General features: G+C 41.7%; 1 protein-coding gene across 1 annotated transcript; it reads left to right on the forward strand.

Annotated features, from left to right (window-relative positions):
* The first annotated feature begins 15,974 nt into the window (after window positions 1-15,974).
* On the forward strand, window positions 15,975-30,776 carry LOC132538600 (tubulin alpha-1C chain-like). The gene is made up of 4 exons (XM_060191209.1): window positions 15,975-16,022; window positions 27,296-27,518; window positions 27,642-27,790; window positions 29,766-30,776. The coding sequence occupies exons 1-4, from the start codon at window positions 16,020-16,022 to the stop codon at window positions 30,738-30,740; spliced, it is 1,350 nt and encodes a 449-aa protein (XP_060047192.1). The 5' UTR covers window positions 15,975-16,019; the 3' UTR covers window positions 30,741-30,776.
* The last annotated feature ends 41,313 nt before the right edge of the window (window positions 30,777-72,089 follow it).

A 72,089-nucleotide genomic window follows, 5' to 3' on the forward strand; every position in this document is an offset into this window, starting at 1 on the left:
GCCCTGCCAATCTAAGGTGTGCTGTGCAGGCCTATGACTGGCAAAAACACCCTACTCTGAGCACAAGGTCTGCCTGGGGTAGTGGCTCCTCCTGTGTACTCAGAGACAGACAATTTTCAGGTTCAGAACCTATATTTCCCAGAAGCTGTTCATTCACTACTGTTAAAAAAGAAAAAGTGTTTTTTCCCTGTCTTGCTCTTTTGTCTGATGCCTGTTTCTCAGTGAAAAAAGGGATTGAAAAAAATTTTGGTGAGTGATAATATTAATAATAATAATCACAACGATGATCAATCAAGAAGGGCAGCAATTGGGGAAAATGGTCTACAAGAGAAGTTGATTCCTGGTGCAGGCTCTTAGCCCTGACTATAATAAGCTTGATATAGCTTAGGGAGAACTTCTCCCATCCTTGGATGGAGGTCTGAGAACATACTCGCTCTCGTCTCTAAACTGAGGTGAGAGAATGGGAAAAACCATCTCTCAGACTAAGTTCTTCCATTCTTGACTCTCAAGCACACAGAAACCTCAAACTGCAGGCCATATGGTCGCATACTTTAAGATTCATTCACTCAAAGTTTACACATTCCACCTCACCTTTTGATCACAAATGAAAAGCACATCTTGTCACCCACTCCCAGCTCCGGACAAGTGAGAAGCCCCCAAGATCTCATTTCCTGTAGCCCTTTTGATGTCTTTGAAGCCTGTTCTTCCTTCTCTATCTCACCCCTATTCTTCTCACAAATGCCTTTGCATAATTAAATGCCTGCAACAGGAGACTAGTCGTATTGATCTTTATGTATCAAATCTTGTCATACCAACCCCTGCCACAGGGGCATGCTGACCTTTAAGAAACCTGTGAAATTGCAGTGAGTACCTCCCTAATACTTCCTCTCCACTTTTCCAAGCTTTGGGTCCATGATTGCTCAACAATTTGTTTGGCTTTGTATGTTAACTCTCTTTTTCAGTCACCAGGTTCCAGGTGTCATCAGGATGCCGACCAGACTTCCCTGGATTGAAGACCCCACCAATATGTCCTGGAGCTCAGCTTCCCCAGAGACCCACCCTACTAAGGAAAGAGAGAGGCAGACTGGGAGTATGGACCGACCAGTCAACGCCCATGTTCAGCGGGGAAGCAATTACAGAAGCCAGACCTTCTACCTTCTGCAACCCACAATGACCCTGGGTCCATGTTCCCAGAGGGATAGAGAATGGGAAAGCTATCGTGGGAGGGGGTGGGATATGGAGATTGGGCGGTGGGAATTGTGTGGAGTTGTACCCCTCCTACCCTATGGTTTTGTTAATTAATCCTTTCTTAAATAAAAAAATAAATAAAATAAAAAAATAAAATAAAGAATATGTAGCAGACACCTGTTAGTATAACTGGGAAAATTACACATGTATAGAAAAATGGGCTGTAATTCATGAACCGCCCATAACATTTAAAATTATCTACTGTTAATTATGCCCATATTCCATTATGTAGAACTCAATCACATGTCTCTATGTCACTCCAAATAATTTCTTAAAATATATACTAGCTTTTTTTAAAAAAAAAAATCTTTATTGGGGAATTGTTTTACAATTGTTTACAGTCAACTGTAAAATAAAAAAATAGAAACCTGTGAATTCTGACATATGTGAAAACTGTTATTTGTCTAGCCTTCTATATCAACCCAACCCTCCCCTCAATAAACGAGTGTGTTCATAGCAGAATCCTCCCCGAGTTTCTTTCTTTTCATGTAGTCTCTTGAACTGGTGATGGAAATTCGGTAGTTTACCTTTCTAGCTGAGAGACCACCCACGCGAGCTCCAACGTGGGTGTTTCCACTGAATAAATGTTAATGCACTTTTATTTATTTAGTGAAACAGATCTGTAGGTATCTATCTTTATTTCCCTCCTCTGTATTTCCCCTCCCACCTTTCTTTCTGTCCTATGTAAAGACTGTGACAGCAATACTAATAATAACCACAAGAAAGATCAGGCAACAAAGGCAGCAAAAGTGGAAAAAGTGGTCTGCAAGAGTAGTTTATTTGTGGTGCAGGCACCTAGCCCTGACAATTATCCTGGAGGCTATAAGTAAATATATATAAACAAATAAATAAACACATTAAAATACAGGTAATATACATGTATACGTGCCTGTGTTTTTCCACTGAGTAAATGTAAATGCACTTTTATTTATTTAGTGAAGCAGATCTACAGGGGTCTATCTTTCTCTCCCCATCTCTCCCCTCCTCACTCCATTTCTCTCTGACCTAAGCAATGACAGTTACAATAACAATAATAATCACAATGATCAAACAACAAGGGCAGAAAAAGGGGGCAAATGGTCTGCAGGAGCAGTGGATTTGTGGTGCAAGCATGTACCCCTGGCAATAACCCTGGAGGCAATAAATAAATAAATAAATAATACAGGTAATATAAATGTATACATGCTTGTGTGTTTCCACTGAGTAAATGTAAATGCATGTTTATTTTTTTTTTCTTTCACACCTAGCCAAGAGAATTTCTTTTCATTGTTAAAGAAGTGTTGATGCTGAGGAATTATACTGATGCAGTCTCTGCCCCCAGGTTTTACCACGCCCCGCGAAATCCTAGCAGTGCCCCCTTCAACCAATCCTGCCCCCACATGTCACCCCTGGTTGTTGCCCAATAAAAGCTCTCTCACTCCCCCCTGCTCTCTCTGGGCTCTCTCTCTCTCTCTCTCTCTCTCTCTCACTCCTGCCTTGTGGTGAGATAGTGGGGACGACCATTGTCGGCTGACTCCACGTGGCCTGAGCCACCCCCCCCCCGGATCCAATAATAAAGATTTGTGTACCCCACTTGCTCTGGACCTCCTCTCTCTCTCTTCTCCACGGCGCAGCCTGACACCTGGCCCCAACCGACAAAGTGTCACATTCAGGGGACTAAGCGGTGCCGCACCTGTTTAAGCACTCATGTTACAGTGCACAAGGACCTGGGTTCAAGACCCTGGTCCCCACCTGCAGGGGGAAATCTTTACAAGTGGTGCAGAAGTGCTGCAGGTGTCTCTCTGTCTCTCAACCTCTCTATCTCTCCCTTTCCTCTCAATTTCTGACTGTTGTTACAGCTTTAGAACACATTTGTAGGAGTAAGAGATTTTTTGGATTATTGATAGCATCTGTAATTGCCATTACAATTGCTGCTATGACTTCAACTGCTGTTGTAGCATTGTCCCAATCTGTTCAAACAGCACATCAGATGAACGAATACTTTCACAACATGACCTCTGAGATTTTAGTCCAAATGACAATTGATCAGGAAATCCTGAAGAGTCTTGACGCCCTTGAGGCTGCAGTCTCCTGGCTTGGAGAACACCAGCAGGCATTGTGGATTCACAATAAATTAATGTGTGACACAGAATATCAGTCTATGTGAATTACCCAAGTACCTTTCAATTACTCACAGTCTTGGGAAGATGTTCAGAAGCTCATTTATGGGGCCTTCAAGGACCATCTTGGATGAGATATAAATGATCTAAATAAACAGCTAAAATCACAACTGGGCAGACTCAAGTCTGAAGCTAGGAATATGACACTCAGCAGTTTAGATGATCTGGCATATTGGTTAAACTCCAAAAACTGGTGTACTGGACTCAATCTCCAAGTGCTGTTCGGAGCAGGTCTACTACTCTTTCTCCTTTTTAAAAATAATTTTACAATTCTTCTGCAAACTCCTCACAAGAACACAACGAGCTGAAGCATGCATTGCAGCAGTCCAACACCCTGGATATGCCAGGATTGCCACCCAGGAGCCTCTGTAAGTCTTTGTTGGGGATGTCTCTGTAAGTCTATGCTCTGAGCTTCCTTGAGTGTTGGACTTAAAGAGATATTAGAACACAGGTCTTCAGGCTAAGAGGGCCTTATCTGACACCCAGTTATTGTGTCCACACTCTGTGGGGTGAAGGCAGAGCTTTCAGTGGTAACTCTAGAGTCACTGAAGATTTGCTTATTTCTCATATGCTCATACACACTGTACATCTTGTCTATGTCTATAATCAGAAGTGGGGAATTGTTGTGACCCCAACAGGAGTTTGGGACTATTATCATACAAGTGATGACATCAGCCTGAGGAGGATACATAGAGGGGAATGCATAAAAGGAGGGGTTCAGAGCAGCACACTCCCTTGGCTGGGTCACCTTCACCACAGCATGTTTCTGTTGGTTTGGATTTCAGATTAGTCTTCACACATGGTGATCTTGGGTGGTTTGATTGAAGAATTTAGACTTTGCCTGTTCTTTTAACTAGAACCACTTCTTCATGATTATTGTGACTTTCTAAATAAATCCCTTATTGGTTTAAACTTAAATGGCTCCATGTGTTCTTGCAATAGCCAGTCCCCACCTTTAGGGGGAAAGCTTCATGAGTATTGAAGTAGGGCTGCAGGTGTCTCTCTTTCTCTCTAGCTCCCTTATCCCCTCTCAGTTTCTGTCTGTACCCAATAAATAAATACAGAAAAAAGGAGTAAGAGAATGAAAATAAAATGCCTGGGCCAAGATGAAAACTCAGCTGGTAGCATTTTTGGCTTGCATAAACAAGTTGCAAGTTTAATCCCTGATGCCACCTGAACTGAACTGGTGTTTTCACTGGTCTCTCCCTTTGTCTCCTGTGATAATATCTTTCTCCTCCTCTCTTATGTGTAATAGATGAAATACAGTATTTTTTTTAAAAAGGGAACAAAATATGTGATTGTGTGTCCCAGTGAAAGAGGGTAGGTAGAGAGATACTCAGCATAGTAAAATGTGAAAGGTTACCCTGAGATGCACAGCCCCTCAGCATATCTCCTCCTGACTGGGCTTCAGACAAGAAGTTGTATTCATTACTACTCTACAATCAAAAATATAATATTGTGTCCTTTGAGACAAAATGAATGGAACTGGAGATGATTAACTACACATAGCAAAATAAGTAAAAGACAAAAGACAATTACTGATGGTTTCACTGATGTGGGATTTAGAGGTTGGATGCACATGAACTTGGAAAAGAAGACGGAGAAGGGGGAGAAGGTGAAGAAGAAGGAGAAGAAGAATCAAGGAAACCATTTCTAAGATTTGTGAAAACTGTGGTGGATCTCTTTGGGAGGTGAGAGGGTGGGCGTATAGAACTTTGGTGGTAGGCATGGTGAAGAACTACACACTGTAATTATAAAATCTTGTAACATACTATTAATAACAAATTTTAAAAAGTTGTATTCATAGGAAGAAAACCCTCAGGGGTCTACTTATTGGGTTGTCTAGGTGCCTTATAGGTAAATAGAATTATTAAACACACATTGCTATAAATGGAGATTTCAACTTGGTGACAGAATCTACCTTCTAGAAAATGAAATACATAGTTGTAAAATGTATTAATTCTATTTCTATCCTAAAGTGGTAGGAGGAGGCCACCAAGGGAATGGTTACTAATCATAGGAAGGATGAGTAAATGCTTGGTGTGAGATGACACGGCTCTAGTATATGGAGTAGACATGCAGAGGAAATAGAACCTACTCAGCTGTTTCAAATAGCCACTGTATGGAAACAGTCCCAAAGCATATCTTCTGGATATATAAAACAAATCATAACAGGCCAAATGATATTTCAGTGAAAATAAAATAGGAAACTTCAGAGGTGAAAGCCAATCTTCTCTTTTGATCTCCCAGAATGGAAAGCCCTATGAAAAGGGAAGTGATACTGAACCCTTCTGTAAATACAATAAGAGAACTATTGTTCACTGGGTGGGACATGTGCCTTGCCAATCATGTGACCCAGGTTTGAGTCTCTGTACCACATGGAATGTTCCATGGTATCAGAGAAAGCTCCAAGTCTAAGTCCCTTTTTCTGGCTGCCTATCTATCTGAAAAAGTAGCCCCCCCAAAAAAATGGATGGTGAATCCACACACATATGAGTGCAAGTGGTGCACCTCCTAACAAAGTCACACAGAACACATGTGCACATGTACCCATAAATTAAGGGAAATATACACCTTAAAGCAAAAGGGCATACTAGTATGCAATGACCTAAAACAGCAAGGAAATAAAAAGACCTAAAGAAAAAGACACTGTAAAATGATACTTATATACTTTCCCCATATTTGGGAGTTACTCTCTGCCCAGTTCCAGCTTTCTAGTCCTATTTCTGACTCTGACACCATCGTTCCAGATAATACCTTTGGTTCACCTGCATGTTAGCTATCAGGCTCAGGCAAAAATTAGTAGAAGTTCACTTCCTGACAAAGTCCCAAAACCTAGATATAGGCCAGGTCCCTTAACATAGATCATATGTTCACATGTATCCATAAATTAGGGCAAAATGTATATCTGAAAGCAGCAATACACAATAGTCTGTAGTGAGTCAGTATCTAGTTCATAATGAAATAGAATCCACCTGGACATAGATACCCTTCTCACTTACTTCCTATTACAATTATCTCACTCACTCCAAAGTTAACCTTAGCAAAGTAAGGACTGCAAAATCTGAATAAGGGCAAGAGACTGGCATACTTTAACAATGACTCTTAAAGTCACTATTAGGCCATTTCACCAGCTGGGACCCTAATCGGGGAATCCTGAGATTCCCAAACAGACCTGATGGGCCTAAAACTTGAATAAATCCCTCTCTCCATTGATACCAGTCATTTCTATCAGGAAAAACAAAATAGACCCCTTTTTGGGCCCCCATAGGACCTTGCCCTCAACTTGGATCAACAATGATACAGAAAGCTCCATCCTCAGAACGGAGGATGGACAACATACTCTATGCTACACCTGAGGAAGATTGGTCAGTACTGGGGCAGCATGGAATGTTCCTACTCATGAAAACATAATGTGAGCTCAGATTTACAGGGATGCAGAGGTCCCATTGGCACCTAAGCTGAATACGGACCCCAGACCAAATCAATGAGGTTCACAGTCAACAATATTTATACACCTTTCCTAATTTAGGGAGGTACTCTCTTCCCTGATCCACATTTCTGTTCCTTTTCCAGCCATGACATCATCTCCCCAGACAATAACTTGGATCCACCTGCAGATTTCAGGCTAAGGGAAAAAAAGGAAAACTAGTATAGCCACAGGCCCTTTGGAATATAACTAAAATATGCCTACTAGCTATCTACAAAATGGAGGACCCCCCACTCTTCGTCTACACAATTGCAGCCTTTAGGTCCATGATTGTTCAAAAATTTGTTTGGCTTTGTATACTAGCTCTCTTTTCAGCCACCAGGTTGCAGATGATAGCATGATGCCAACTAGACTTCCCTGGAGAGATGACCCCACCAATGTGTCCTGGAGCTCCGCTTCCCCAGAGCCCCATGCTACTAGGGAAAGAGAGAGGCAGGCTGGGAGTATGGATCAAACAGTCAAAGCTAATGTTCAGTGAGGAAGCAATTACAGAAGCCAAGCCTTCCACCTTCTGCATTCCACAATGACCTTGGGTCAATACTCCCAGAGGTTTAAGAATAGGAAAGCTGGGAGTCCAGTGGCAGTGCAGTGGATTAAGCACACATGGTGTGCAAAGCCAAGGACCCGCATAAGGTTCCCAGTTAAGCCCCCAGTTCCCCACCTGCAGGGGAGTCACTTCACAAGCAGTGAAGCAGGTCCGCAGGTGTATATCTTTCTCCCCCTCTCTGTCTTCCTCTCCTCTCTCCATTTCTCTCTGTCCTATCCAACAACAATGATAACAACAACAACAACAACAACAATCACTACAGCAATAAAATAGCAAGGGCAAGAAAAGGAAATAAATAAATAAATATTAAAAAAGAATAGGAAAGCTATCAAAGGAGGGGATGGAATACGGAGGTCTTGAGGTGGGAATTGTGTGGAGTTGTACCCCTCATATCCTATGGTTTTGTCAATGTTTCCTTTTTATAAATAAAAAATATAAATAAAAGAATAATATGATTCTCAGCCTTTTATGGTATAAAGGATATTTATTTTGTTTATTTTGTCATTACAGAAGCTTTCACTTCCCAGGCCAGCTTTCTCAAATGGAGAGAGAGAGACATCACAGTTCTCAAGTTTTCCCTGGTGGCATATTCAGGTCCTGTACTGGGGACTCTACCCTGGGTGTTCTGTATGACCAAGAGGAGCTCTCCCTTGTTAACTAATCAACCAATGTGGAAGATTTTAGCAGGGCCAGTGAAACAACTCACTTGGACAGTAGACTGCTGTGCCACATCTGGAACCCAGGTTTGAGCCCAGCCCCCACTACAGTGCTTCAGCCATTGTGCCACCTTCTGGGTCATCATGCTAGAATTTTTTAAATATTGCCTAGTTTTCCCTGAGATTTCACAATTCTGTTAGGTTCAGGGGACTCTGCCTAAATTACAATTGGAGATTAACTAATTTTATCACACTGCAAGAGGTGAATAGAGTTATGTATGAAAAAATATCCCATATTCCCAGACATTCCAAGGAAGAAGAAGCAGTGAGGCTCTCCACCTCAGTGAAGTCATTTTGCTGTCACCGAGGAGATTTCCTCTAAGGATTGAAGTCAACACCCATGTTCAGAGGGGAAGCAATTATAGAAGCCAGACCTTCCACCTTCTGCATCCCACAATGGCCTTGGGTCCACACTTCCTGAGGGATAAAGAATAGGAAAGCTCTCAGGAGAGGGGATGGGATATGGAGAGCTGGTGGTGAGAATTGTATTGAGTTATACCCCATCATATCCTGTGGCCTTGTTGATATTTTGTATTTTATAAATAAATTAATAACAATAAAATGCAAAAAAGGAATTAAAGGCTGCCAATATCTACATGATAATCTGGGCAGCCAATGTTGATAGAGTTATTAAGGACTGTTTTCTCACAAAAGAAAATAACACATCAACTAGAGGACAGTATCCTATTATTTTGTGTGTATAAGGAATAAAAAGAGGGAAAGACATTTAAAGCAAAACACAGATTTTTCCCAAAGTTTATCATCAAGCAGGTGGTTGAACTTAACCTTAAGGAGACAGATATAGCTGTTCTTCCGAGGTCTTGAAAGTAGAACAAATTCTCCTTTTCCTTTTTTTATTAGTAGTAGCCTTGCCTTAAGACAATAAATTCAATAAGTTGTTTTTTTATTTTTTTTATTTTTTTAAATTTTTTTTTATTTAAGAAAGGATTAATTAACAAAACCATAGGGTAGGAGGGGTACAACTCCACACAATTCCCCAATTAAGTTGTTTTGCTAGAATACCATTTCCTATGATCTAAGGCCAGTAATAAGCTAACACAGGACTCAAGTAAAAGTGGAACTTTAGGCATTTACTCTTCTTTTTTTTAGTTTAAAGAAAATTACTTCAAATCTCAGGATCTTATTTCACATACTTGCATAATAAACATCTTTCTTAAAATTAAATTTTGAAAAATATCTCCAAAGCACTACTGGAGTAGATCATTCTGTTTTTATGTTGTTATAAAAGCACAAAATATGCTTATACTGCTATTGTTTGTAACATGCAATTTTCAACTGGACACAAATGAATTCTTCAAAGTCACTGGCATCCTAACTTAAAAAATAGAAATTAGGGTCAGTGAAATAACTCACTTGGATAGAATGTGGCTTTGCCATGGCAATTTCAAGCCCAAAGCTCCCTGGACATAAGTAGATGCATAACACTCTTTCCCTAAAACATTGTTAATTGCAATAAAAGGTCCAAGTATTGTTTTATTTACCAAATGTATCACTGATTCTTTGGAAGCTTTGTCTGACTGAAGCATGGTTTCAAATTTGCTTGAATGAAAATAAAAATTGGACCTAGCCAGGCTACCCTCCCCCTACTCATATAGTGCATGGGTGAGGCCCCCATCTCCTTTGGAGGGGGAGGGGCATTAAAAAAACAGATTGTAAAGTTTAAAAAATTATTTTTGAGAGGTGCACCAGAGCACCACCTGTCTCTGTCTTATAGTAGTGCCAGGAATTGAACTAAAATAAGTGCTGGGGAGAGAGCATAGCGGACAGCATAAAGGCTTTCATGTCTGAGGCTCCAAGGTCCCATGTTCAATCTTCAGCACCAACATATGCCAGAGCTGAGGAGTAAAAATAAAGTTAATAAAAGTGGCACAGTGGATAAAGCACTGGACTCTCAAGCATGAGGTCCCAAGTTCAATCTCCAGCAGCACATGTACCAGAGTGATGTCTAGTTCTTTCTCTCTTCCTATCTTTCTCATAAGTAAATAAAACTTGTTTTAAAAATTCAATCAAATATAAAAGTATATATATTATTATGTTAGCATGAAGATGCAGAGAATGTAAAATAACTAAAAGAAAGCCTGCTTCTGAAGAAACTTTTGGGGAAGGTCTGAATAGCATCAGTGAGCATCTTGAACGCCTCAAGAAAGGGCAGCACCACCATCCCCACTGTGTGGTCTTCAGTTTTAGCTTAATTTCTCTGAGTCCTGGTTTCCCCTTCTGTAAAGTGGAGATAACAAACGAGGCTTGTCTTGTGGGGAAAGTGTTATTTCTATAGTGTATAAAGCCAACTCTTCTGCTTAGTGAGTAACCAGAAATGGTAGCTGATGCGCAAGAATCTGGGCTCAAGCTCCTGCTCCACATCTGCTTCATGAACAGTGAAGCAAGTCTGTCGGTGTCTATCCTTCGCTCTCCCTGTTTCCTTCTTCCATCTCAATTTCTCTCTGTCTTATCTAATAAAACAAAAAGGAATGAAGAATGGAGGAAAATGGTTGCCAAGCCCCAGTAATAAACCTTGTGGCAATTACAAAATCAATCAATAAAAAGAAGCTACCATGACAAACTGGAAGAATCTGCTTTGGCCTCAACAGGAAAGAAACCATTTTGCTGAGGAAACAGCTCACTTGGATAGTCTGCTGCTTTTCTGTGCACAACCCCAAGTTCAAGCCCAGCCCCCACCACAATGAAGCTTTGGTGTGGGTGTTTTCATTGTCTTTGTATCTAAGCCCCCCCAATCAAATTTAAAAGATTGTTAGGAACAAAAACATTATTTAAAAATGAAAGGAAATGAGCCAGGTGGTGGCACAAGAGGTAGCCAGAGAGAATATACACATTACAGCATGCAAGGACATGGGTTCAATCCCCAGGCCCCCAGTGGTGGGGAAGCAGGGAGAAGCTTTACCAGCAGTAATGGTGTACTGCAGATGTTTCTCTCACTTATCTCTCTCCCTATCTTCCCCTTTCCTCCCAATTTTTGTCTTTATAAAAAATTAATTATGTGGGTTATGTGCATGTGGCAAAAAGAGCAAGGACCAGAGTAAGGATCCCAGTTTGAGCCCCCAGCTCCCCACCTGCAGGGGAACTGCTTCACAGTGGTGAAGCAGGTCTGCAGGTGTTTATTGTTTACTTCTCCTCTCTGTCTTCCCCTCTTTTTGCCATTTCTCTGTCCTGTCCAACAACAATGGAATCAGTAACAATGACAATAAAAGCAACAACAATAAAAGCAGCAAGGACAACAAAAAGGAAAATAAATATTTAAAATTAATTATTTATAACAATAAGATAGAGAGAAATATAGTAAAGTGAACAAATAAAAACAATCAAGGGGGCAGGGCGGTGGCATACCGTGTTAAGCTCACTTAGTACTAAGCACAAGGATTCGCACAAGGATCCCAGTTGAAGCCCTGGTCACCCCACCTGCAGAGTAGGGGGTTGCTTCCCAAGTGGTGAAGCAGGTCTGCAGGTGTCTTTCTCTCTCCTCCTCTATATTCCTCTCCATTCTAATTTCTCTCTGTCCTATCAAAAATAAAAATAAAATGAATGGTCACAGCAGGAGCAGTGTATCACAGTGCAAGCACCAAGTCCCAGTAATAACCATAGAGGAAAAGAAAAGAGGAGAGGAGAGGAGGTTGTGAAGAGAAGAGGGAAGGGGGGAGGAGGGAAAGGGAGAGGAGAGGATGGGAGAGGAGGTAAGGGGAGGGGATGAGAGGGGAGCAGAAAGGGAAGGGGGGAGTGCAGGGGAGGAGAGGAAAGGGCTTAGGAGGGGAGAGGAGGGCAAAGGAAGGGAGGGAGGGAAAAGGAAATGAGGGGAAAGGAAAGGAGGGGAGGGAGGGGAGAGAAAAAGAGGAGAAAAAAGAAGGGAAAAAGGAGAAAAGCAGTCAAACAGATGAGTTGTGCTTAGGGCCATATGATGGTATTTAAGAGCCTTGAGGTGAGCAGACACCTGTGGCCCAGCACTTAGGCTGTAAAGGCCAGTAGTTCTGGGCAGGAAATCTAGGCCGGACCTTCTAGGGGTACTGTGGCAGGGGTGGCTAGCAGCCACCCAGGTCCCACTCATTGAGGTCAGTGCAGATGCCCTCTAATCTCTTTCCTTTCATCCTGTGTATCCTCAGGCCCAGGTGTCTCCTCTTCCTAGTTCTCCTGGCCCCTTTGAATAGTTTAGCAGGGATGGGCCAAAGCTCCAGCTCTCTGCACTTATGGTCAGATGAGGAAGGCTATATAAGACCAGTGAAGGGCAGGGCTACTCTGTTGCATCTATTCCCAGATTCCATGGCAGCTTGTCTGTGGGAGAACATCACCTGCCTTCTCCAGAGATACGGAGACCTATAAAGTCCTAGTCATGGTAAATATGAAGGGGCTTGGGGACTGGGTGGCTCCAGGGCCCCTGGGGTGGCAGGACTTCAGCTGCACTTTGAGCTGCATCAAGACTGTCACCTTGTCTGGTCTGGCAAGACAAGTTCACCTGGGTGCCTCCTCCTGGGCCTTAGGATATCCCAGCAAGAAGGACCCCTCCCATGGCTTACTGCCACTAAGGACTTACTTACAGAAACTAAGGATCCTCCCCCTCCTGCCATAGTGACTTACTTTCCCACTGTCCTGAGGGACTCTTGGAACACCTCCTATGCTTCCACAGGAGATGCTAATACTTCTGGCATGCTAAGGCCAGCACCCCTGTGAGTTCTGTGGCAGGGGGTGGTGGTGGCTCTCTCCGCTGAGTCACTTGTATCTAGAGCTTGGGGACAACTTCGGTTGCATCAAGTGGACTCCTCCTATGAAGGGTATTAACTGTTGCCTTGTCTAGTCTTCATTTTAACTTTCTGTGACTTGTCTGTATATGAAGCATTCTATTTACGCCAGGTTTTAAAAAGACAATTGCGTGAAAGGGTGGATTCCTATAAAACCGCAGAGTAGACCAGGACTGACAACCTCTTGGATTTTAAAGAAGCATGAAATTATATACAACTTGAGTATTTTTGATATAACTTACCAGAGGTATTGGAAACAACTATCTTTGAGTTTGTCTCCTTAAATAAGCCATGCTTTAAAACAATTGTTTGTCAAATATTACAACAGTATCTATTATTATTTTTAATGGGTGATTTAATAGTGGGCTTACAAATATCTAGTGAAGAACAATTAACAGTGATTAGCTGATCTGTTGCTCCTTCAGAGACGAGCACACAGTTACAAAAATGTTTCTCACTGTAATAACGTACTTGAGTGCTTTTCACCAAAAGATACTAGATGGAGCAAGTTAGGGAGTACTGAGACCTTTAAAAGGGCAGACGAGCAGAAACAGCAGAACTAATGAGGCCTACCGGTTAAATTAAAACTTTATTTTTTTAATTATTTTTTTTCTCCAGGGATATTTCTGGGGCTCACTCAGTGCCTGTACCATGAATCCACCACTCCTGGAGGCCATTTTTTCCCTTGTTGTTGCCCTTGTTGTAGCCATTGTGGTTATTGTTATTGTTGATGCAATTAGTTATTGGATAGGACAGAGAAAAATGGGGAGAGGAGGGGAAGACAGAAGGGGAGAAAAAGATATATACCTGCAGACCTGCTTCTCTGCCTGTGAAGCAACTTTCCTACATGTGGGGTGCCTGGGGCTTGAACCAGATCCTTATGCTGGCCCTTATGCTGTGCGCCACATGCACTTAACCACTGTGCTACCGCCTGACCCCCTTCATTTGCTTTTGATGAGAAAGCTGCTGCTTTTAAATCAGATCTATACTGACTCTACCTTATGACACTTACCTGCCTAAAGTCTGGAGGGGGGGCACAGGAGAGCAGAGCTGTAGCCACATGGCTTTGCAGGAGGCAGTTTAGACTGCAGCAGATAAAAGAAAGTTGGGAACCACAGAAAGCTCTTCTTCAATCAAAGAAACCCTTAGTCGCAATGACAGGATATATTCAGGTGTTTTTTTTTAAATATTTATTTATTTCCTTTTGTTGCACTTGTTTTATTGTGGTTGCTATTGATGGATAAGACAGAGAGAAACAAGGAAAGCAGGCGGAGACTGAGGGGGAGAGAAAGACAGACACCTGCAGACCTGCTTCAGCTCTTGTGAAGTGACTCCCCTGCAGGTGGGGAGCCAGCAGCTCCAACCTTACACTGGTCCTTGCACTTCGTGCCATGTGCATTTAACCCATTGCACTATCAACTTTTGACTACCCTTTTCAGGTATTTTATAACCCTGGCCTTGGTTGGGGACAGCCATAAACAGATCTCCAATTGTCTCCAGTTTCCTGGAGCTGTGAAATAGTTAGTCTAGTTAAAATTGAGCATGATATAGTAGTGGGATATTCCTACTCATGGGTTCACTAGAACAGCCCCCCCCACCACACACACACACACACACACACACACACACACACACACACACACACACACACATACAGTCTGAATGGGAAAGGAAGAGCACACCAGTGACAGTGAGTTTGCCGACTTGGTCAGAGTAACATGACTGTTTTATGGGAGTGGATGTGGAAAGAAGGATCAAAAGTCAAAGGCTGTGATAACTAGAGACTTATCTCAGGTTATGGAAACGGGCCCTTAGAAAGCTTAGCTAGAGGGAGTCGGGAGGTAGTGCTGCAGGTTAAGCACAAGTGGATGCAAGAACTGACATCAGGATCCTGGTTTGAGCCTCCTAGCCCCCCACCTGCAGGGGAATTGCTTCACAAGAGGTGAAGCAGGTCTGCAGGTGTCTGTCTTACTCTCCCCCTCTAAATCTTCCCCTCCTCTCTCCATTTCTCTGTCCTATCCAACAATGACATCAAGAACAACAACAACAATAACTGCAACAATAAAAACAAGGGCAACAAAAAGGAAAATAAATATTTAAAAAATTAATTATATATAATAAGATAAAGATAAACATATGAAAGTGAATAAAGAAAAACAATCAAGGGGGCAGGGTGGTGGCATACCATGTTAAGCTCATACAGTACTAAGTGCAAGGATTCACACAACGATCCTGGTTGGAGCCCCCATCTCCCCTCCTGTGTGGGGGGCTTGCTTCACAAGCAGTGAAGCAGGTCTGCAGGTGTCTTTTCATCTCCCCCTCTATATTCCTCTCCCTTCTAATTTCTCTCTGTTGTATAAAAAAATGAAAAAATGGCCACAGCAGGAGCAGTGGATCACAGTGCAAGCACAGAGTCCCAGTGATAACCTTAGAGAAAAAGAAAAGAGAGGATAGGACAGGAGAGGAGGGGAGGGGTATACAAGGGAGAGAAGGGGAGAGGAGAAAAAAGATGGGAGAAAAAAAGGAGAAAACCAATCAAACAGATGAATGTTCTTAGGGCCATATGATGGTATTTAAGAGCCTTGACGTGAGAAGTCACCTGTGGCCCAGCAGGTAGGCTGTGAAGGCCAAAAGTGCTGGGCAGGAACTCTAGGCCTCGCCTTCTAGGAAGTTCTGTGGCAGGGGTGGCTAGCAGCCACACAGGTCCCAGTCACCATGACAGGAGTAGCCTTGGGGGGAGCAGCAGGGGAGATGACTGTGGTTGCAGCTGCCCTTACCTGGCACCTGAGCTCCCCAGACTTTGCCTACCTGCCACCACAGCCCCCCCTCACTGAAGTCAGTGAAGATGCTCCTCTAGGCTCTTCTCTTTCATCCTGCCCATCCTCAGGCCCAGGTGTCTCCTCTTCCTAGTTCTCCTGGCCCCTTTAAAGAGTTTGGCTTCAGCTCTCTGCACTTATGGTAGATGAGGAAGACTATATAAGCCAGTGAGGGGCAGGGCTACTCTGTTGCATTTATTCCTAGATTCCGTGGCAGCTTGTCTGTGGGAGAACATCACCTGCCTTCTCCAGAGCTACTGAGACCTATAAAGTCCTAGTCATGGTAAATATGAAGGGGCTGGGTCAGGGGTTGGCTCCAGGGCCCCTGGGGTGGCAGGACTTCAGCTGCACTTTGACCTGCATCAAGGCTGTCATCTTGTCTGGTCTGGCAAGACAAGTTCACCTGAGTGCCTCCTCCTGGGCCTCAGGAGATCCCAGCAAGAAGGACCCCTCCCATGGCTTACTGCCACTAAGGACTTACTTACAGAAACTAAGGATCCTCCCCCTCCTGCCATAGTGACTTACTTTCCCACTGTCCTGAGGGACTCTTGGAACACCTCCTATGCTTCCACAGGAGATGCTAATACTTCTGGCATGCTAAGGCCAGCACCCCTGTGAGTTCTGTGGCAGGGGGTGGTGGTGGCTCTCTCTGCTGAGTCTCCTGTATCTAGAGCTTGGGGAGAACTTCAGTTGCATCAAGTGGACTCCTCCTATGAAGGGTATTAACTGTTGCCTTGTCTAATCTTCATTTAAACTTTCAGTGACTTGTCTAGGTCTGAAGCCTTCTATTTAAGCCAGGTTTTAAAAAAGACAAGTGCATGAAAGGATGAATCCTGGTCCAGCTCCCCACCTTTGGGGGAGTCGCTTCACAGGCAGTGAAGCAGGTCTGCAGGTGCCTGTCTTTCTTTCCCTCTCTCTGTATTCCCCTTCTCTCTCCATTTCTCTCTGTCCTATCCAACAACAATGACATCAATAACAACAGTAACTACAAAAATTGTTTTTGTCATTTTTACTACCAGAATTATTGCTTGGGCTAGATGTCTATATGAGAAAGTCATCATTTTCATTAGTCATTTAAAAAAACCTTATATATCAAGATTATTTAAATATATATATTAGAGACAGAGAAACGATGTGAAAAAGGAAGATAGAGAGAGATAGAGAGACACCTATAGGACTGCTTCTAAAGCTTTCCCGTTGAAGGCAGGGACCCTGGTCCTTGAACTATGTAACACGTGCACTTTACTGACTGAGCCACTGCATGGTATTTTATTTTATTTTATTTTACTTTATTTTTAATTATAATAGTGACAAAGATAAATAAGGAGAGAGAGAGTCTTGCAACCTATCCCACTGTTCCTGAAAATTCCCACATGCAGATGGAGATTTGGAAGTTGAAGTAGGGTCCTTGAACCTAGTAACTTGTATGCTTTACCAGTCTTTCTACCATGTGGACCCAAGTCATTTTATTTAATTGACTTATCTAAACCAGCTGTCTTTCTATTGCTAAGTTCAGATGGCTATCAGTTTTTACAAATTGCAAAATCCCTTTATTTATTTTCCTTTTGTCTCTACTTAGAAATTCTCATTCCCAAGAAGGAGGTACAAAAATAGATCTTGGAACCTGAAGCAGGAGTTACTGACTTCAATCCTTAGCACTAAATTTGCTGTAGTGAATCTCTGATCTTCTCTTTCTCTGACCAATAAATAAATCATAAAGGAAAAGAAAAATAGAATTACTCAATACTAGTTGCATTTTCATTATCCTTGTGTGAAGGCAGTCATTAACTATCACAATCCAATTCCTCTTTATAAGGGATAACTTTAGCAAACGAATTCCTATGTTGTTTGACTTCTAAATTGTTGCAGGTGATACTTTTATCAAAATGTGCTCCTTAATGATGACAGGAATAAGCTACAGAATACTAATTTAGGATGTTGGTTGGAGAGCTAAAAGCAATTCCAACAGAAAAAAAAAAAACTCTCCATCTTAATAGGTTAGTTCAATAGAGGTCTATTTCTTGCCGAAGTAAAGATAGTGGAGGGTGTGGATTATTCTGTTCCATAGGGTCATTCAAAGAACAGGTTCCTTCTATCTTCTTGTCTGTCCTGCTCTGAGCAAGGAATGCTGTGGGAATTTTTTTTTGTGTGTGTGTGTGTGCTCACTCCAGGTGGCTGTAGTTTACACCCTTCATAGCTGAATTTCTTGGCAAGAATTTTATGAACACAGCCACACCTACAAGGAAGGGAAGGAAGTGTAAATCTGTTGGGTGTCAGAAAGAAAGAAGCAGTTTTGGTAGACATGAACCAGTTTTGCCTTAGCTGCTAGGGAAATTAAAAAAAAAAAGACACCTCCATTATAAGGAACAACTTTTGTCTAGTTTTAGCTGCCTTGTTGAAGATGGGATGTCTTTGTACATTTCTATGAGAAAGACCATAGTAGCATTCATTTATGATCTGGTTTTCTTTTTTATGTTCTTCAGGGATAGAAATCTAGACCTGCCACATTTGTAAGGGATGAGCTTTACCACTGAACAACTTCCCAGTCACATATATTCACAAGCATTAAAGTCAATGTAAATACAAGTTAATTGAATTTAAAGGAAAGTTCAATATATGATTTCTCCTAGATTTAACAATTTGTTAGATCTTATCCTATTTTGGCTACTTGCACATAAAGGAAAGGAATTAGGATTTGATGCATACATACACCTGAATAACATTTTGTTGAAGAAAAATGTTTATTTTCAAATTCAAAAGTAGAATCTCCCAACTGCATAAAAATAGCAAAGCTGTGGTTTTGTTAATTTATCCTTTCTTAAATAAAAAATAAATTGAAAAACGAAAAAAGAAAAGAAAAAAATGACAAAACTAACAGATGGAATTAGACTCTTCTCTTTGGTAGCTGAGTTTACTGTTAACTGAGGCCCCATAGAGCCCTATTAGCCAAATATTATGCGACTCTGCTAATCCCAGAATTTTTAAAATAATTATTTATTAACTATCTCCTGTATGTGAGAAATAGTGTGATTTAATGAATCCAAAAAGAAGGTGTTGTTCTACCCTTAGAATATTATATCTGGGTGAAATTGGAAGATGTTTCTAAGATGGGAAGAATCCTCACCAACTCTGAAGATATCAGACAAGCAAAAGTTCCGCTCTCTGTCAGCAGTCTGTTTTTAAGAATGTTCTGGGTGGTTCTAATGCAAGCTAAGGGTTGAGTATCTCTGGTCTAGTGAGATCCTTCAGGAGACATTATGACGCATGAAAGAATATAGTCAGCTTCCTATTGTGTCATTCTAAGCATTTTTCTAACATCACTAGACACAATAAAATGTGTAAGAATTTAAAAAAATGATGGTTTCCTATAAAACCAGAGTAGACCAGGACTGACAACCTCTTGGGTTTTAAAGAAGCATGAAATTATATACAACTTGAGTATGCTTCCCAGAGGTATTGGAAACAACTGTCTTTGAGTTTGTATCCAAAAGTAAGCCATGTTTTAAAACAATTGTGTGTCAAATATTACAACAGTATCTATTCTTTTTTAATGGGTGATTTAATAGTGGGCTTACAAATATCTAGTGAAGAACAATTAACAGTGATTAGTTGATCTGTTGTTCCTTCAGAGACTAGCACACAGTTACAAAAATATTTCTGACTGTAATAAAGTACTTGAGTGCTTTTCACCAAAAGATACTAGATGGAGCAAGTTAGGGAGTACTGAGACCTTTAAAAGGGCAGGAGAGCAGAAACAACAGACCTAATGAGGCCTCCTGGTTAAATTAAAACTTTCTTTTTTTTAATTTAATTGTTTTTTGCCTCCAGGGTTATTGCTGGGGATCACTCAATACCTGTACCATGAATCCACCGCTCCTAGAGGTCATTTTCCCCCCTTTCTGTTGCCTTTGTTGTTGTAGCCTCATTGTGGTTATTATTGTTAATTGTTAATCCTGTTTGTTATTGGATAGGACAGAGAAAAAAGGGGATTTGATGGGAAGACAGAAGGGGAGAGAAAGACACCTGCAGACCTGCTTCACTCCCTGTGAAGGGACTCCCCTACAGGTGGGGAGCCTGGGCCTTGAACCAGGATCCTTATGCCGGCCCTCATGCTGTGTGACACGTGTGCTACTTCCCGACCCCCTTCATTTGTTTTTGATGAGACAACTGCTGGTTTTAAATTAGATCTATACTGACTCCACCTTGTGCCACTTACCTGCCTAAATTCCAGGGGGGGGAGCACAGGAGAGCAGAGCTGTAGTCACATGGCTTTGTAAGATGCAGATTATACTGCAGCAGGATAAAAGAAAGTTGGGAACCACAGAAAGCTCTTCTTCAATCAAAGAAGCCCTTAGTCTCTACGACAGGATCTATTCAGGTGTTTTTTGTTTGTTTGTTTTTAGTATTTATTTATTTCCTTTTGTTGCACCTGTTTTATTGTGGTTGCTATTGATGGATAAGACAGAGAAATGGAGAAAGGAGGGAAAGACTGAGAGGGGGAAAGACAGACACCTGCAGACCTGCTTCAGCTCTTGTGAAGTGACTCCTCTTCAGGTGGGGATCCTTAACACTGGTCTTTGCACTTTGTGCCACATGCATTTAACCCACTGCATTATCGCCTGACTACCCCTTTCAGGTATTTTATAACCCTGGCCTTGGGGACAGCCATAAACAGATATCCAATTGTCTCCAGTTTTCTGGAGCTGTGAAATAGTCTAGTTAAAATTGAGCATGATATAGTAGTGGGCTATTGCTACGCATGGGTTCACTAGAATAACCCCCCACTACACACACACACACACACACACACACACACACACACACACACACACACACACACACACAAATACAGTCTGAATGAGAAAGGAAGAGCACACCAGTGACAGTGAGTTTGCCGACTTGGTCAGAGTACCATGTCTGTTTTATGGAAGTGGATGTGGAAAGAAGGATCAAAACTCAAAGGTGGTGATAACTGGAGACATTACCTCAGGTTATGGTAATGGCCCCTTAGAAAGCTTAGCTAGGGAGTTGGGAGGTAGTGCTGAGGGTTAAGGGCAAGTGGCTACAAAACACAAGGACCGGCATAAGGATCCTGGTTTGACTCTTCTGCCCCCCCCACCTGCAGGGGAGTTGCTTCACAAGAGTTAAAGCAGGGGAGTCGGGCTGTAGCGCAGCGGGTTAAGCGCAGGTGGTGCAAAGCACAAGGACCGGCATAAGGATCCCGGTTCGAACCCCGGCTCCCCACCTGCAGGGGAGTCGCTTCACAGGCGGTGAAGCAGGTCTGCAGGTGTCTATCTTTCTCTCCTCCTCTCTGTCTTCCCCTCCTCTCTCCATTTCTCTCTGTCCTATCCAACAACGACAACAACAATAATAACCACAACAATAAAACAACAAGGGCAACAAAAGGGAATAAAAAAATAAATATAAAAAATAAAAATAAATAAAAAAATTAAAAAAGAGGTAAAGCAGGTCTGCAGGTGTCTATCTTTCACTCTCCCTCTCTGTCTTCCACTCCTCTCTCCATTTCTCTGTCCTATCCAACAACAATTACATCAAGAACGACAATAATAACTACAACAATAAAACAAGGGCAACAAAAGGGGATAAATATTTTTTAAAAAGAAAAGAAATCTTAGCTAGTGTGGAAAGTTCTTTACTTTCCTTTTCACAACTTTTGAAAGCTTGAAATCCTCTGGCTCAAGGAAAAATGCAATGGGATATTTGCTGGTGATAATTTGAATGTCTAAAATTATCTTTTATGGCTTATAATGAATTATAATCGGCACCCTTTTCCCCCCTTTTTTCATGTGTTTACATATAAGTTTTCTGTTCATTCTTTGTTAACTGGGAATGATTTTGGTAACTAATGGGTGGCTTTGCTTAGCAAGAAAAGGAAAGTAGTTTCCTGGTATTATTAAACTCTAAAAAACTGTACAATTTCTTCACTCTGATAAATATGTATTTTACTAGGAAACAGCAAAGTCTTTGTGACACACTCCTCTTCCCTCAGGAGTGTTGGTAGTAAAAGGAAAATGCTGTTTAAAAAGATGTGTTCCACAAGGTTATATGCTTCCAATATTTAGAATGTACCTAACTTCTGCTTATCTGGCATTTTCTAAATAAATCATTTGACTGTAGTTTGCTGATTCAAGCTAGTTTTAAATAGAGAAGGAAAAGTACTTCTACAAGAATAGGACTAAAGAAAGACCAGGTGAACTCAAAAGGTACAAAGTTATCAGAATGAATGAAAGCTGGAAGGAGGAATTTTGCGTGCATTGGCGCTCTCACCAGGCTTTTTCCCAGATGCTGAGGGAAATGGTGCGAGAGCTACTACTCTGTCCTTGTAAAATGGTATAGGCCTTACTCTGAATATCAATTGCAGCTACAAAACTAGGGTGCGGTCTCTAGTCTTAACCTAGCAGTTCATTAATATCTCTGGATTCCCAAAGCATGTCTCTGAACTGTCTTTCACAAAACATGTTTGGGAAATAGTCCTTGAGCAGGAGAGGCTTCCAGAAAGATAATTATACAAAAAGCTGGTTACTTAGTCAGGTATGAGTCATTTCTTTTCTTTTTGGTTAATTTGTTTTTTTAATTTTTATAAGTCATTAAATGGTTTAAAATATCATAAGATTACAAAAGCGTGTAGTTCCATACCACACCAACCACCACATTCAGTACTCTCACCACTCTCCACCTCCCTTCAAGGATAACCACTATAATTTTGCCAAAATCTGACTTTTTAAACCTATACAAGTCCATGTATTTCAGTTCTTTATATTGAACATATAAGCTAAGTCATCTGGTTTAGAAATGTAGGTAATTTGGCTATAGATGTAAACAGTAATAAGAATCCTTGAACACATATATCAAATTAAATAACCTCAAAGTATTACATCTAGAAGGAATTAAAAAACAAAACAGAGTTGTAGGAGAGACTCAAACATACTAGAGATAATTACTTCATTTAAAAAGACATAGAGAACTGTATGTGCGTGAATGCATTATACATGAAAGTATTACATAGGTTTAATGTAAATACATCTAAGAGGTTTTCATTTATTTATTTTCCCTTCTGTTGCCCTTGATTTTTATTGTTGTGGTTATGATTGTTATTGATGTCATCATTGTTAGATAGAACAGAGAGAAATGGAGAGAGGAAGGGAAGACAGGGAGAGAAAGATAGACACCTGCACACCTGCTTCACTGCCTATGAAGCAACTCCCCTACAGGTGGGGATCTGGGGGCTCGAACTGGAATCCTTAGGCCAGTCCTTATGCTTTGTGCCATGTGCCCTAAACCTGCTGTTCTACCACCTAACTCATGAACAGTAAATACAGTTTTTGGTACATTTGTAAAATTTCTCAGTTCTCTGCAAAACACTCTAACCTGCCCCCCCCCCCCACCTAGGTGCACCTTCACCATCTTGCACCAGGACCTGAAATCCTAAGTCTTCAAAAAATAAACAAAATTATTATGAGAGAAATATATAAAGAGACAGTAGAGACCAGAGTCCTGCTCAACTCTGGCTTATAGTGATGCTGGAAATTGTATTTGGGACTTTAGAGCTACAGGCATGAAAGTTTCTTCTTTTTTTTTTGAGGTTTTTTTTTTTTAATAAACATTTTATTTGGAAGTGATTGAAGAATTACAGAAAAGCTGCAAAAGAACCACTACTATCCTTCATGCAGTGTCCCCAAGTGTTAACATATGACTTAGCCAGGTACATTTGTCAAAATTGGAATATTGACAATGATACATAACTATGAACTAATCTCCAAGCTTTTTATGGATTTCACTAGTTTTCCACTAATGTTCTTTTTTTTTTTCTTTTTGTTAATTAATCCTTTCTTAAAAAAAAAAAAAAGCATGAGGGAGTCGGGCTGTAGCGCAGCGGGTTAAGTGCAGGTGGCGCTAAGCACAAGGACCCGCATAGATCCTGGTTCAAGCCCTGGCTCCCCACCTGCAGTGGTGTCACTTCACAAGTGGTGAAACAGGTCTGCAGGTGTCTTTCTCTCCCTCTCTCTGTCTTCCCCTCCCCTCTCCATTTCTCTTTTCCTATCCAACAACAATGACAACAATAATAACTACAACAATAAAACAAGGGCAACAAAAGGAAATAAATAAATAAAAATAAATATAAAAAATATATTTAAAAAAACTTTAAAAAGCATGAAAGTTTCTTGCATAACCATTATGCTGTCTTCTCAGCCTAAAAGAATGTTTTGAAAAACTGTTCTTTTCTCATTGTTCTTTTCACTAGCAAGATTTATCCATTACCACTTCTTTCATATTTTAAAGTTGTTTCATATCTTTTGTAAATGGTTATATTTTAATTTTTAATTACTTTTATTTACTTATTGGATAGAGATAGCCAGAAATTGAGAGGAATGGGGAGATAGAGAGGGAGAGAGATGGAGAGACACCTGTAATGCTGATTCACCACTTGCAAAGCTTTCCCCTTGAAGGTGGGGACCGGTGTCTAAAACTTGGGTCCTTGCCCATTTTACACGTGCACTCAACCAAGTGCACCACCACCCCAGTCCTTGATGTCTCATATTTTTATGGCTGTGCTCTATGATCTGTTTTACTATGTATCACTTTGTTGAGTGTTCAATGTTCCTTTTTTATTTCTTTGTGACATTACTTTCAGTAACTCTTGCAAAGCAAGTCTGGCGATGGCAAACTCCTTTTGTTTTTGTATGTCTGGCACTGTTTTGATTGCTCTTGCATATTTGAATGATAGTCTTCTAGCATAAAATGTGTGAGACTGGCACATTTTTAGAGAGTGTAGCCAGTTTGTCTTCTGTTTCTGATGCTCTCTTATACATGGCTGAGTCTACTTACTTTACTTGCTATTTGATACTGGAAGGAATTCAAAGTGTTCTTCATACCCTATTGTTTAAAAACCTTGAATATACCACTTCTCTCTCCTGGCCTCCATGGTTCCTGCAGGAAAATCTTCTGTGAATCTGACTACAGTGTGTGTGTGTGTGTGTGTGTGTGTGTGTATGTGTGTGTGTGAATCACTTTATTCTTTTACTTTATATAATTTCACAGTGATGTTTCTTAATGTAATCCTATTTGGGTTTAGAAATTTGAGAGTTCTGTCTCCTTCCTGAACTTCTGCCTTCTGACCAAATCACACATTTGGAAATGTTCTGTTATCTTTTCCTTGAATGTAGTCTTTGCTCCCTTCCTTTTTATCCTTTCCTTCTGAGACACTCATAATCCTGATATTACTTTCATAATAGAGTCTTTAATCCTCTTGAAGAGTTGCTTCATGGGAGTCGGGCAGTAGCACAGCATGTTAAACACATGTGGCACAAAGGACAAGGACTGGTGTAAGGATCCCGGTTCAAGCCCCCAGCTCCCCTCCTGCAGACGAGTCACTTCACTGGTGGTGAATCAGGTCTGCAGGTGTCTATCTTTCTCTCCCCCTCTCTGTCTTTCCCTCCTCTCTCCATTTCTCTCTGTCCTATCCAACAATGATGGCACCAATAATAACTACAACAGTAAAACAAGGACAAAAAAGGGAATAGATAATAAATGTAAAAAAAAAATTAAAAGAGTTGCTTCATTTTTCCTAAAGGTTATTTTTCTCCTCTTACTTTGAATTCAAAGAGTATAGCTAGTTTGTCTATTTCTTTTCTTTTCTTTTTTATTTTTCTTTTTTTTTTTTTTTACTATTTATCTGTTCCCTTCTGTTTTCCTTGTTTTTTTTATTGTTGTTGTTGGTGTTGGATAGGACAGAGAGAAATGGAGAGAGGAGGGGAAGACGGGGAGAGAAAGACACCTGAAGACCTGTTTCACCGCCTGTAATGCGACTCCCCTGCAGGTGGGGAGCAGGGGCTCGAACCCGCATCCTTAATGCCCATCCTTGTGCTTTGCACCACCTGCGCTTAACCCGCTGTGCTACCGCCCGACTCCCTGTCTTCTATTTCTGATATTGTCTGTTCTATGTGGGTAAGTCTAATTCCTTTACTTGTTACTTGAGAGTGGAATGTATACAAAGTGTCCTTCATCCCCTATAACTGTTTTCAAGTTTTCCATTTTACTATCAAGGGACACTTTAAAGTCACAGGTTTCCTTCTTAATCTGTTATTTCAAATTTCCTGACAATGCAGTTGCTAAATTCTTCCTCTGCTGATAGCTCTTCTGTAAGTGTATCATTAAATTTCTTGGTTTTGCAGCACCCGCATTTTCCTAGTTTTACACATGTTTGGTTTCTGTTGTTGGCCAGCAAATGGTGCTGGGTTCTGCCTTATATTTGAGCTGCAAAGGGGATGACATAGTGCTGCAGTATTATGACACCTGGTGTCCCTTAAACAGTCTGTCAGGGGCAGGGGAGGGGGAGGGGATTACAGACCTCCTACTATTTCCAGATTGATTCCTAAAAGTGGGAACTCTGCTTTGAAGTAAAAGTCACTTTCCTCCTTGCGGGGTGGTCTGATCCCATTCACCAGGGTTTCTATGCCATTTGGGACAACTTAGACTTTGGTAAGCTTCTTGGCTGCCATGAAGGAAGAAAAATCATTTCCCTAGTGCTCCTGGATGGACCCTCTGGGGTTCACACAATAGATTGTGGCTTCTATATCTCTAAACAGTAGCTTAAACTCTCTTAAGCCACTAGGTTCCTGAATGGTTTCCAGGAGGCCCTTTAATATCCACCAGGTGGATCTAAAGCAAATGCAAATATGGTAGCTGATGTCTAAGCAATGCTGCGTTTATTTATTTATTTATTTATTTATTTATTTATTTATTTATTTATTTTATTTATTTATACCAGAGCACTGCTCATCACTGGTTTATAGTGGTACAGGGTATTAAACCTGGGACTTCAGAGCCTCAGCCACGTTTCTTTGCATAACCAGTATGCTATATATCCCCACTCTCAATGCTGCATTTCTGTTAATGTCCTTTTCTCCCTTCCCCCTGCTCCTGGAGTCCACACAATCAATGACTTTCAAATATTAATGATCCTTTCTTTACCAAAAACCCCAGATGTTCTCTGATGAAATTTGTTTAGTTATTTTGTTATAATATCAACATTTGTTTTCTGGTGAAGGGACAACTTTCTGTGAATAGGCCACCATAGCTCCACCCTGGAAGTCTTTTTTTTTTCTTTTCCCTACCAGGGTTGTCGCTGATCTCCTTACCTACATGAATCCACTTTTCCTGCTGGTGACCATTTTTTTCCCTTCTGTTTGATAGGATAGACAGAAATTGAGAAGGAAGGGATGGGTCGAAAGGGAAAGAGAGACACAGCTTTGCTTTACTACTTGTGATGTTTCCCTATAGCCAGTTTCTTTGCACATTAATTTTTGCACACAACCAGGTACACCAACCAGAACCCTGAATCATTCATAAATAGTTCACCTGCAGAGGGGGTAAATAGCACAATGGTTATGCAGGGACTCTCATGCCTGAGGCTCCAATGTTCCAGATTCAATTTCTCCCCCCCCCACCACAAACCAGAACTGAGCAGTGCTTTGGTTAAAAAAACAATCAGATAGATAAATATATATAATATATATGGGCATCTTCCTCCCACAGCGTCAGTGCATCTCTATCCACATTGGCCAGGCTGGTGTCCAGATCGGTAATGCCTGCTGGGAGCTCTACTGCCTGGAACACGGCATCCAGCCTGATGGCCAGATGCCCAGTGACAGGTCCACTGGGGATGGAAATGAATCCTTCAGCACCTTTTTTAGTGAAACTAGCACTGGCAAGCGTGTACCAAGGGCAGTGTTTGTAGACCTGGAACCCACAGTCATTGGTGAGTTGGCCTCTAACCTGGGTGAGATCCCAGGGGTGTGTCCTTGGACTCCACAGACACCTTAAGGCTGGGTCGTCTTACACAGGGCTAGTGGTGAGAGGCTGCTATGATTTCCCTTTGCAGATGAAATTCGCAGTGGCCCCTACTGCCAGCTATTCCACCCTGATCAGCTCATCACGGGCAAGGAAGACGCTGCTAATAACTACGCTCGTGGACATTACAGCTTGGGCAGGGAGGTTATAGACCCTGTCTCCGATCAGATTCGGAAACTGGTAAGATAACATCACTTGCTCAATGTGGCGTGGGACTAACTACAAGAACTCTTCGCACACTGATGGCCCTCACTGAACATCTAGACTCTCAGCCGAGACACTCTTGGGCTATGGCACAACTATTTGCAGCAAGACCAGCTTCTCTTTTCTGTTTGTTTTATTTTAATGACATTTAAGAACAATAACCATCATGGTTTATAAATGGGTCTCACAGAGGTCAGTGGAGAATGTCCACAAATCTTAACACCTTTTGATAGGTGAGTGTTAGATACCATGTTTTAGCAACCTTTCATAGAATACTAGTTTGTCAGCCAACACTTCCCATATAAGTAGGAAACCCCAGTGAGGTGTGTGTGTGTGTGTTGGGGGGGGGGTCTTGAATTGTAATAATCACTTTTATCAACTTTCTTTCTGGTAACTACTCCTTACTGTGCTGATCACTGTTTCAAGTTAGTATTTAGTGAAATATATAAAACTGAATAATTAACTGTTAAAACCACACAGAAAGGAACCTGCTGGAGCCAGACCTAGACCTGACCTGACTCCAGTACCTGATTCCATTGGAACTTGATGGTTCTGATATATTCCTGCTCAGAAACTTGTTACCAAATCTTTTTTCTTTACTGAGGGATTAATAGTTTGCAGTTGACAGTAAACTATAGTAGTTTGTACATGGGTAACATTTCTGTTTTCCACATAATAATCTAACACCCCCCTCCACCCCCACCCTTCTCTACTATCACATTCCAGGACCTAAACACTCGCCCCCCCAACCTGAGTCTTTTACTTTGGTGCATTACACCTAATTCTGCTTTGTGTTTTCCCTTCTGTTTGATAAATCTTTCTGAAGTATCCATTACACAGAGGCAGTGGTTGCAGGCTATCTTGGTCACACTCCAACTGATAAGTTTCCCTTGCTCTGTGGTCACACCAAGGCAACAAAGATTATTCTGTTTCAAAACTAAACTATACAGTCATTACAGATCTTGTGATTCCTTTAATTTCAGAAATGAAGGTAGTTTACTTTTTAAATAGCCTTTTTCACTGGGGGTATGGATTGACCTGCCGTCATCCATGTCCAGCAGAGAAGCAATTACAGAAGCCAGAACATTCACCTTCCATACCCCATAAAGAACATTGGTGTATAATCCCAGAGGGGGAGAAATATTAGGGGAAGATGACCAGAGGGCTCAGAACTCCAATTCCATCAGGGCCCAGAGAGAGAAGAGGAAAAAAGAAAGGCATTGGGACATAGTAATATATGTAGAAAGAAAAGTTAAGACTACAGTAAAATGGGCAAATATGTGTAAGTACAGCTAGTTACAGAATTAAGTCAATTGGGGGCCTGGCAGTGGTGCGCCAGTTTAAGTGCACATATTGCAAAGCACAAGCACCCACTCAAAGATCCTGGTTTAAGCCTTTAGCTCCTCACATGCAGCGAGGTCACTTCATAAATGGTTAGTTAGGTGGCAGGTATCTATCTTTATTCCCCTCTGTCTTCCCTTCCCCTCTCAACTTCTCTCATATCAAAATATTTTTTAAAAGCCAGAAAACATAGAAACTGTGGATTCATAGAGAAAGAACCAAGCCCCAGAGATAATCCTGGAGGCAAAAAAAAAAAAAAAAAAAAAGGAAATCGGCCAATCCATATCTGTGACCTTGGGATTACTAATGCAGTTTCCAGGGGAAGGAATGGGAGTGTGGAACTCTGGTGGTGGTAACAGTGTGAAATTATACCCCATTATCTATAACTTTGTAAATCAATATTAAATCACTAATAAAAAATAAAATAGCCATTTTAGTGGAATTTTCCCCAACAAGTAATTGATTGTGAAGTTTCTCTGAATACTTAAATTCCTCAAAGTCCTGACTGTTTTACAAGCATTATTCATATTTCTTTTATAAACTTGGCCACTGTAATCAGAGATTCAGAAAAGTCACTGTAGATACCTTCAAGACTTAATTTATTTTGCAGGCCGACAAGTGTGAAGGTCTTCAGGGATTCCTGGTTTCCCACAGCTTTGGTGGGGGAACTGGTTCTGGGTTCACCTCTCTCCTGATGGAGCGTCTCTCTGTCGACTATGGCAAGAAGTCCAAGCTCCAGTTTTCCATCTACCCATCTCCCCGGGTGTCCACAGCTGTCGTGGAGCCCTACAACTCCATCCTCACCACTCACAGCACCCTGGAGCATTGTGACTGTGACTTCATGGTAGACAATGAAGCCACCTATGACATCTGTTGTAGAAATCTGGACATTGAACGACCAACCTACATCCACCTCAATCGCCTTATTAGTCAGGTAGCGTCGTCCATCACTGCTTCCCTCAGGTTTGATGGAGCCCTGAATGTTGACCTAGCAGAATTCCAGACCAACTTGGTGCCCTATCCCCGCATCCACTTCCCTTTAACCACCTATGCCCCTGTAATATCTGCTGAGAAAGCATACCATGAAGAACTTTCAGTTCCAGAAATCACCAAGGCATGCTTTGAGCCAAACAACCAGATGGTGAAATGTGACCCTCGCCATGGTAAATACATGGCCTGCTGCCTGTTGTACCGTGGTGACGTGGTCGCCAAAGATGTCAGTGCTGCCATTGCCAGCATTAAGAACAAGCGTATCATCCGGTTTGTGGACTGGTGCCCCACTGGCTTCAAAGTTGGCATTAATTACCAGCCTCCCACTGTGGTCCCTGGTGGAGATTTGGCCAAGGTCCAGCGGTCTGTGTGCTTGCTGAGTAACACCACAGCCATTGCTGAAGCCTGGGCCCGACTGAACCACAAGTTTGACCTGATGTTTGCAAAGCGTGCATTTGTCCATTGGTATGTCGGTGAGGGCATGGAGGAGGGAGAGTTTTCTGAGGCCCAAGAGGACATGGCTGCCTTAGAGAAGGATTATGAGGAGATTGGAGCAGATAGTGCTGATGGAGATGATGAGGGTGAAGAGTATTAACTTGACATTTTTTATTCCTGTCTGTCTTGAACTCATTTGTGAAGCAGGCTATTGTGGCAGAAAGCTGTCAATAAAATAGTTTAATATGAATGTCAGTTTGGTTGATTATTTTAATTTTGAGGTAAACAAGCAGAGAATGAATGATACCACAGCCTTGATGCTTTCTCTCAATACGGTAGATCTTTTACTCAAACCTGGGCCACACACATGGCAAAGTTCTACACTATCTCAGTGAGTTCTTTAGCTAGCCCTTGGTCACACTTATATCATCATAAACATTTGCCCCACTTCAAGCCCCTTTGGGAACAGATGAAGTGGCTAGAGATCCACCTGATCATTTAGATCAGTAGTTCAAGTGATTGATGTGTGTTCTTTGTTGTGCTTGTGGTCAGGTATGTTTCTGTAACTCTGCACACTGTGGTGATAAAAAGGCATCTCTAGTGTACCAGGGAGATACTACCCTGACCTGCTCAACAAACTTTTAGCCTGAAGTTCCAATTTCTTTCCCTCACATCACCACAACCTGAGTTGAGTAGTACTGTGAAAAAAAAAAAATTGGAAAGTGAAATAAGTGGGACAGATTTGACTGGTATTTTTCCAAGTTCGACAACATATTGTCCACATCTTTGACCTGTGGATATTAAAGCACATCTGAGTCTGTGGGTCTCAGGTAAGTCTTCAGACAGTTGAATTAAAGATTCATTTTAAGACTTGTTGAGAGGAGGAGAGAGGAGACCAGAATATCACTCAACACACGAGATGCAGGGGGTTAGACTTGGGACCTTGTGTAAAGAGTCCAAGGCTCTATTCAGCATGCCACTCCATTTCTGGGCCTTTTATTTTTTTCTCCTAAAGCCTCTATTTCTGTTCTGTTGCTACAACATGTGGGGTAGCCAGTGATATTAGTCATAGATATGGCAAACGCTAGAAGAAGTCATAGATATCATAGGCAGTAGTTTGTTGAACTGTAATTTAAATCAGTAGCGATAATGTCAGAAACAATTGCTAACAATGTTAAAATATAATCTCATGGAAACAATTTGGAGTTATGCTCATTTCTTTCATACTTAGCCAAAAGCTACTGTGGCAAATAAAATTGTACTTAATTCCCTATTTGGAGAAAGTGAAACTTTTTTGAGTCAAAATCAATAACAGCCCAAGGCTGTTATAATTGGTACTTGACTCATCATTTATTGGGGGAATAACTGATGTAGAGGAATAAAGAGAATTGAATACTGTATAGGCAAGATTAGAGAGAAGGCAGTTCCCTGAGTTGGACCCTCTTCCAACTACCTCTTCAGAAGCAACATAAGCAGGGATGAGCAAAGAAAGCCAGGGCACTGTGGGTAGCCGGAGAACGTAGTGACCAGTATTCAGGTACAATTGGTGTGGCCAGCAAGGCTGAATAGAGTAAGAAGAAGCAGATGATGTCCACAGGCCAGGTTTCATGCACAAGGGAGGAAACAGTTTGGTACTTAGTTGCTCACCTGACTGGGAATTGCTGGGGCTGGGAGCCTACACAATGAATCCACTGTCCTCAGCAGCCATTTTCCTCTTTTTAAATTATGATTGAGGCAGAGAAAAAAAGATGGAGAGAGAGTAACATCTACAGCCTGCTCCACAGCTTGTGAATATTCTCCCAGGCAGTGGGGAAGGAAGGTTCAAGCCTGGCTCCTTGATCATAGTGACATGTGCACTTTACTGGTGTGCCACCTCCTGACCCCAGATTTCCTTTTAATGATCTACTTTATCCAGAGGGTGCTCAGGTACTATCTTTTCCCTGGCTCTTTTCCTTCTTCTCTTCTCTTTTTCCCACTTTTTTTTTCACAGTTCATCCATTCATCCATTTCTCACTTCTATTTCACTTACTCTGAAGAGAGCAAGCTCGGCCTCTGAGCCTAGTACAGACTTGTTTTTAGCTTGAGAGATGCTTCAAAATTGTGTTCAGGGACCATATAGCATTCATCATGAGATAAATTATAATCTTATGAAAATCAATATTCCAGATCCAGGCAATGACACATCTAAGTGCACACATTACAGTGAGCAAGGACCCAGGTTCAATCCCCTGTCCCCCACCTACAAGGGGAAAGCTTTGCAAGTGGTGAAGCAGGGCTACAAGTGTCTGTCTCTTTCCCTCCCTCCCTTTCCTCCCTCAATTTCTCTCTGTCACCTTCCAATAAAGTAAATAAAATATTTTATTTTATAAGTAAATAAACATGTAAACAAAATGTTTAAAGAGGAAAAATAAATCAGCATTCCTAAATCCTATTGAAATGTGGTAGAGAGACCTTTAGCTTCAGCTGACACCCCACAATCCCAAGTGCTACATGTACCAGAGTGGTGCTCTGGGTTGTCTCTTTCTCTCTTGCTCAAGTAAACTGTCATTTGTAGTAAGTACAATAAATTTTTAAAAATCTTTGAGAGGACAGAGAAGGCTAGGAGAGAGTTCCCATGAAGGCTAAGGGAAAATGGATGTTGCAGGGCCAGGCAGTGGTGTGCCTGGCTAATCACACACATTACAGAGTGCAAGGCCATGGGTTCAAGCTCCTGGTATCCCCATCTGCAGGGGGAAAGCTTCACAAGTGGTGTATCTCTGTCTCTTTACCCCTCTATCTCTCCACCCCTTCTAAATTTCTCTATCCAATAGTAAATAAACATATTTTAAAAATTAGGGAAACAGAGGTGTCTCTTCTCACAGCATGCCAGTAAAAGCCATAGTGAGGGGTGCTGCCCTTTATATAGCAGGATTTATAAGTACATATAAAGTGGGAGAAGTCCACACATGTCCAATAATGAGACTTCACTTTTACAAATGCTTTTTTTTTTTTTTGGTGTCCAGATAAATCCCTTTTGTTAGTGGAATAACCAGTTAATTTTTGTTGAAGCCTTCACACTCACACCAGGGTTCATCCCAGACCCTTGCTAAGAGCAAATCCAGCTATTTCTTCTTAACAGATTCTGGCAAGAAAGTGATCCAGAGTCAGGATGAGCAATTGGAGCCTTTCCCAACCTAGGAGGTCTGTCAATTACCACAGTGTGAGCATTGTAGGGCAAAGGATGGAATTCCCAAGTAAGTGAGAAAGGAGCAGATGAACCATTTCAGTTATGCAGACACCTCACAACCCCAAGAAATTCATCTCCCAAGGCAGCATTTCCCCAGCACAGGGCCCTGAGAAATGGGCTTGGTAGCTACTGGGTAAAATACCTCAGCCTTCAGAATATCCCAGGGGCACCTGGGGAGCCTGAAGCTCCTGGGATAGTGACCCCTGACCATCTCTTTACCAATGCCTTAGTCAGCCTCACATGTGAGTGTTTTTCTAATTGTTCCACGATGTGAAAAAAGACTTTCAAATAACCTGCAATTGTGTACAGGTGAAAGAAGGTTAGAGAAGACTTTAGCTGAAAGAAAATATTTCAGAACAGAAGTAGGGGCAGGATGTGTTCTTGTAATGATGATTTTCCACCTGTGGAGCTGGAGCTGGGAAAGAACACACACACACACACACACACACACACACACACACACACACACACACACACACATTTATGTAACAACAAAAAGGAAGGGCATCATGTCACAATAGGAACAGACCTCTGGAAACTGATGGTAAGGGACATATCCAGACAGGGAAAGACAACACTAAAAGTAATTGCATAATGTAATGTGTGAACATTTTTCCACACTATAGGAATGTTCATCTCCTGGAGGCTACCACTTTCTTTGGTACACTTTCTGTACCAGATAAATCCTAGAGTTGTAGAATAAATGCTTTTGGTTCCACCAGATACACCAACACTTCAAGTACATTCACATACCTTTGGTAATGGGTTAATGTAGTGCTAGAAAGAGAAAAATCCCAATAGAGGCTGGGTGGTGGCACACGTGTGAGAGCACACACATGTTACATTGCACAAGGACCCAGGTTCCAGCACTTGTCCTCATCTGCAGGGGGAAAGCTTTAAAAGTGATGAAGCAGTGCTGCAGATGTCTTTCTGTTTTTCTCCCTCTCTACTTTCCCACTCCCTGAACATTTCTTACTGTTTCTATTAGATAAATAAATAAAGATATTTTTAAGGAGAAAGACAGAGAGAGCCCAGTTAAAGAATGTCAGTTAGCAGAGATGCTTTTCTAGTTCCTCATGAGATCTGAAATTTATGAATTTTCTTTTCAATCACACTTGCCCGTATCATTTTTGGAATCTGTGTAAGAGTACTAACAGGTTTTTTATGTGTCTTTATTGGGGGATTAATGGTTTACAGTTGACAGCTAAACACAATACTCTGTATATGCATGTTTCCCAGTTTTCCACATTACAATTCAAGCCCCACTAGGTCCTCCTCTGCCCAAGTTCCAGGACCTGGACTCTCCTCACCCATCCCAGAGTCTTTTACTTTGCTGCAATACACCAGCTCCAGTCCAAGTTCTGTTAGTGGTTTCCCTTTTGATTTTGTTGTTCAACTTCTGTCTATAAGCTAGGTCATCACATATTCATCCTTGTCTTTATGACTTATCTAACTTAATGTTATTCTTTCAAGCTTCATCTAAGATGGGGTGAAGAAGGTTAATTCACCATTTTTAATAGTTGAGTAGTATTCCATTGTGTATATAGACCTCAGCTTACTCAGCTACTCATCTCTAACAGATCTTTCCACTTGCTTACTGCACTTATTGATTCACTGTACAGCACTCTGCACTTTTACCTTAAGGTGTATATTTTCCCATAACTTATGGCTACATGTATATATTCTTACCTTTAGGTTACTGATTATTAAAACTTTGTTCTTCTTTATATCTTAAGGATTTTCAGCCACCAAGTTGCAGTTTCTACCATGATGCCAACTGGACTTCCCCTGGCAGGTGACCTCACCAATGTGTTCTGGATCCCCACCTCTCTAGAGCCCTGCCCCACTAGGGAAAGATAGAAACAGGCTGGGAGTATGGCTTGACCTGCCAATGTCCATGTCCAGCAGAGAATAAATTACAGAAACCAGATCTTCTACCTTCTGCATTCTAGAATGATCCTGGGTCCATACTCCCAGAGAGAGTAATGAGTAAGAAAGCTTTCAATGGAGGAGTTGGGATAAATAACTCTGGCGGTGGGAATTGTGTGGAATTGTACCTATCTTATACAATGGACTTGTCATTCAGAATTAAATAAATAAGAATAAGACTAATACAAAGAAGTGGTCTGAGAGGTGGAGCAGTTGATGTGGCATCGGACTCTTAAGCATGATGTCCCTACTTAGATCACCAGCAGCACATGTACCAGAGTGATCTCTGTATTTTTCCTCTATCTTTTCTTATTGTTCTCATTAATAAATAAATAAAATCTTTAAAAAAGAATACTATCATAGTCAAGAGAACCAGTGTAATGGTTATGCAAGAGGCTCTAAAGTATTAGATTCAATTAATACCCATACCACCATAAGCCAGAGCTAAGAAAAGCTCTGGGAAAGAAGAAAAAAAGTAAGAAAGAGATAAAGAAAGAGAGGTAGAAAGAAAGAAAGAAAGGATATAACTAGAAATTTTCTATATACTCAGCTAAATACTGTTACAGAAAACACTTCACCTGCCTTGTCAGATTTGTCCCACAAAGACCTGTGGTTGCAGGTCTAAGATCTTCAGACTTCTATGATACATGTGCTAGAACATGGTAGTTCAAGTAGAGCCATTCCATAGTCCCTGATGTGTCTTTCCCTGCCCATATATGTCTTACACCTTATGGTCCTAATGGGAATAAGCACACAGGTAAGCAGAACCACAGACATCATATCAAATTGCCATGCCATGCCATGCCATTAGCCATTAGCCATCCACTGGCCATCACAAATGTGAGGAGATGCACATACTGATACAGGAGAAGAGACCCTGAAGACCCTGAAGTTCAGGTCCCTGAAGCAAGTAGTAGTTCTTTGAGTGATGCATTTGGAGATTCTGGGTTATTGTACAAGATCTAGAAGGAGCAGCACAGGGTTCAGGTCATTGTATTCTTCAACTCCATGTACTCTTAATCCCATAGACTCTAAAATGCAGGATTTCTCTAGCCCTTGTCTGTAGATAGTATTGCAATAAAGTGCTGGTGTGTTCTGGTTACTTGCCACCAAGAGAAGTCATGATGCTTTGTAGCCCATAGGTATCCTCTCTCACTGAATACAGTTCCCACTTTCCTCACTGCAGGGCCTCTGCCACAAGAGAAGATGGCACATCTCTCGACAGTCACTTTCCATCCATAACTTTCCCCACCACTGGCTCTGAGTTGTGTTGGTATCTTGGTTATAGGCATAAAACAACAATGAGGAATAGGAGGAGGAGGAGGACTGCTTATGGCCCAGCAGATCCAGATACAAATCTCATTCTACCAAAGAGCTGGGCCATACTGTTCCAGTAATCTTGATAAATATCACAACTTTAATTTTATGCTATATAATAGGAGTAAATCACACATTTTAATAAAAATAATATTTACTATACATTATATATTTAAATATATTATGTTATATTTTGTTACCTATAACACATATGTAACATAATTATACAAATTATATAGAGAGATATATAGTAGCATTTATATAAGTTTCAATACCTTAAGTAGTGTATATATGAGGCATTGAAGCACACTGAAATCACATTGATAATGTTGCTGTTACTGATGATTTTTTTTATTGCTACCAAAGTTAATGATAGGGCTCAATTCCTGCACAAAGAAGTCTGCATTCACAGTCGCCATGTTTTCTTTTATATTTTATTTGATATGAGAGAGAGAAATTGAGATGGGGAAGGGAGGTAGAGGGGGAGAGAGAAAGAGAGAATCTACTAAGCTTCACCACTATGAAGCTTCTCCCTCCCACCCCAGCTATCCACAGGACGGTCCCAGGACCATGCTCATAATAACATGTGCTCTCAAACTGGGGCATGCATCACTCTTCCAGTGGATATCTTCTTGAATGAGAATGGGACTCTGTTTTTCTGTTAAAAGAGGGAGTGGCCATCTCCTGGGGCCCTATTCAGGGAGTCCTGGTATGCCCACACAGACATGATGGGTCTAGACCTCTGCAGATTCCTCTCTCCACTGTCACTGGTCATCTCCATCAGGAACAATATCAAATGGACCCTTTTGTGGGCCTCTATATAACCTTACCATCAAAGTGGATCAACAATGGTAGGCACAGCCCTATTCTCTGTAGGGAGGTTAGGCAACAAACTCTACCACTCAAGGAAGATGGGTCCTGAAATTAGTGCAGCCTGGACTGTTCCTAGTCATGAACCACAGAATGCAAGCTCAGACGTACAGGGATACAGAGGTTACACAGGCTCCTGTGCTGAATATGGGCCTCAGAGAAGATCAATGGGGTTTACAGTTAACAATATTTATATACTTTCCCCCATATTTGGGAGCTACTGTCTTCCCTGATCCAGCTTTATAGTCCTTTTTCCAACTATGACACCATCTTCCCAGACGATACCTTGGGTCTACCTGCATGTTAGCTGTTAGGCTCAGGCAAAAACTTGTCATGTCATGGGCCCTTTGAATATAACGAAAGCATACCTACCAGATTTTTCCAAAATGGAGACCCCTGGATCTCATCTGCAATATCCTTGCTTTTAGGTTCATGATTAAGTCAACTTTTTTTTTTTTTTACCATAAAACTGCTCAGCTCTGGCTTTATGGGAGATTGAACTTGTGACTTCAGAGCCTCAGACATGAAAGTCTCTTTGCATAATCAAAATGCTAAAATGCTATTTACCTGCACCCTTTATATCTTAATTTTGTAGCCAGCAGGTTCCAGATGCTAACATGATGCCAACCCGATGTCTCTGAGCTGATGACCCCACCAATGTGTCCTGGAAGCCTGCCTCCTTAAATCCCTGCCCCACTATGGAAAGAGGAAGACAGGCTGGGAGAATGGACCAACCTGCCAACGACCATGTTCAGTGGACAAGCAATTACAGAAGCCAGACCTTCCACCTTCTGCACCCCATAATGATCCTGGGTCCATACTTCCAGAGGAATTTAAAAAAATAGGAAAGCTTTCAGGTGTGGGGGAAGGATGGGATAGGGAGTTCTGGTGGTGAGAATTGTGTGGGAATTCTGCTTTCTTAAGTGAGAGAAGTTTTCAGCTAAGACTGATCTGAAAGTGGACTCCTGGCCTTTGGCCGTGTCCTCCTCCACAGATATACCAATCACTCTTATATTTGATCTTTTGATGGAGTCTGCATTTTCACAGAGAGTTGCTTCAGTCTTCTGAATCATTGGCCTCCCCCTCAGCTCTGAATTTAAAGAGTGGGCAAGTCTTATCTTCTAGATTGGGAATTATTTCTTCTTCTGAATGTGTGAGTAGATTACAGTTAGTGTCATTTACTCCCTGGAGTTCTCTTTACAATTTTTATCCCATGCTTCCTAACTGCTTAGTGAGTTCTGTTTGTAAAGCTTTAAGATGATTAGCAAATTATGTTGTGTGCTTTAATTCCATAGTAAAATGTTCTTTCCTTCTTTTTGTGAGTAAAGGAACATATATATTCTTTTTTATTTATAAAATGGAAACACTGACAAGACCATAGGATAAGATATGTACAACTCCACAAAATTCCCACCACCAGAACTCTGCATCCCACCACCTCCTTTTATAGTTTTCCCATTCTTTTAACACTCTGGGAGTACAGACACAAGGTCATTGTGAGATGCGGAAGGTGGGATGTCTGGCTTCTATAATTGCTTCCACACTGAACATGGGTGTTGATAGGTCAATTCATTATCCCAGCCTGCCTCTTTCTTTCCCTAGTGTGACGTCGTTCTAGGTAATTAAGCTCCAGGACACATTTTTGGGGTTGTCAGTCTAGGGAAGTCTCGTTGGTATCATGCTAGTATCTGGAACCTGGTGGCTGAAAAGAGAGTTAACATATAAAGCCATATAAGTTGTTGACTAGTCATGAACCTAAAGGCTGGAGTTAGTGCAGATGAAGATTTGGGGGGTCTCTTTTGTAAACAGCTAGTAGGCATATTTTAGTTCTATACCAAAGGTATTGTGGCTATAATAGTTTTCTTTTCCCTGAGCCTAAAGTATGATATGCAGGGAGATCCTAGTTATTGTCTGGGGAGATGATGTCATGGATGGAAAAAGGACCAGAAAGCTGGATCAGGGAAGAAAGTAGCTCCCAAATATTGGAAAGGTGTATAGATATTGTTGACTGTAAACCCCATTGATTTGATATGATCTGGGGCCCATGTTCATCTTAGAAGCCTATGTGACCTCTGCATCCCTGTAGATCCCTGTAGAGCTCACATTCTGTGGTCATTCGTAGGAACAGTACAAGCTGCCCAATATCGGGACCCTTCTTCCTCAGGTGTAGCATAGAGTGTATTGTTCATCCTCCCTTCAGAGGACAGGACATTATCTACCTTTTTTGGTCCAAGTTGAGGGCAAGGTCCTATGGAGGCCCACAAAGGGGTCTGTTTTGTTGTTCCTGGTAGAGATGACTGGTAACAATGGAGAGAGGGATTTATTCGATGTCTAGGTCCATCATGTCCCTTTGGGAATCTCAGGACTCCCCAAGTAAGGCCCCAGATGATGGGGTGGCCTGATGGTGACTAAAGAGTCATCCTTAAAATATGCCAGTCTCTTGCCCTTATTCAGATTTCACAGATCTTGCTTTGATAAGGATAGCTTGGAAGTGCGTGAGGGAAGTATAATCAGAAGTGGGTGAGGAGGGTATCTAAGTCTAAGTAGACACTATTTCATTATGATCTTCATACAGACTCACTAAAGAGTATTGTGTACTTTTGCCTTCAGGTATATATTTTGCCCTAATTTATGGATTCATGTGAACATATGCTCTATCTCACAGGACCTGGTCTATATCTGTGATTTGGGACTCTGTTAGGAAGTGAACCATCTGGAATGGAATTAGAGAATCCTATGAAAGGAAAGGTCTCACTCAAGTAATGAGGCTGAAGGTTTGACATTCCATGCCTGATGTCTCTGGAAGAAATCTGAAGTGAAGCATGCCAAGGTGGTACTAGCTGCATGGATTAGATGGGGATCACCAGATGTGATGTCATTTGGTATGAACTGAGAGAAGCATGCAGGAAAGTGAGCCCCACTCTAGAAGTTCCAGGACTGGGGAAATATAGGCTCTATTGAGGAAGGGGGAAGTTCCTGCTGTCTTAGGGTTTAAAAAGGCAATAGATTGATATTGCTATAATCACATTACTTGGTAATTGGGTTCACTTTGAAAAATCCCTTTGTTAGGATTAGCTGTATCATACCCAACATCACCATAATTTATATCCTTTGACATTATTTGTATATAGCTGTGCCACCAGCTACTACTGCTCTCCCTGGTCTAAGCTTTTAAGAGAGTCAACATATCAAAGACTTGGCCTATGATCTGTGCATTAAAAAGTTGAGACATGGAGGGTTCCCGGAAGATGGCGGACTGAGAAGCTGCTAGTGGCTTGAGCTCTGACCACATCAACTGGAAAAGGTAGGATTTTATCCCTTTAGTAGGCCAGTCAATAAGGGGTCCTAGTGGTGACACCAAGGAGGTGACTATAACTTAATTTGGGTTAAAAAATAGAGTACAAAGAAAGGGAAAAAATTTTTTCTTTTAAATTATTATTCCCAAAGTGCACCTCATCCCCCTCCCCCCCATAACCAGTCCCTGGGGACCAGCTCTTAGCAGGCTCCCCTGCTGAGCTTCTTTCTTTACCAAGATTCCTGTCCCACCAGGGAGTATCATTCATTCTAAGTCTATTCCCTTCTGAAACCTCTGGCCTTTTTTTCTAAGTAGCCAACCAGCTGCCTCTGCTCAGGCAGTTCCCCTCCCACCACATAGCTAATTAAATAATACTAAATAAATAAATAACTCTTTCCTTTAACCGCTCTTTCATTACTGTTCTTTTTCGTATCTTTTTCTTTTTTCTCTCTTTTTTTTTCTTTTTCTCATTCTTGTCATCCTTTCTTCCTTAATCCTACATCTTTCTGAATTCACTGATACACGTTTGGGAATTATTTTGGGGAAGAAAACTGACTCAGAGTAGACTCTCTCTGCGAGTATCTCTGCTCAACTTCCCTTCCTCCTTTAGCTACCCCTAGAATATACAGTGGATAGTAGATTTGCATAACTGTCTATTCCTGCTATCCTTGTCTAATCCTGAGGGGGGTTTTTTGTTTTTGTTTTTGTTTTTTTTTCTTAACAATCAGCTGCCTCTGCTCAGGAGGCTTGAGGCAATCTGGGACAGGGTTTTTTACCCTGCTCTATTTTATTATTAATCTTATATAAAGGCATATATCTTCCCCCCTTTTAGGTTGATCAGAATTAACTCTTAGGGTATCTTTCATTGCTAGTGTAGTGGGTATCTTATCTATTCTGAGAGGGACTTGTCTCATTACTCCTCCCTCCTCTACAGACTTTCCCCTTCTTCCTCCTCCTAGCTAATTAAAAAAATAATAAAATAAAATATAAAGTAATCAATTAAAAAAACTTTCCTTTCACTGCTCTTTAATTACAGCTCTTTTTCTCATCTTTTCTTTTTTCTCTCTCTTGTTTCTCTTTTTTTATATTGTCATACACTTCTTCCTTCCTTCTTCTTTGCCTTTCTGAATTTGTGAATTATTTTGGGGAAGAAATCTGACTCAGAGTGGACTCTCTATGTGTGTATATATGCTCTACTTCACTTTCTCCTCTTATTACCCCTAGAATATACAGTGGATAGTAGATTTGCATAACTGTCTATTCTTGCTATCCCTTCTTTCTTTTCTCTTTCTTCTTCACTTGGACTTGGTTGCTATTTTTTCAATCAATGTCATTCACCACATTAATAAAAACAAAGCCAAATACCACATGATTATCTCAATAGATGCAGAGAAAGCCTTTGACAAAAACCAACACCCATTCATGCTCAAAACTCTAAAAAAATGGGAATAGATGGGCAATTACTCAAGATAGTGGAGTCTAAATATAGCAAACCTACAGCCAACATCATACTCAATGGACAGAAGCTGAAAGCATCCTCCCTCAGATCAGGGACTAGACAGGGCTGTCTACTGTCACCATTACTCTTCAACATAGTATTGGAAGTTCTTGCCATAGCAATCAGGCAAGAAAAAGAAATCAAAGACATACAGATTGGAAGGGAAGAAGTCAAGCTCTCACTATTTGGACATAATATGATAGTATACATAGAATAAACTAAAGAATCCATCAAAAAACTACAGGAAGTTATTAGGCAGTCTAGCAAGGTGTCAGGCTACAAAATCAATGTACAAAAATCAGTGGCATTTCTTTATGTAAACACTAAATATGAAGAAGAAACATCCAGAAATCACTCCCATTTACTGTTTCAGCAAAATCAATAAAATACCTAGGAATAAAGTTGACCAAAGAAGTGAAAGACTTGTATACTGAAAACTATGAGTCGCTACTCAAGGAGATAGAAACTGATACCAAGAAATGGAAAGATATCCCATGCTCATGGATTGGAAGAATAAATATCAAAATGAATATTCTCCCTAGAGCCATATACAAATTTAATGCAATACCCATCAAAGTTCCACCAAGCTTCTTTAAGATAATAGAACAAACACTGCAATCATTTATCTGGAACCTGAGAACACCTAGAATTGCCAAAACCATCTTATAAAAAAGAAACAGAAATGGAGGCATCACACTCCCAGACCTTAAACTATATTAGAAAGCCATCATCATCAAAACAGCATGGTACTGGAACAAAAATAGGCACACAGACCAGTGGAACAGAATTGAAAGCCCAGAAATAAATCCCCACACCTATGGGCATCTAATCTTTGATAAGGGGCCCAAAGCATTAAATGGAAGAAGGAGGCTCTCTTCAATAAATGGTGTTGGGAAAACTGGGTTGTAACATGCAGAAGAATGAAATTGAACCACTTTATCTCACCAGAAACAAAAATCAACTCCAAATGGATCAAAGACCTGGATGTCAGACCAGATACAATCAAATACTTAGAGGAAAACGTTAGTAAAATAGTTTCCCACCTACACCTCAAGGACATCTTTGATGAATCAAACCCAATTGCAAGAAAGACTAAAGCAGAAACAAACCAATGGGACTACATCAAATTGTAAAGCTTATGCACATCCAAAGATACTATTAAACAAACAAAGAGACCCTTCACAGAATGGGAGAAGATCTTCACATGCCATACATCAGACAAGAAACTAATCACCAAAATATATAAAGAACTCAGCAAACTTAGCACCAAAAAAGGAAATGACCCCATCCAAAAAATGGGCAGAGGATAATGAACAAAACATTCACCTCAGAGGAGATCCAAAAGGCTAACAAACATATGAAAAACTGCTCTTGGTCACTGATTGTCAGAGAAATGCAAACTAACACAACACTAAGATACCACCTCACTCCTGTAAGAATGGCATACATCAAAAAGGACAGCGGCAACAAATGCTGGAGAGGCTCTGGGGACAGAGGAACCCTTTTGCATTGCTGGTAGGAATGTAAATTGGTACAGTCTCTGTGGAGAGCAGTCTGGAAAACTCTCAGAAGGCTAGACATGGACCTTCCATATGATCCAGTAATTCCTCTCCTGGGGTTATACCCCACGGACTCCATAACACCCAACCAAAAAGAGGTGTGTACTCCTATGTTCATAGCAGCACAATTCATAATAGCTAAAACCTGGAAGCAACCAAGGTGCCCAACAACAGATGATTGGCTGAGAAAGCTGTAGTATATATACACAATGGAATACTATGCAGCTATCAAGAACAATGAACCCACCTTCTCTGACCCATCTTGGACAGAGCTAGAAGTTATTATGTTAAGTGAGCTAAGTCAGAAAGATAAAGATGAGTATGGGATGATCCCACTCATCAACAGAAGTTGAGTAAGAAGATCTGAAAGGGAAACTAAAAGCAGGACCTGACCAAACTCTAAGTAGGGCACCAAAGTAAAAACCCTGTGGTGAGGGGTAGACATGCAGCTTCCTGGGACAGTGGGGGGTGGGAGTCGATGGGAGGGATGGGTTACAGTCTTTTGGTGGTGGGAATGGTGTTTATGTACACTCCTAGTAAAATGTAGTCATATAAACCACTAGTTAATTAATATGAGAGGGGAGAATTAATTGTACGTCTTGAAGTTTTTTAAAACACAGACTGAGTCTTTTTAATATATAGGCTGTGTATTTGATAGGCAGACTCTCTCAAAAGCCTAGACCAAGTAGATCAGAAGCAACCAATAGCACAGCTATATACAAGATACTGGGTACTTTACAGCAAACCCTAACAAAAGGACTTTTCAAAGTTAACCCAATTACCAATTAATGTGATGATAACATTAACTATCGATTGTCTTTTTGAACCCTAAGACAGCAGGAACCTCACATCTCCACTATAGAGCCTCTACTTCCCCCAGTCCTGGAACCCTTGGATAGGGCCCACTTTCCCGTATGCCTCTCCCAATCCATATCAAATAATATTGCATCAGCTGATTACAACCTAATCAATGCAACGATTGCCACCTCAACATGCTTCACTTCAGACTGTGTCCAGAGACTTCACGTGTGGAATGACAACCCTTCAGCTTCATTACTCATTATTCATTGGGAAGTGGCAGATTCAAGATGCAAGAAGGCTCACTCCATGCAGGGTGGATGGGATGACACTCCTCCGATGGCTCCAGAGCCCCAGCTGCTGTTGCAGGAGCTCTCTGATACCAGAGATCCTCCTGTGTCATCTCATGACACTATTTACAGGACTGATCCTCAGGATGATGAGGATTCAAAAATAGATGTCATATTGCTGTACAAAGTAAATACAGGGCGGGCGGGCAATATGACAGAGACTTAAGCGCCTGTGTGAAGCATGGGGACAGGCAGAAGGATCCCGATTAGAGCCCCTGGGTCCCCACCTGCAGGGGAGTTGCCACACAGGCAATGAAGCATATCTACAGGTGTCTTTCTCTCCCCCCTCTGTCTTTCCACTCCTTTCTCAATTTCTCTCTGTCCTATGCAACAACAGTAACAACAAAGACAAAAACAACAATAAACAAAATGATGATCAAGCAACAAGGGCAGCAACAGGGGGAAAATGATCTACAGGAGAAGTGGATTCAAGGTGCAGGCACAGAGGTCCAGCAATAAACCTGGAGACAATAAATAAATAAATAAATACATGCATAAATAAGTACATAAATAAAAATACAGGCAATATACATGTATACATGTGGGGGGGTCTGATTCCACTGAGTAAATGTAAATGCACTTTTATTTATTTATTTATTTATTTATTTATTTTCTTTCTTACCTAGCCAAGATAATTTCTTTTCATTGCTAAGGAAATGTCACATTCATGGGACCAGGCCTTGTCGCACCTGAATAAGCACTCATGTTACAGTGCATGAGGACGTGGGTTCAAGACCCTGGTCCCCCACTACAGGGGGAACGCTTTACAGAAGTTCAGAAGGGGTATAAGTGCCTCTCTGTCTCTCACACTCTATATGCCTCCCTTCCCTCTTGATTTCTGACTGTCTCTATCCAATCAATAAATAAAGATAATGAAAAACAAACAAACAAAACAAAAAGAAAACAAAATCAAACAGTAGGTTTGCTGCCTGGCTCTCCTCTGATACTTGTTATTCAGTTAAAAAAAAAAAGAAACATATTTTTGGGATGGAGCAGGACTAAGATACAGGCAGATTCCATGGAGGGTGGATGGGATGGAGCTTCTGCCATGGCTCCAGAGCCCCAGCAGCTGCTGTTGCATGAGCTTTCTGATACCAGAGATCCCCCTGTGTTGTCTTATGACACAATTTCCAAGACTGATCCTCATGATAATGAGAATTCAAAAATAGACTGGTCATATTGGTGTAAAAAGTAAAAACAAGGGTTTCAGGCTGCATGGCAGAAGGTTAATACATTGTATAGGGAAGCATGGGGACAGGAGGAAGGATCCCTTTGGAGGCATGGCTGCCCCCTGCAGGGGAGTCTCCTCACAGCAGTGAAACAGATGTCCTGGGGGTTTATCTTTCTCTCCATCCTCTGTCTTTCCACTCCTCTCTCCATGTCTGTCATATGCGACAACAGTGACAACTACAACAATAATAATAACCACAACAACGATCAAGCAACAAGGGCAGCAAAAGGGGAATAAATGGTCTGCAGGAGCAGTAGAATCCTGGTGCAGGCACTGAGCACTGTCAATAACCCTGGAGGCAACAAATAAATAAATAAATAAACTCATAGAGAAAAAATACATGTAATATACATGTATACATGCTTCAGTGTTTCCACTTAGTAAATGTACATGCACTTTTTTTATCTAGTGAAGCAGATCTGCAGGGGTCTACCTTTCTATCCCCACTCTGTCTTTCCACTCCTCTCTCCCTTTCTCTCTGTCTTATGCAAGGACAGTAACAGCAACAACAACAATAATAATAACCACAACAAAGATCAGGCAACAAGGACAGCCAAAGGGGAAAAAGTGGTCTCTAAGAAAAGTGGATTTGTGGTGCAGGCCCCTAGACCTGGCAATAACCCTGTATGCAATAAATGGATACATGAATAAATAAATAAATAGAGGATACATGAATAAAAATACAGGTAATATACATGTATACGTGCCTGTATGTTTCTACTGAGTAAAATGTAAATGGACTTTATTTATTTAGTGAAGCAGATCTTCAGGGGCCTATCTTTCTCTCCCCCATCTCTCTTTCCCCTCCTCTCTCCATTTTTCTCTGTCTTCCACAAGGACAGTAACAATCACAACAAAAACAACAACAATAATAATAACCACAATAATCATCAACAAGGGCAGCAAAAGGGGAAAAATTGTCTGCAGGAGCAGTGGATTCATCGTACAGGCACTGAGCTGTGGCAATAACCCCTTGAGGAAATAAATAATACAGGTAATATACACGAATATGTCCGTGTGTATTTCCACTGAGTAAATGTAAATGCACTTTTATTTATTCATTTATTTATTCTAGCCAAGAGAATTTCTTTTCATTGCTAAAAAAATATCACATAAGGGTACCAAGTGGTGATGTACCTGGTGAAGCACTCATGCTACATTGCACAAGGACCTGGGTTCAAGACCCTGGTCCCCACCTGCAGGAGGAAATCTTTACAAGTGGTGCAGAAGTGCTGCAGGTGTCTCTCTGTTTCTCAAACTCTCTATCCCTCCCTTCCCTCTAAATTCCTGACTATCTCTTTCCAATAAATAAATCAAGATAATAGAAAGTAAAAAAAAAAAAAAAAGAAAGAAAAAGAAAAAGAAAAAAAAAGTAAGGAAAATGAAAGATCCCAACATTTCAAGGGGCTGCTCAGGAAAATGCTTTCCATATTAAGATGCTCACAGCATACCATATCCAGAAAGGGCAAAGACACCGTGTTTTTTAACCCAGTTTATTATATTTATTTACTTTATTTTTTAGGAATTAATGTTTTACATTCAACAGCTGACTAGGGCTCTGATGCCAGCGGTCTCAAGTACCCCTAGATGGCTCTCTGCCTGTACAAAACCGATCCATCAACCCATGCATCCATCCAACTATCCATCCACTAGTCAACCAAGCTAAGTACAAAAGGAGGTATCTCCTTGAATGATGAAGACAATCAACCCTGCACAAGTAGGTTGCCAAGTGGTGAGTTCAGCTGAATAGGGCAGAGGGGCTGATTCAGGGAATGTGATGGGGGTTGTGGGTGTGGGTGGGATGAGCAGGTGAGCCTGTGAGCTGGGTCAGGTCAGGGGCTGGGGGGGAAACTGGGTGCAGGCGGCTGTCAAAGGAGAACTGTCAAGAGCGCTGGAGCCGGTGAGCAGAGCACCCGGCAGAGATGACAGACAAGAGGAGAGAAGCAAAAAGGAGAGGACAGAAGAGGAGAGGAGAGGTGAGGAGTGGAGAGGAATGGAAAGGAGAGGAACTGGGAAACCCACCTGTAGCTACTGGTAGCTGTCACTCAGAGTTCAGGGCACCAGTATGCTAGCTTTGTGGGTGGGAGACAGAGACCAGGGACACACAGCTGAGGGGAGAAGCAGTATTTCTTTATTCATGAGTCAACTGTTCAAAAAACTAATCTAATCTAATCACAACTCAAATCTGTCCTGCATCCTTCTCCTCCTGTGGCAGAGTCAGGAACTCAGGAAGTACATAGGATGGGAGAGGGGAGAAGGAAGAAGCATGAAACTAGAAAGGATTAAACCAAAATCTCCCAGAGGCAGGGGGACCCAGGGGGAGCGAGGCCAAACCAATGTAACAGAATGACCACGTATATAGACTACAATGTCAAGCAATGTAACAGAAGCAGAACTAGATCCCAGAAGCACAACTAGAAGCATACCAACAATTCCCCCTCTTCTTTTTAACTATTTGACCATAGTTATCAGGAGTGTGGGGAACAGAAACCTATATCGTATAGGCATTTTAAAAAAAGAAACTGGCATAAACATGGAGGAACAAGTAAGCAAGCAAGAAGAACCAGTGTGATGCCAAGGGAAGGCCTGAGGGAGCGTTTCTTGCCTCTGTGGGCTTCTCTTATCAAACTAAAGGACATTTCTTGCCTCTGTAGGCTTTTCTTGCCTCGATGGGCGTTTCCTACCTCTGTGGGCATTACCTAGCAAGGAGGGGATTTATTTCCTATAGAGTCCCAAGGCAGCTGGCTGCAGTCAGTCTTTGAGAAACCCAGAAGTGTAAAGGGAAGCTGCTAGTTTTGTGAAAAGTGTCCAAGAGGTGTACCAGTGAGTCTGATATAAGTGCCAGTCCAAAGCAGATGTCCACGGAAGAATGCCAGGGGATGGAACGTTGCATGAGGAAGGTCAGCTGCTGGAATTTTGCTCTTCTGTAGAGAACTTGACAGCTGTAATTCACTTACTTATAAAACACAACAGGTTAGAAGTTTACCACAATTGAATAATTCCATTATAATTGGAAGTCTCTTTAGTATGATTTTAAGGTTGTTTAAACAGTTTAAACAATAAAATGTGGAAAGGTAAACAGAAGAACCATGGTTGAACGCCTCAGTCAGGAGAATCATTAGCATAAACAATGTGCAATCCACTGTTCCTGATTGAGAAGGTATTTGAGAGCTTCACATATTAACAACGTCTTTTTTTTTTTTACCCTTTGTTACACCCACACAAGATGGAGACACACCCTAGGTGTGTGCAGGTTTTTTAGACCAAATTAGTTAAAATATATTGATTTTTAAGTGATTTTTACCACAGACTTTAAAAGTAAGTTAATTTTACCTTTATGAGAATTATGTTGAAAATGTTTTTCATTTAACTTTGCCTGGTAAGAATGTAGCCTTAAATTTACATTTCTAACCTTAAAGTTAATGCTTACCAGACTTCAAACACACACACAAACATGGTCTTCAATACACAGGGACAATAACTTTTGCCACAAAGACACGCCACTTCAAACACGATTCTAGAACTGCACTATCCCAGTTGCTCAGGGGTGCACCGTCCAGCGGTGACCTCCAGCCGAGCTTCAGCTCCAGGAACTGCAGGTCGTGATCACTGCACAGATCTCTGCACACCCTAGCTCCCCCGCCCTCAGAGCCAAGCTGGGCATCTCGGCAAGGGGGCCCAGTCCCGGCAGGGAGCCCGTGGTCTCCAGGTGGTCTCCAGGTGGTCCGGGATCTGCCCAGAATTCATAGCAGAAGAGCGGGCAGGCTGGCCATGTAGAAGGAGCAGGCTGAGGCACCCCTGGGTGGCGACCAGGATGGGCTGCAGCCCTGCCCGCCATGCCCCACTCTGCTCCTGGCTCCTGAGGCTGTGGCAGTGCGTAGCCCCACGGCGGGGAGCAGGCTCCTGCAGGCGAGTGGCCAGCAGAAACCAGAGTGTGGCCCAGAACGAAATGTTCCAGAAACAGTCTCATGAAGAAAGGGTAGAGGCCTTTGCAAACCTCTTCACAAGTAGAAAAGCAGCCCATAGTGGATAGGTAGCCAAACATGTTCACTTATCTGGGGGATGGGCAGGTCAGGTCCCACATTGTGGCAACATATGTCAGTCACATTTCAGGGCACCAGTATGCAGGGCTAGCTTCACAGGAAGGAGACAGAGACCAGGGACACACGGCTGAGGGGAGAAGCAGTATTTCTTTATTCACAAGCGAACTATTCAAAAACATAATTCAATCTAAATATACTGCTCCTGGAGGCTATTTTCCCCCTTCTGTTGCCCTTGTTCTTTTATTGTTGTTGTGGTTATTATTATTGTTGCTACTTATGTCAGTGTTCAAAATAATAATTATATTGATTTCAATTTTATGAAATAAGATTCAATTGTAGTCAGAAAAGTGTAAAAATTGCAATTAAATGTGAACTAAATGGTGCACTCTTGGCTAGTGTCACAAAGAAAAATAATTAAAAAGGAAATTTTAAAAGTATTATCACGGGTAGGTTGCATAATGACTATACAAAGAGACTCTTATGACTGAGATTACAAAGTCTCAGGCTGGATCCCCCACCACATCTTAAGCCAGAGATAAGTTCCTTGCAGTTATGCAAATTTATATCATGCTTACTATTTGTTATTACTGTTGGTCCTTCACTGCTCCAAACTGATTTTTTGCAGATAGTCAGGGGAGTTGGACAGTGGTGTTCCCAGTTAAGTGCACATACCACAATGTGTAAGGATCCAGGTCTGAGGGCCTGATCGCCATTTGCAGGAGGACATTTCATGAGTAGTGAAGCATGTCTGCAGGTGTCTCTCTCTCTCTCTCTGCTTCCCCTTTCAGTTTATCTCTGTCCTATAAAATAAATTAGAAAGAAAAAAAAAGAAAAATAGCTGCTAGGCACTGAGCCCCAGTGATAACCCTGGAGAAAAGGAAAGGGAGTCAGTCAGAGGGGCAGGTATCCCAGCACCAACACTTCCCCCAGTGTTTTATTCTCTCATCTACTGTACAGGGGCTCAAACCCAGGTCAAATTCAGGGCAAAGCAGGTGCACCCCATGTGAGCTGCCTCCGTGGCCCCAATCATTATTTTTAAGATGAACTCTTCTAAACTGTATTTTTATTTTTTATTTTTGCCTCGGATTATTGCCAGGGCTCACTGCCTGTGCTTCAAATCCACTGCTCCTGGATACCATTTTTTCCTTGTTGCCCTTATTCTTTATTGTTGTTATTGCCGTCATTGTTGTTGGATAGGACTGAGAGAAATGGAGAGAGGAGGGGAAGACAGACAGGGGAAGAGACAGACACCTGAAGACCTGCTTCACTGCTTGTGAAGCAACCCCCATGCAGGTGGGAAGCTGGGGGTTCAAACCAGGATCACTACTTTTTTAACTATATTTTTTACTTGGTCACTTATATTATGTACATTTCATTTAATTAAATTATTGCTTTGTGAAATATAATTTCTACCATTTACTTCTGGTAACTACCATGTTCAACATTAATGGTAGACTCTCTGGAAGGGATGTAAATACACAAGTCAAGTTTTTCTTTTTAGCAAAGGGTGAAAAATGTGACTGATGTGGCTTATGTTACATGCCACCTTTGCTGTACCACCATGTCCAGATAATTGGCTAAATATTCTAGATACTTTGGGATGGAGCTATTTTTCCCTTTTGTTGCCCTTGCTGTGTTTTATTGTTGTTGTTATTGATATCATTGTTGTTGGATAGGACAGAGAGAAATGGAGAGAGGAAGGGAAGACAGAGGGGGGAGAGAAAGATAGACACCTGCAGACCTGCTTCACCTCCTGTGAAGGGACTCCCCTGCAGGTGGGGAGCCAGGGCTCGAACTGGGATCCTTAGGCTGGTCCTTGCACTTTGTGTCAATACGCATACATTTTTATTTAACATAACCCTGTCCATTCTACCATTAATTCTTCTCTGCTGATTCTCTTTTTATATACATGGCAATAAAGCTCTTTCTGGTTCTAACACAGATGGTATGTTTCTAAGATGCTAAATATTATCTCACATCTACCCTGAGATCTTCATGCAAAAATACATTCTATCTTGGCCCTTCACATCCTCTCTTCTGATACTACTAAAACTATACATTTTGAGATGAATTTGGTCTAGTGCAATGAAACATCAGATATTACAAAAATGTGTCAGTCTCAGAGGACTATGTGGAGGGAATGAGGAGGGTAAGTGAGGTCTTTTACCTTCTCATCCTGATTTTGTTAAGATTCAAACTCAGGTGATAAGGTGGAGGGATAGGGACATGTGTCTTCCAAAGGTCTCCAGTTTGGGAGATACTTTGTCTTTTCAAATCATGGGGACTGGGGTCCCAGATGTCACATGATTGAAGACCTCGAGTCTACATATCTAATGGGAGGTTAAGGTCTCCAGAGCTTGACAGGGTTAGGGCTCTAGATGGAGGGTTGGGCCCCATGAATCTCCTATTGTTGGGGCTGGGTCCCAGGAGTTTGATGGTGCTGGGTCCCCGCTGGGGGGGATGGATTTCAGGTGTCTCCTATTGGTGGGCTGGGCCCCATGGGGAAGGCACCCACCTGGGCCTCCCAGGTGCGGGGAGGTGTACCAGCCCAGAACAGACTGGTGAGGCATTGAAGTGAGAAGGAGAATGGTGTCTGCTGTGGAGGGAGACAGAAAGATAAACAGGTAGAGGGTGGAAGCTCAGGGTCTCCCAACACACTCTCTCACCAGGTCCCAGTCCTCTTCTTCCTATAAGATGGGCACAGCACCCAGTCCTCACATACACTGGGGTAGCCAAAGTGGACACCAAGGTTAGTCTGCTGGGCTAGCATGAGGGTGTTTCTTCCCGGGCACATGCTCTCTGGGTTGGGGAGAACTTGACCAGAGCCAACCCGGGATGCTGCTTACTCAGCAACACAGGAAAGAGACCAGGAACTCATGGCAGAGTGGAAACACAATGTCTCTTTATTGATCAGATCTCTTTATTTTGAACCGGAAGTGAGAAGTCAGAAAAGGAAATGGCTAGGAAATAGGGTGGAGAAAATGAAAAAGCAGAAAGGTAGAAAGCTTCCATAGCAACTGTTGCAAAGGTTTTAACTGGTAGACTTAATTAATACTCTGCAGGCAGGGCGGGTCTCAGGCAAAACAATGATTATGCAAATAGACTATACTATCAGCAATGGAGGGTGCCTTCTGACCTCACCTCTCATTACCACTCCAGCTCCAGGGCTTCCTGTCTCACATTTATCACACTTACCCTAGAATAGATCCCCAGGGCTGCTTAGGGTCTTCCAGTTCCCATGGAAACGATGCCCAACATTCCGAGGATGAGGTCATAATTCCTCAGCAGCTTCTGAGACACATTCTGACTATTTACTTCAGAGACAAAGGCAGTGGGGTTAGGGTGGGGCCAAAGGAGGTCCCCCAGCACCTGTCCTCCTTCTGCTCCTGTTTCCAGAAGCTGCCACTCACCAGGTCAGGAATCAGCCCTCTTCAATCATTTAGGTTGTGGTTGTTTGTGTCTTGGGGTATCCTGGGTGGGGATTCCATGAAGACCACCCCTACAGGTATAAGGCATGAGGCACGGTCACAGCAGAGTAGCAAGTAGCCTTGGGTCTTCCCCTGCTCTACAACCTGCCTGGGTTCCCCACAATAGGAGGCACTCTACCTTGAAAACTCACAACATACAATATTCACTGTATCCTTGACATATGTATATACAAGGTGTAAAATATTCAGGACTCAGGGCTTGCTAGGTATAGGAATCAGTACTTTAAAAACAAAATGTTCAGAAGTAGGGCGGTAGAACAGTGGGTTAAGCCCACTTGGCATACAGCACAAGGACCAGCATAAAGATCCTGTTTCAAGCTCTGGGATTCCCACCTTCAGGGGAGTTGCTTCACAAGCAGTGAAGCAGGTTGTCAGGTTTCTATCTTTCTCTCCCCATCTTCACCTCCTCTCTCCATTTCTTTCTGTCCTATCCGAAACAGTGACATCAATAACAACAACAATAAATATAATAAAACAAGGGCAAAAAAGTAAATAAATTGTGCAGATGTCTCTCTGAATCCTTCTATATCTCTCCCACTCTCTTGGTTTCTGGCTGTCTCTATCCAATATATAAAGATGATTTATTAAAAAATAAAAAATTCATGTGAATGGCATTTTAATATTTCTTTTTTATTTTATTTATTCCCTTTTGTTGCCCTTGTTGTTTTATTGTTGTAGTTATTATTAGTGTTGTCATCGTTGTTGGATAGGACAGAGAGAAATGGAGAGAGGAGGGGAAGACATAGAGGAGGAGAGAAAGACAGACACCTGCAGACCTGCTTCACCGCCTGTGAAGTGACTCCCCTGCAAGTGGGGAGCCGGGGCTTGAACTGGGATCCTTATGCCGGTCCTTGTGCTTTGCGCCACCTGCGCTTAACCTGCTGCGCTACAGCCCGACTCCCAACCCTTAATATTTCTTATATCTTTGTGCAACATAATGAGCAGAGTTTTGTTTCTTTGGACTTACACAATAGGCTTCATAGGGAACAATGCTATGTTTTTTACCAGCTTTATACAGAGATTTGGAAAGTTTATCAAAAATTAAAGGATGTTTTATTTTAATTTGAAGTAAAGATAGTTCTACAGTGAGTGTGTGTGCACTTATTCCCTTGCTTTAATAATTGTCAACTCATAGCTAAATATTTTCAAAATTTACAAAAATAAAAATTTTCAAACTACCCCCCAAATGCCTCTCATTGTTTTACATATGCCTCACACCAAAGACCCATTCCTTAAGCACATTGTCAAAACTTGTTCCTCCTGTGCTAGTCTAATCAAGACACTTGCTATTCAGAATCTTGAGGTTAATCCTGTGGCTTAAAAGCCAGCGTTTTCTTTGGCAAATTGATATCACCCACTTACCCATCTTTGGTAAACAAAAATAAATTTTTATCTCAGTTTATACCTTCTCTAAATTCATGTGGGCCATGGATCAAACTGGAGAAAGTTCAAAAAATCTTATAAGCCATAAGCTTTCCTGCTTTGTTGTCATGGGCATTCCCCTTCAAATTAAATCTTGACAATGGGCCTGCTTTTTTCAGCCAATAATTTAAAGACCTTTGTTCCTTTTGGAACATCACCCATACCACAGTCATCCCCCATTACCTTCAAAGACAAGACATTGTTGAGAGGGCCCACCAAACACTCAGAGCCCAATTAAATAAAGAAAATGGGGACTATATCCCCCCAATATTCAGTTGGCAAAAGTATTAACTACATTAAACTTCTTCAATATTTACAAAAATTCCAGTCAGTTACCAATTATCCTCCACTGGCAAATGCCACCCACCTTCCCAGATATCAAGGTCAAATGGAAATAACCCCTCAACAGTATTTGGAAAGGGCCTGATCCCCTGTTAACCATGGGTAGGTGTTTTGCATATGTCTTTCCACAGGATTCTCCAAAACCTGTCTGGTACCCGGCCCACCATGTCTGGCATTGCCCACAAGATGGCACAACTCTCCCTGAAGAAGAACAAAAAGTACAAGATTCACCACAGGACGCTGCCCCCTAAGACTCATCACACGACCTGGCAGGACCTGAAAAACCTGATCATCAGAGCCCAAGGAAACCCCCCCTGCTGCCTCTCTCCCCCCTCACTGTCTCTGTACACCTTATCCTGCTGTCTCCTCTACCTAGTCCTGCCTCTACTTCACCTGTCACCCTTTGACAGTTCCAAGTTAGAGAACTCAGGCTCCTGCCCCTTCTTAGTGCCCTTTTTGGTTATCACAACCCACCTGATCGTTGCCCCTTGCCTTATCCAGTTACTTTTTTTTTTTTCTTTTCCTCCAGGGCTCGGTGCCTGCAACATGAATCCACCGCTCCTGGAGGCCATTTTTTCCCCCTTTTGTTGCCCTTGTTGTAGCTTTGTTGTGGTTATTATTATTGCCCTTGTTGACGCAATTCGTTGTTGGATAGGACAGAGAGAAATGGAGAGAGGAGGGGAAGACAGAGAAGGGGAGAGAAAGATAGACACCTGCAGACCTGCTTCACCGCCTGTGAAGCGACTCCCCTGCAGGTGGGGAGCCGGGGGCTCGAACCGGGATCCTTACGCCGGTCCCTGCGCTTTGTGCCACATGCGCTTAACCCACTGCGCCATGGCCCGACCCCCTATCCAGTTTCTTAAGAGACGTCTAAACAACATTGTCAAAGTCATTGTTCAAAAGGTTTCTGTCCACCCCTACACTGCTATTCCTCTGACAGAGATAGAGTCTTTTGCAGACATTGATCCATTTATTTATAGCCATTAAATAAGAAAAAGGGGGGAGATGTAGGGAAACTGTGAGGATATGGTTGAGCTGGGCAAAACCTCCCATTGAAAGATGGGTGCCTGAAGAACACGGTCTTCCTGTCGGCCTCTCACTACCAGAGATTGAGCATGGGAGAGAACAGCCTTCAGGTTCTGCTTCACCTGTCAGACTCTCTGCCTCACAAGCACTATGCATTCTCAATACAATAGCTTACTTTCTTGTCTTTAAACCAAATGATCTGCTTATTCAAAAGCTACCAGAAGTTATCATACCTGACTCACCTTCTCTCCACCCTCAGGACACCGCTCTGTCTGCTAGCCATTGATAACCCTACTTCCTCATTCCCAAAATGTCTCTCCTGCTTACACAGATTCTATCAGAGGCCCCTTTCATCACTTTTTTTTCCTTACCCTTCTGAATAAGACTAACCAAATCTCATCCTCTTGACATAGAAGGACCCCTACACACATGCACATCAAAGCTTAGCTTCCTCATTCCTTAGATCACTCACTTGATAGTTTCCCAACCCCTTACCTCTCTCTGCCCCTTTTCTGCTTTAACTATATATGGTATAAAGAAGCTACCTCCTTCTGTAACCCCTTAAAAGCCTTGCCTCTCTGATAAAAAATGGATTTGTCCATCAGACATTCCCCTAGTGATCTCTTGTTGTGTCTCTAGCTATTAACACTGAGAAAGACAAAGTAGACTGCTTGTTCTCGCGTGGGTGGCCTGGCAGCAGAGATAAGCCATACTGGCCTCTCGCACTAACTCTACTAATAACAGGAAAAGACCAGGAGACAATTTAGTTACAAATGATCTGTTTATTGTACAGAAGGCAGGGTTTAAATAGCAGAAGGGAAAACAAGGACATGTTTCACATGTGGTGAGAAGGGTGGGCTTTTGAAGGTCAGAACCTCCATGGTGAAGGTCCCAAGGAATGAGTAAAATTGATAGTGGTAGTGGATAGTTCTGTAATGATTAGTGGAAATTGGATAAGAGAGTCAATTAGCTGAAGGTGTTTAGAAGGACATGTTAATTATCCCAGCAAGGGAGAAACAGACAGAGAGGAGCCTTGAAGGGAGAGAGATAAGATAGAGGAGTTAGATCATAGTGGAGGAGGGGATTAAGGAAATAGGAAGGAAGAGCCTTTTGGTCAAGGCAGAATAGTGATATATGGAGTATGTGTGATCACAGTAGGTGGACTATAGTGAACTTTAAGCAGGCAAACCATTTGGTTTATAACAAGGAAATGAGTTAAGTGTTAGGGGGTGTAGGTTCTTGTGATGCTTGGGAAACTGACAAGGGGAAATTGAGTCAGGAAAGCTTTTTCCACCATGCTCTACCCCTGAAAGGGAGAGACTGACATTTAGGGTATCTCTTCAGACCTCCATCTTTATGATGGGAGTTCTCCTATGCTCTTACCATTCTTTCACAATTATCCCCACAGTCAACTCGCTCCTGCTGCCTTGGAACATATTCTCTGGTGCGCAACAGGGTGGGCATGCCAGGAGTCTGTGCCCGAGAAGAGTCCTCCCCACAAGAAGTATGACAGGGAGGGATAGGTAGGGAGACAGGGAGAGAGTGAGAGAGGGAGAGCTGTGGTACTGCTTCATCATTAGTGGAGCTTCCCCTGTAGCAGGGAACTACAGGATTTTTAAATTTTTAAAAATATTTTATTTATGAGAAAGATAGGAGAAAGAGGAAGAACCAGACATCACTCTGGCACATATGCTGCTGGGGATCAAACTTGGGACCTCATGCTTGAGAGTCCAAAGTTTTATCACTGAGCCACCTCCCAGACCATGGGGAACTACAGTTTTACCACAGGGCATTGCTCAGCTAGCCTTGTGATCTCAAGTAAGTGTGATAATGTCTGGACCTCAAACAGAATCAAGCATATCTTATTACTTGGAATAGGTTAAAAGATGTCCCTGAACTGAGTGACTTGATCACACTCTCTGATGTTGTGCCCTCTATTTAGGGGACACAGCAACAATGAACATTATGCTCTGACCTTTCTCTTTGCTATTGTAGAGATCAACATGAACACCCATTTAATCCCAAATGTGACACTGGCTTTCAATATCCATAATTTCTTTAACAGATACCATAATCCTTTAGAGAAACTCTTACTCTGGGTCAAAAGGATAAGGTGTGTGTGTGTGTGTGTGTGTGTTTCAGACTGTTTTAACTGTAACAACCAGAAACATAAAATCTGATGCCATTATTTCAGTAATTATTTCAAAATGTTCAGCTGATATTGGACCACTTGTGAAACTAAAAAATCCCACAGGTGGGAGTCAGGTGGTTAGTGCATTAGGTTAAGCACACATGGTGCAAAGTGCAAGGACCAGCCTAAGGATCCCAGTTAGAGCCCCTGGCTCCTCACCTGCAGGGGAGTCGCTTCACAGGCTGTGAAGCAGGTCTGCAGATGTATATCCTTCTCTCCCCCTTTCTGTCTTCCCCTCTTCACTTCATTTCTCTCTATCCAATCCAACAACCATGACATCAATAGCTACAACAATAAAACAAGAGCAAAAAAAGGGAATAAATAAATAAATATTAAAAATCACACAGGTAAGAGAAATTTACATCTAGAGAAAGAAACTGAATCTTTACTGATTCTGGGCCTTTTTGCTAAGATCAGGTGTAGAAAACTGAATATTCCTCAAAGAGTTTTGTTTTCATTCTGATCAGAGACAACTGATGAATCTGAATGAGAGAGGCTCCTGAAGAGTTTCCAAAAGACTCTTTAACTGTTAAGTTTCTTTTTAAATATTTATTAATTTTATGGGAGGGAGTGAACAGAATGCTGTTCAACTATGACATAGGCAGTCCCAAGGATCAAACTTGGTACTTCAAGAATGTTAAAGGGTATACCTACAACTGAGATATACGAAGGTCTCTCTCTCTCCCTTCCTCTCTCTTTCCATCTGAATTTCCCTGTGTTTCCAATCAATAAATAATACATTAAAAGGAAAGGTGCTATCATAATGGTTATTCAAAAAAGACTTTCAGGCCTCAGGGTCCAAGGCCCCAGGCAATACCATACACCACCATAAGCTAGTGCCATTTTTTTATTTTTTTAAATATATTTTATTTCATAAAAAAAAGACAGGGCAGGGATAGATAGGATAATGGTTATGCAAACAGACTGTCAAGCCTGACGCTTCAAAGTCCCAGGATCAATCCCCTGCACCACCATAAACCAGAACTGATCAGTGCTCTGGTAAAAAAAAAAAAAAAAAAAAAAAAAGACAAAGACAAATTGAGAGGGAAGGGAAAGATAGAGAAGGGGAGAGAAAGATACACATCTGCAATCCTACTTCACCACCCATAAAGTTCCCCCTGCAGGTAGGGAGTGGGGCTTGAACCCAGGTTCTTGTGCATGGTAATGTGTGTGCTCAACTGGGTGCACCACTGCATATCCCACCCCTATTCTACATTTACTGAAACGATGGGCCTCATAAAGGCAAAATAATCAGTGCTCAACTGGACAGAGCTGGGAGCTGCAAGCTACTGAACACCAGTGCTAAATTCCCAGCCTGCTTGAGGTCTTTAGTCTTTCCTGGTTCCACACCCAGGACAAAGCACTGACTCCAGACCAGCACCCTCACTCAAGGATAGAATAGGACTCAACTCCACCTCTGGTCTGGGTGAATCAGGTTGGACTCCAGGGGCACCAATGCTGGAGGCTGAGGGCAGAGTCTGGTGTTCAGCCTATCCACATGGGGACAATACAGTTCTGGAGAGTCTTTCCTACAGCCTAAGGCAGGGGCTCATTTCAGGATGTGGAGGACTCAACTAGAGTCCTTGGTCTCAGGGCTGCTTTCAGCCACATTCCTGCCTCTTTGAAACAGCTCCTCCAAATGCCAGCACTGGGAACTCACACTCACCTTCCTCTGCCCTGGCTTCTGGCTATCAGCAACATTCTTCTGGTGGGCAGTCATCTTTCCATGAGCAGGTCCTAAGGAGACAAGCAGGAACACTGATTTGATATATTTCTCATATGCTTCCTAACTTACTAGATTATCTAGTTCTGAAGAATTACTTGCTATCTGCTATCTAGAAAGAGTCATTCTTTAAATGTTTTACTATTAAACTGGCCTTGTTTTCCAGCAAGACTATTGCTTCACTATATAAAAAGAGTATCATCAAACACCATATATTGCAAAAATTAAGACAGTATTGTTGGTCTGGCACTATGCAAATACCTCTTCTCCACAGTTGTTTCCAAAGATCTATCACTAAGTACTGTGACCAGGGGTGGATGTAAGCTGATTACATTATATATGACTTAAGATATTAATGTTATCTTTCACTTACATAATTTTAAGCTAGACATCCTCACAAAATTAGAATTAGAAATGAAGAGTGGCCTAGAAATAATAGGGTGTTACAAAAACATCATGCTGACATGCAATAGTTAGTAAGTTAAGGGGTAGCTTCACCCAGTAGTATTGTTGTAATTCCATTGCTATTGCTAGAAGTTGCCACCTAAATTCTTCTATCCATGTCTAATTTAAAGCAATGGTGCTAGATTAAGTTGTTTAATAGTAATTTAGAAATTCCATTTTTACTCCTTGTTAGAATTTATGTATTAACACTATTATTAATTATTTCAATGTATTATTATTATTATTGTTTTGCCAAAGCAGTACACAGCCCTGGTTCAAGGTGATGCTGGGGATTAATCTTTGAAGCCCCAGTCATGAGAGACTCTTTGTATAACCATTATGCTATTTACCCCCATCATTTTATTTGTTTTTCATATGCTTTCTTACTCATTGTATCATCTAGTTCTGAAGGATTACTCACTGTCATCTTGATCAGCCTCCCATTTGTATCACAAGATTTATTGATGAGTCCTGGATTTTCTCCAAGAGCCTCATTAATGTCAGCTACCTTTTCCTGACAGATGTGTGCATTGCGGGCAACTTAAGGAAAACAGCACCCCTCCCTCTGCAGCCTTAGAGGAAGCCAGAGGAAGGGACCTAGGCAGGGGCCGGAAGCACCAGCACTCCCTCTCTACCCAACCTCAAAAGGTCATAAAATGCAGACACGAGCCCCTCAAGACTAGGGCTGAAGCACATCACCTGAGGGTCCTGTCCTTCCTTCAAAGGGACTATGAAGCTTGGAAGACTAGGAGTGTCTGGGTTTCCTTTCTCTTGTCTTTTGTTTTTTTTAAATTTATTATATTTATTTATTGGATATACACAGCCAGCAATTTAGAATAGCAGGAGATAGAGAGACAGAGAGACACCTGCAGCCTTGCTTCAACACTCACACAGCTTTCTCCCTACAGGTGGGGACCAGGGGTTTGAACCTGGGTCCCTGTGCACTGTAACATGTGTGTTCAACCTGTGCACCACCAACTGCCCCCCCCCCCCCTTTCTCTGTCTTGAGCAGAGCAGAGAAGGGCTCAGGACCAGCAGGCAGCCTTCAGGTCAAAGGAGCCCACTGCACTCCAGGAGCCAGGCTGTGAGCAGGCTACAGGGTGCAGTTTGCACACTGAGCACAGCAGCAGCACCAAGATCCCAGGGTGTGGGGTCACAGAGCTGTGCCTCCTACAACTAACCAGCATGGGACAGAACAAGCAGAAGTACGCTAACTGGGTGAGGAAGCTGATGGAATTGCAGGTTTTTAACAGCTGAAACATCTAGAGTACTCCAGAGAAAGCTTTGCCAGCCATTTCTGGCTTTAATGGTTCTCCAGACACAGCCTCTATAGAAGTTGATAGGACAGCATTCCTGTCATCTTGGTTTCCATTGGGTCTGAACATTACCCAATCAGAAGAGTAGTTGTGTGTGGCAAGGGCTTCATCCAATTAAACTCTGAGACAGTGGACATGGACCAATGTGGGCTGCTGGTGGGCGGTGCTCCAAAATGAAAGCAGACACTCCAGGAAGTAGGAGACACTAGCAATGGATCTTGTGAATCTGGGACGCTGTTTTTCTCTACTTTTCTCTCAGTGCTGTTCTCATCACCTGCTGACTTGGACATTAGAGAGGAGACTTCAGCAAGTTCAGACTGGACGGGATATTGTGAGTGTGGCTCATTGAGGCTGAGATTGGGAGGGTTTGCTTGAGACTTGCTAGAATAATCCGGGATCAGAGTTGGGCAGTAGCTGCGGGTTAAGCGCATGTGGCAGGAACCACAAAGGCCAGCAGAAGGCTCCGGGTTTGAGCTCCAGGCTCCCCACCTGCAGGGGAGTCACTTCCCAGGCGGTGAATCAAAGTAGGTCTACAGGTGTCTATTTTTATCTCGCCCTGTCTTCCTCTAATCTCTCCATTTCTCTTCGTCCTATCTAACAATGACGACATCAATAACAGTAATAATAACTACAACAAAATTAAAAACAACAATTGCAACAAAAGGGAAAATAAATATTTATTAAAAACAGAGAGAAAAGAATATTCCGGGAAGCAGCCCTGTGTCTGGGCCTCTGCCTTGTCAATCCACCATCTTCACCTGACACCAGGACTGGATTCCTCTTGGGCTGTCCTGATTCTCTGTGGGGGAGTTAAACACAGTGTGCTCTTTGGAAAAGGAGATGGATCGCCACTCCTCTTCTCCTCCTCCTCCTCCTCCTCCTTCCTCTTCTTTAGAGAAAGCCAGAAATTGAGAGGGAAGTGGGGATTAGAGAGGGAGTGAGTCAGAAAGATCCCTGCAGTACTGCTTCACCACTTGCGAAGCTTTCCCCTGCAGGTGGAGACTAGGTCCTTGAACCCAGGATCTTGCACACTGTAATATGTGCTCTCACCAGGTGCAGCACCACCCAGCCCCCTGTGATCAGATTTTAATGCAGTGTTCTCCAGTGTGACCTGAACACTGGTGTGTTCAATTCTAGTTAGTTCAGTTCTAAAATGTGCTATTGTACAACAAATAATGGACATAGATATTTTTCAGTAATAGAGGGAAAGTTTCCAATTATTTAAGATTATAAAAGTGCACTATGGGGTGTCGGGTGGTAGCGGAGCTGGTTAAGTGCACATGGTGCAAAGCACAGCAGCATAAGGATCCCAGTTTGGGCCCCCATCTCCCCACCTGCAGGGGAGTCGCTTCACAGGTGGTGAAGCAAGTCTGCAGGTGTCTGTATTTATCACCCCCTCTCTGACTTCCCCTCCTCTCTCCATTGCTCTTTGCTCTAACAATGACATCAGTAACAACAACAACAACAAAAGGGCAACAAAAGGGAAAATACTATTTAAAAATATATTTTTAAAATGTACACTAATTTTCCCCCCTATTTCTCCTTGTACATATGTGGAATTAAAGGTTCTGTAGATTGTTTATGCATTTGAAGTTGGAGGACTTTGTGTCATTAATGGGAAAGTGTCAAAGTGTCAAGAAATCTTTTGGGGTCTGCTTATTTTTATCACTGGCTGAGATTCCCAGCACAGTGCCTGTAGGAATGAAGCAGGTGATTATCTGCAGCACTGACAAGGATGTTAGGATACTAAGTCATGGGCCTCATGATGTAACAACAGGATTACTTTTTTTTTTTTAAAGATTTTTAGAAATATTTATTTCCTTTTTGTTGTCCTTGTTTTATTGTTGTAGTAGTTATTATTGTTGATGTAATTGATATTGTTGGATAAGACAGAGAAATGGAGAGTGGAAGGGAAGGGGAGAGAAAGACGCCTGCAACCTGTGAAGCGAATCCGCTGCAGGTGAAGGGGGGTCTCAACTTGGGATCCTCATGCTGGTCCTTGCACTTTGTGCCATGTGTGCTTAAGCCACTGTGCTACAGCTAGACTCCCAGGACTACAATTTTTAAGTTAATAAATTTTAAGGAATAGGAAACACTGCAAGGCTATATATATATATATATATATATATATATACATATATATATATATATATTTTTTTACCAAAGCTCTGCTCAGCTCTGGTTATGGTGGTGAAGGATACTGAACCTGGGACTTTGGAGACTTAAGCATGAAAGTCTGTTTGTATAACCATTATGTTATTTACCCCACACCAATATCATATTTTTAAAATTTAATTTGAATGAGTAGATGATTAAATTAATTAACCCTTACTACTCTGTGGTTTCTATATTCCTTAGCACTTGAGATGTAAGGTGTACATGCCACATTTCCTTTTGTTAAGGAATTCTGTTGGATATTAGAAAGACCAAAGCCATGGTATGTGAAGAATAAAGGAGTTTATTGACTCAAACTGAGAGTCCAGATCCCTCTGAAAACTCAGGGCACTGAACAAAGGTTCAGTTCCAGTTTTATACTCTAGAAATGCAGAAGCTACCCCAGTTTACAGAAGCTAACATTGCAAGCAAACAAGCAAGAGAGAAATACAAAATAAAAATGGGGCAGTTCACCTTGGCTACTATAGATAGTTAGATGCATTCTAGTCTCCATATAAAGCACTTGACTTTTCTGGCCTTCTGCTCTACTTACCTACTGCTTACTCAGTGAAGGTCAGTCTGACCTTCTTTATCTCTATAGGGACTGAATTCAGAAACTCGTGGTTGAAAATCCAATGCTTTAGCCACTGTGCCACCTACTGGAACATGGTATATTTATTTATTTATTTTATCTCCAGCACATTTGTATTTTGGAGTGACTATTTTTGTTTGGGGGATACCCCCATAGAGATCTTAAAAACTTTTTTTTTTCCATAACACAGAGAGAAACTGAGAGGGGAAGGAGATAGGAGAAAGAGACTGTAGCAGCACCATTCATCACTCATAAACTTTCATCCCGCAGGTGGGCACTTGGCACTTAAACTTGAGTCCTTTCACATGGCAACATGTGGCCTTAACTGGGTGCACCACCTGTTCAGCCCCCCCCCCCCCAATTCTTTATTTCTAAAAATAACTAACCAAATAAATAAATCCATCCTATTGGGGAGGGAGAGTAAAAAACATTTACGGTTAGCTATGAGTTGACAATTCTTAAAGCTAGGGAATAAGTGCAGATACATTCCTCTAGAGCTATCATTACTTTGGAATATTCTTGAATGTTTGCAAAACTCTCCCAATGTCTCTATAAATCTGGTAAAAAAAAATAGAGCACGTTTCCTTATGAAGCCTCCACACCCAAGAAGAGCATGTCCCATAGTTCTGTAACATCATTTGTGCATACAATCTTTCTTGGCTGGTCCAGGTACTCTCACTCTTCCTGAGACTATTCTAAGGTCACACCCATGAGAGTCAGTGTTCTCTCCCCATCTGTGAGTAGAGAAGCTGGTGCAGTCAAAGCTGAGGACACGGGTCATGTTCTGAGCTCACAGTTTGGGTTCATGGTCTACAGGACTGTCACAGAGGCACTGTCCCTCCTTAGTTAGGAAGCAGTGGTTGTGCCAGAACATGCAGTGAAGGGGAGGGGCTGGGATGGAGATAAGGGACTGCTACCACTGATGTCCTTCTCAGGCATCTGCTTGTGGAGAATCAGGAGGCCCAGGAGTTCCAGACCCAGAGCAACACGCAGTTATAGCAGAAAAGGCAGAGGTAAGTTTGGGGTGACTCTCCATAGACCCAAAGAGAGAGGGGCCAGGGGATCCCCAGTCTCTTCTCATATTATTCTCCCTACTTCCATGCTCCCTACACTGTTCCTCTCTATGGAGGTTGAAGGAAGAGCTGCAAAGGGTAGGTGCACAGGTCCCTGGTGTATCCAGAGCACATGGGAAGGGAGTTCTAGCAGAGGCTGTGAGCCCTGGAATCAGGTGGCAGGAATTAGTGACATTCCCTTAAAGGATCTGGATGGTGTGACAGAGCAGAGAGATGGTACAGAAAGTTCTCAGAGTATGGTATTCTGGAGGGAAATTTCTGTAGAAGTACAACAAAATGAAAAGCTGGGGAGCTGGCAGTGCAGAGTCACAAGTGGCTATTCCAGAAGGGTGAGGGCAGGAACACACATGAGGTCCTATCTCAGACCCTGCCTTCTGCAGGCCAATCCATGGCACAGGGAGTCAGTGAGGGAAAGACAGAGCTGCCCATCAAACAGGGTCTGTGCCCTCCTAGGGAAGCAGAATCCTTATCCTGGAGTTGGTTCAGTAGGCTTCAGAGAATACAGGCTGTTTAAATAAAAATAAAATTATAAACAAATAATAATAGTTATTGCTTTTATCATGTGCAGATATTAATTCAGGATTTCAGAGAGAATTCTCTTTCCAACAGTTTTTTTTTTTTTTTAATTTTTGTTAGTGACTTAAAACTTTTTTTTTTTTTTTTTGCCCCCAGGGTTACCGCTGGGGTTAGGTGCCTGCACTACCAATCCACTGCTCCTGGAGGCCATTTTTCCCATTTTTGTTGCCGTTGTTGTTGCTCTTGTTGTGTTGCTGTTATAGTTGCCATTGCTGTTGTTGGATAGGACAGAGAGAAATGGAGAGAGGAGGGGAAGACGGGGAGAGAAAGATAGACACCTGCAGACCTGCTTCACTGCCTGTGAAGTGACTCCTCTGCAGGTGGGGAGCTGGGGTCTTGAACCAGGATCTTTGTGCTTTGCGCCACATGCGCTTAATCCATTGAGTTACAGCCTGACTCCTGACTTTTTAAGGTAATAGTGGCATGATTCCACATTGTTCCCCCTACTCATCTGTGGCCCTGTCCTCTACAGAGGAAACTACAATAGTTCTACTGTGTCACAGATTAGGGTTGATTTTGTGTGTGAGTGTGTGTGTGTGAATGTATGTATGTCCATTTTTTAAAGATGTTATTTGTTTACTAATGAGAAACATAGGAGAGAGAAAGAACCAGGCATCATCTTTTTACATGTGCTGCCAGGGATTAAACTCAGGACCTCATGCTTGAGAGTCTGATGCTTTACCCACTGTGCCACTCCTGACCACGTATGTCCATTTTTTTCAATGGTCCTGCCTTCACTTCTTTTAGATGTCACTGTGTATACAGCTATTACTACTTATGAATACTGCCCCTTTTTTCTTCCTTCCTTTCTTTCTTTTTTTTTTTTTTTACCTCTCTCTCAGATTAGTAAAACATTGCCTGACTTTCTCTGGTGCTTTCCAGATCTGCTTCTCTTTCAGTGACAGCACAGAAAACAGAAATTCCTGGTGACAAACATTTCTTGTTCAGAGGGTCTAGAACCCTCTGGTCATCTCCCACTATCTTTTTCTTGCTCTGGGTGTATGAACCAAAGTTCTTTTCAGGGGTGCAAGAGGAAGGATCCTTGGTTTCTGTAATTGCTTCTCTACTGGACATGGACATCAGCAGATCTATCCATACCTCCAGTCTATTTCTATCTTTTGTTAGCAGGATAGGACTCTGGAGAGGTGAGGTTCTGGGTCATGTTGGTGAAGTCATCTGCACGGGGAGGTCAGAATGGAATCATAGTAGTATTTCCAACTCGGTGTCTAAGGCTACAATGTTTCTGTGGATATAGCAGCTGTGTTGGGTGAAGTTTGTTTAGTTAAATAGCTGTCAATCTCTGTTGTTTTGGGGGATAGTCTATGTGTCTGTTACTTCAAGGCCACACCTCTCAGAAGTCCCAAGTCTACATTTCTAAGTAGGTACTGGTGTATGGGTCAGGGGGTATAATTGGAATAACAAAGAGTAAGTGTACAAAAGAATTATTTTTGAATATTTTGGACAGATTTATGGCAAATATAGAGAGAAATGTAAACTGATAGATGGCAACACAATTCTATTTACTTTATCATTTTTAGTAGAGCACTGCTGAACTTCGGCTTTTGGTAGTTCTAGGGACTGAAACTTGGCGCTTTTATAACTCAGGCAGGAGTGTGTTTTTATATGACTACAATGTTATCTTCCCAGTTTAACATAAGTCTATTTAGGCAGTTCTTGTTACTACACAATAATTTATTACTTTTTTTATCAGAGCACTGTTTAGCTCTGGCTTATGTTGGTGTGGAGGATTGAGCCTGGGAGTTTGGAGCTTCAGGCATGAGAGTCACTTTGTATAACCATCGTGCTATCTACCACCACCAAAATTCTTCCATAAGGTAATGCAACATATTAATATAAGTAAAATATAAAGTGCTATATATAACTCTTTCACTTGAATGAGAAAATTTAAACAGACATCAAGAAAAATGTAGAGATTCCATCTTAATACAGGTCATTTGAACTTTTTAGCTCACCTGAAATGACATGTGGGTCTACATACAGACACAATATAAAGCAATGTTCTTTGCAAAATTTAAAAATAGAAGGAAAATGGTGAGTCAGGCGGTAGTGCAGCGGGTTAAGTGCACAGGGTGCAAAGCACGAGGACCAGAGTAAGGATCCTGGTTCAATCCCCCAGCTCCCCACCTGCAGGGGAGTAACTTTATAGGCAGTGAATCAAGTCTTCAGGTGTTTCTCTCCCTCTGTCTTCGCCTTCTCTCTCCATTTCTCTCTGTCCTATCTAACAACAACATCAGCAACAACAATAATAACTATAACAACAATAAAAACAAGGGCAACAAAAGGGAAAACAAATAAATAAGTAAATAGAAGGAAAATGGAACAAATTAAAAGACATCAACATTAATTTGATGTAATAATGTTTATGCACTCATCTGTCCATTTAAAAAGAATTGATATATGCATCAAAAAAGACAGAGGATGGGAATAAGATACTCATAGTTTCATAACAGTGTCTGTAGAAGGGGCTGGGCAGGGGCACTCTCAATTAAGCACAGATATCCCCAAGTGCAAGATTCTGGGTTCAAGCCCCCACTTCCCCACTTCATAAACAGTGAAGCAAGTCTGCAAGTATCTATTTGTCTCTTTCCCTTTCTATCACTCCTTCCCTCTCAATGTCAATTATCACATTACCAGCCCTGATAGCTTTCCCCTACATCTCATTCTTCTCTCTTGTAAACCTTGCTTGAGCACAGTTCCATGTAGTACTTGTATGTAGACCCATGAGTCATTTCAAGAAAGCTATAGGTCCCATGACTTGGATTAAAATGTAGCCTCTACCTCTTATTTGATCATTGATTAAATTTTCTCACAAGGTAGAAAGATGCTTTTTTTCACTTCATAGATTATTTCTATTAGGGTTGCATACAGTCTATGTAAAACAGAATATGTAGTAACTAGAACTGTTTAAATAGACTAGTGTTTACATATATCACACTATATTTGTATCTATAATTGTTATGTCACTGAAAGACACCCACAAAACTTCCTTTAGTTGATAGGATATTAGTCACCACAGACATCCCATTAGTATCACAATCCAGATGTAATCTGTGTTTTTCTAAAATGATTTGTTCTGTTTAGTTCTGATTATAAATACGACTGTTATTTTTATCAGATTATATATATTTTTTTAAAATTAGATAGAACTATTGTCAAAAATGTACAGAAAAAAATTTTAAAGATTTTATTTCTTTATTCATGAGAAAGGTAGGAAGAGAGAGAAAGAACCAGACATCAGTTTGGTCCATGTGCTGCTGGGGTTGAACCCAGGACCTCATGCTTGAGAGTCCAATGCCTTATCCACTGCACCACCTCCTGGACCACAACACAGAAATCTGTCACCAGCATCAGCTCCTCCATCTTTGAGTGGAATTGCTCACCTTTTGTCTGCTGACTTAAAGATTTCTACCCAGATTCAGTGACTACCATGTAATAATCAGATCTCTCCATGGATCAGGAAGTTGTCCATAGTAGCTATGCAAAGAGTGATAGAAACTGATCTTTACATAAAGACTCACATGGTCTATATGTGACCTAAAAAGCAGTATGAATGTTCTGAGTTTCGTTATACTTGGAAACATTTTGATTGTATTGTGTGTGAGGAGAGGGGGCAAGAATATGAGCATAAATTCTACACATGAGAAAGAATTCAAGAATTAGAATTTAAAGAATTGGTGTTGAAAAGTTAGAATGATTGCTGTGAGCATACAAGTTTATTTAGAGGGAGTCAGGCATTAGCACAGTGGGTTAAGCACACCTGGCACAAAGCACAAGGATGAGAGTAAGGATTCCGGTTCCAGTCCCGGGCTCCCCACCTGCAGGGAAGTTGCTTCACAAGCTGTCAAGCAGGTCTCCAGGTGTCTTTTTGTCCCCCTCTCTGTCTTTGCCTCCCCTCTCCATTTCGCTCTGTCCTATCCAACAACATTGACATCAATAACAGCAACAATAATAACTACAACAATAAAACAATTTCAACAAAAGGAAATAAAATAATAAATACAAAAATAATATAATTGTGTAAATATTTACGTTTATCTTAATTAGATGCTGGCTATCTTCATAAAACAAAAATAATAGCCATCTAGGTGATGTGACACATTGAATTCATACTTTTCTCAGCGTCTTTGGGAATACGAGTGCATTAAAATACCATATTTTCTTTGTGCTAGATGTGAATTTTTTGCTTCCATCTCATCATACTTCTTTCAAAAAGTCAAATAGTAATGAATCCTGATTTTGTGTGTCTAAAATGAGACAAGATCAGTGTAATTGAAAATATATGTCTTTCTTCATTTAACTTATTTTATTTCTCATAATTCCAAGGCTTTTTATTAGTGATTTGATATTGATTTACAAAATTATAAGGTAGTAGGTGTGTAATTTCACACCATTCCCACAACCAGAGTTCTGTGTCCCTTTCCCCTTCATTGGAAACTGCAGTAGTTCTTTCAAGTTCACAGATGTGGGGTGACTATTATTTCTATAATTATATTACATTTAAATATATTTGCCCATTCTTTCCCTATGGTCTTGCCTTCTCTTTCTAAGTCCTACCAAATTGGAGGGAGGAGGGGAACACAGAGAGGGGGAGAGAAAGACACTTGCAGACCTGCTTCACTGCTTATGAATCGAGGCTCTGCAGGTGGGGAGCTGAAGGCTTGAACCAGTATACTTATGCTGATCCTTGAACTTTGTGCCACATGCAATTAACCCAATGTGCTATGCCAGACTCCCCTCTATTATATTCTTAGTAGTTGTTGTATTCTTCTTTTATACAGTGTGTTTTTAATGACTTATTAAAAATTTTTAGTTATTATTAGTGATTTAATATTTATTTATAAGGTTATCTGATAATAGGGATATATTTCCATATAGTTCCCACTGCCAGGAAGAATTCTATGTCCCATCCTCTCCACTGGAAACTGCAGTAGTTCTCCTAAGGTCACTGATATGGACTGGTTCTATAACTATCTATCTATCTATCTCTATATTTTTCCCTTCACCATTTTTTCAATGGTACATCTT

The sequence above is a fragment of the Erinaceus europaeus genome, chromosome 5, assembly GCF_950295315.1.
Source record: "Erinaceus europaeus chromosome 5, mEriEur2.1, whole genome shotgun sequence".
In the NCBI taxonomy this organism is placed as follows: Eukaryota; Metazoa; Chordata; class Mammalia; order Eulipotyphla; family Erinaceidae; genus Erinaceus; species Erinaceus europaeus.

What these genes read in the sequence shown, in the direction of transcription:
- LOC132538600 (XM_060191209.1), top strand. An exon ending in CCTGGAACCCACAGTCATTG is followed by an intron (nt 27,519 to 27,641) that starts GTGAGTTGGCCT and finishes TTCCCTTTGCAG; the next exon opens with ATGAAATTCGCAGTGGCCCC. An exon ending in CCGATCAGATTCGGAAACTG is followed by an intron (nt 27,791 to 29,765) that starts GTAAGATAACAT and finishes TTTATTTTGCAG; the next exon opens with GCCGACAAGTGTGAAGGTCT.